This window comes from Zalophus californianus, chromosome 3 (assembly GCF_009762305.2).
Source record: "Zalophus californianus isolate mZalCal1 chromosome 3, mZalCal1.pri.v2, whole genome shotgun sequence".
Lineage (NCBI taxonomy): Eukaryota > Metazoa > Chordata > Mammalia > Carnivora > Otariidae > Zalophus > Zalophus californianus.
The window spans coordinates 36,033,651-36,105,739 of NC_045597.1; positions in this window are offsets into that span (position 1 = coordinate 36,033,651).

The window sequence follows — 72,089 nt, forward strand, 5'->3', positions numbered from 1 at the left end:
TTGTTTTCCTTCTTCCTTAGATATTTCTGAGTCTCTAATTGTTCTATTTATCCTTGGCTTTCTAATTTTTGTATGAGGGAAAAAGAGTGAACAATGGGAGGAATAGCCTCTCATTAAGCTGTGGCATCTGAGGATAAGTCTTAGAGTGTTACTATACCAGAATCAAACAACTAACTTTTACAAAGTTTCAAAGTTTATATGATAAAATACTAGCATGTGAAAGTTTTTGTATCTGTAAATATATAATCGATTGCCCATGTGTAAATGAACCATTTCCCTGTGGGAGGCTTAGTAAGGCAGATGTATAAAAATCATAAGAATCATTGTTATGTGTTGTAGGGTCAGATGAGTTTAAGTTCATTTATTTAAAAATATATATTGAATGCTTCCTTTGTGTCAGGTACTATGTTAGGCCCTGAATTATAAAATATAAACTGCCTATCAATAACACTGTTTATAAGACAATATGTATGGGGAAGGTGAAAACTATGGAAAAAGGCAAGGGTTGTACGAGGATTAGGCTAACTGATAGAAGCCAATTACCTAATACGCAGAAAAAATGTGTTGACAAAGGAGACATAGGGGCCAACCTGTTCTAGCTAAAAATAGCCATGTGCTGAGCATTTTGCTAGGTGCATTATAAATTTTTCTCATTTATTTTTCCAGTTCAATATATGAGATAGTATATCAGTTATTGTGTTCTTCTGTGAGTAACAGAAAACGCTAAGTCAAATTGGTTTAAATATTAAAGAAATTTAATATCTCACAATAATTGGAATTTCAGAGATAAGGCAGGCTTTGGGTACAGTTCTGTCTGGGGCTCACTCATGTCATCAAAACTCACAATCTTTCTGCCCCTCTGCTCTGCTTTGTTAACCCTTCGTCTTCAGCCTAGTTCCCATCATGGTACATGATGATCACCAATGGAAATTGAAGGCCATGGCTTTTTGTTTAATTCCATTTAGAAGGGAAAGGAGAAAATCAAGGGTATATGATAAGGTTTTTTCCTTTGGTATGATTTGGTCTGCTTAGGTCACATGCCCACTCATAAATGAATAAACAAGCCTAGAGGAATGCCACAGATCAACTTAAAATAACCAGTATCCATACCAGAAAATGGGGATGGTCTCACCTTTCTCTGAGTGATTTCAAGAATGAGAGGATTCTTGGGCCAAACTGGGGATAAAGAAGCTGGTCAAAATTATAGATGGAAGTTGACCAGGGATTTATCCAAAGAAGAAATACATTTTCATTACTATTCCTATTTTATAATTATGTGAACTGAGTCATAAAGCAGATGTAAATAACTGGTCAGGGAGCAGCCAGCCATGAAAAGGAAGACTTTGGTTTCAAATCCAGGTGGTCTGGTTTCAGAGCCTATGATCCAGATCAGCACTATGATTGCTAGAGGACAACCATTAAGACAAGATCTTATCCTCAGATGGCTCTAGAAACCAAGCTTTTAGCAGCTAGAGCCATGAGATCTTAACTTCCCAAGAGAGAAACAGAATCATTTTGGGTACAGAACATGTCCAGTCTGCTTTGATGACCACATCATGTTACACTAAAAGGATTAAATCCGTTTTATGTTCTATGCTGTCAAATGTGGTGACTTTAAATCTTCACCTACAAACTGATACCTAGCTTTTTCTTTACAACGAAGCATTTTAGCATATGGAAAAAGATATATAGGATGCCCAGCTTTTATTCTTATTTGTCTTAAAAATAAGAATATAAGTTTTTTGTTTTGCATTTAATCTTAAGAAAATTAGGGATTTAATAGCACTTTCTTATCCCTAATCAAATTCTATTCATCTCTTTCCATCTCTAGATATAGCCACTTCCCTGAGTTTGATATTTATTACTCTTCTGGATATTAACTATTTTTACCATGCATGAAAGCATTTATAAATAACCTTACTATTATTTTTATGTTTTAAAGCCTTAGAATTTTCCCATGTTTCTATTTTCACTCATCATTATGGTTTTGATATTTGCACATGTTGATATTTTAGCCTTTGTTTATTTAAACTGCTACATGGTATTTCTTATGAATATATTTTTTTCTTTTTTCTTTCTGAAAAGCATCCTTCCACATTCTGTCACTGCCACTTGATATTTTCAATTTTTTAAAAATTTGCAAACTGAAAAATATGAAATAATATTTCATAAAGTTTCACCTTTCAATTTCCTAATTACTATTGAGGTTGGGAAATGTTATGTATTTATTGGCCATTTGGGTTTCCATTTCTTATCCTTTGTTCATTTTCTCCCTATTGGTTCATGTGTATGTTTCTTGATGATTTTCAGATTACCTCTTTATTTACTCTGGTTATTAATCTTTTGTAAATATTTTTGCACAGTCTGTGCTTTCACTTTGTTTTGGAGTTGTTATATAGTTTTTAAAAGTTTAACATATTTAGACTTTTCAGTCTGTTCATTGATTTTTTTTTTTCAGTGACTATTTAGTTCCTACTATGTTCCCCACACAGATCTGTTGGACAAGATCCATGGCCATGGAGTATCGCCACGTGTTCTGAATGTGTATGCCGAGTTTGCTACTCTTTACATAAGTCATTCCTCAGGATTGTGTTTACAGTAAGCAACTCTGAGAGATGAAGTACTGTCTTCCTCTACACAGAGTGCAGGCTTGCTTACCACTCGTTATAAAAGGCGAATTCCCTTAGCTCCTGTTTCCTTAGCTCTAATTCAAACACACCCACACGGTGTGTGCAGGACTTACCTGTGCCCATATGATATCACCCCCATGGAACTTGGGGTAAGGAACTGACATAAACAAATATGCTGATGCTCTTGATGCTTGTAATGCTATGAGAATTAAATTCCTTGGCCCAAGAGTCTTCCGTCTTTTGCCCTGAGTTAGATCGTTAGCATATAATAGGCATAAAATTCCAGATCCTTACATTTTTGGTGCTAAGAATGCTTCATGGCATAAAATAGACAAAGCATGGAGCATGGAGTTTGCATTCTAGCAGAAGGAAAGAAACAACAAACAACACAGATAATAAGTGCATTTTGTAGTAAACAGGGTGTTAAATGCCATGCCATTATATATATTTCCATAATATATAACATGTTGAATTATGAAGGAAATTAGGGGTTGGAAGTGGTAGGACAAGGGATTTGTCTTTTAGATTTTGCCTCTGAATTCTGTATCTTAAGGCCAAAACATTAATGTATATTTTCTTCCATAGATTTTTTTATTTAGCTTATTATATTTTGGTTTATATTTATTTTGAATATGTTTTTGTGCATGCCATTGGTCTAATTTTTATTTTTTCTTGAGGATAACCAATAGTTTCTGTTCCACTTCTCTTAGGTTATTCTTAAAAATGAGAATAGATTTTGATTCCACAACGGGAGATGTCCTATGGTTTAAAATATCACTACTAGGCAAAGTAATATTTTCATACAATTTGGTTTCATACCAAAAAAGTAGTAATTCATAAACACCTATAGTTGACCAATGACAAAGTAAGTGTTCTTTTCTTGAAACAAAATGAAAAGAAATAGGATGGTATTAAATCATTCAACTAATATTTGTCAGCCATGGTCTTCTGAGTTATTTTACTCTGACGCATATTGTGCGAATATACTGGCCTTCCCTTTATGGCCAGTGCCAACACTAAAGTACATTAAATGTGAGATATTATCTTGAATATCAAGTAATTAGAAGGGGACTGATTGTGTCCCTCAAGTGCATGAGCTAGTATATATTTGTATATTGTTGGGTTCAAAGCTTTTTTGGGCATAGAGTTAGCATGTTTAACAGTCCTATTACATTTTGGAGGTTCAATTTATTAAAATGGTGAAAGAGAGGGACTTTATATTATTTATTCTTGCCAATTAAAATATTTTCATAGAAACTGACTCCCAAAATATCTCTCTTGCTTCAAATATGCTTGAGTACACTCCAAATGGAGAAATTTTTTACCAATCATTTCAGTATTTAGGCTTTCTGGTGCCAGAGAGAATATCACTGGACATAGTAATTAAAAGTGTCTGTTCCTATCAAAATACTGCCCAGGTGCTTATTCTAAGAGCCAAACAGTCAACATATGCTAATTCTAGAGGCTTGCAGTTTTGAATTGATTATAAATTGGTCACTTCTGTGGGCAGTAAAATGCAGAAATTGGGTACTGGCCGATAGTTTTGTTTTCGTTTTTTCGAAACCTCTGGATCCCATACTCTACTCCATGCCCTTGGGCATTATCGGATAGTACTTCTAAGGCAGAATCAAATTCCTCAAAAGTTCCGACTAGCAAATACCACAGGGTTATTTTTCCTCAGGTCTCCTGATATCATATGGCCCTCCATCCAGATGTGCAAGTTGGCATCAGTGAGGGATTCATTTGAATGGTTTGGTGGGGACCACAAAGCCAGTATATTAGCATCCATCTTGTCTCTTAGCTGTTGCTCCATTTCAGCCATTGTTAGCCAAATACCTTGGTGTTAAAGTGGTATGGACTTGACACACCATCTCTAACACCCCTGCAGTTCATTCCATTAAGTTGGTGGGACATACTTTATGGGAGAAGTTGAGAAAAGATGTGCCAACTTACTTCAACTTGTGACCATCTTAACCCTTTCTTTTCAAGGTTATTTACTTTTTTGAAGAGTCATTTCTCAAATTTATTTAAAGTCCTCAGAATTAAATCATCCAGATACATCGGCATCTACAAATTTTTACACCACAGTCACCCTCTTCTTTTTCTCCCCCCCCAAATCACCTCCAGTCCTACCTGCCTACCTTTTTGAAAGACAGCTAGTAGTCTGGAGATACTCAAGCTATTCTACCTAACTGGACAGAGAAATGAATAATAAATAAAAGAATCATGAAATTTTACTGGAAAATGTGAAATCTGCTCTCATTTCATATTCTTCTAATTTTCTCCTTAAATCTTAATACTAAAAAATCACAATCAAACTCAGGGGTGCTCATCTTGGGAATGGGAGTGTTAAACCATTTGTGTAGGGTCTTCTAATGCACACATTCTGAATTTCCCCAAATTTCCTACTTAACACAGTTGAGCTTGCATAAATAACTCAGAAATAACCCTGGTTAAAATGCAGTTTCTAACAACTGTCCAAATCCTCCACCCTAGTGTTCTTTTCCAGCCGAGATTACTATTAAGAGACTGGCATTTCAATCCAGACTGTCCTACTAATCAATTATGTGGCCAGGAATGCATGATATTACTTCTCTCATTGACAGTTTTCCTTATCCTTGATGTAGATAAAATATTTAGCCTATGTGTTGGTAGTAGTGTTTTTAGGTTCAAATAGTGCATACATATTAAAAATCTCTGAAAATGGAAAGGCACATATAATTGGTAAACTGTTGTTGTTGTTGTTGTTGTTATCATCTCTTTCCATACACTAATATATCTGTATCAGCTAAGAACAGTTAAAATATAGAATCTCAGCCATGGGCACATAACCGTAAGTGAGCTGAAAAAGTCATCCCTAGGACTTGCTCTATCAAAAAGAGATCCTTTCTTTTATCTCGAGCTACTAGTTGGAAGAAAAACACAAGTCTAGATCTGCCGGCGGTCATTTTAGCCAACTGCACAGAGAAACCTTGCCTAAGAATGAAACCAACACAGAGGAGAACAGGAAAAAAAAAAAAAAAAAAAAAAAACAGAATCACAGATCCTTGAAGACATAGCTTGAATGCTTTTTGAAGCCAGATCCTTCTTTTGAATACCCTAGTTACATTAATAAATCAATAAATTCACTTTAGTTGCTGCTATTTAACGAGAGTTGGATTTAAATTTTTTTTTCACTTTCCCATGAAAGTTGAGTTAAAAAGTCAGCCTTTATAAATTCTTCAGAAAACTTATCTTTATTTCTGGAGGTAGGCATCAAAGCCTCCTGGATGTTATATGATTTAACCAGGTATTCTCAGACAGAATTAGAACCTACCTTCCATTATCTCATCCCATAAAGTAGGCACAAAATTAGGACAGGCCCTTGAGAATTTTATTCTGTGTATCCCTGAAAGAGAATGTTATTAAAAGATTAGATATTTGGGGGGCACTGGCTGACTCAGTCGGTTAAGCGTCCAATTCTTGGTTTCTGCTCAGGTCATGATCTCATGGGTGGTGAGATTGAGCCCCATGTCAGGCTCCATGCTCAGTGGGGAGTCTGCTTGAGATTCTCTCTCTCTCCCTCTCCCCTCTACCCCTCTCCCCACTCTCTCGTGTGTGTGCACACCCTCTCTCCTTAAAATAAATAAATACTTTTTAAAAAGGTTAGATATTTTTGAGAAATATTTACTCTAACACTAGAGGAATAAGCAGTGTGTACTGTGGAGTAAACACACTGGCAATTACTGAACACAGGGAAATGGAAAATGCTCTGCAGATGGAGGAGGGCCTGAGAGAGCCCTTCCTTTGAGGCTATTTGCATCCTTGGTGTGTTTAATGTTTCAGTGACTGTGTTTGGGTATGTGAACTATCTATGAAGTATGCAGGTCAGCTCTTTCTGCATTTGTTAGAAAGTGAAAATAAGATGCTTGCCTCTGGTTTGATGTTTCAGAATGTTTGGAGAAGATTTTGCTGTCCAAAGATTCATAGGTTCAGAAGGTGTGGGTAGGGCCTGCTTAGGACATGTAGGAACTGGGTCTACCCTCAGTCGACTTTTGTCCTGCCCTAGTCTTATAATACCTTTATCTCAGCAAAGGAGCAAGGGAAGCACAACAAAGAAAAAAATGTGGCCATGTCATTGGTCAAGACATGGGTGAGTAGTAGATGAGCATGGCCCCCAAGTTCAAGGTTTTCCCATTAATTTTAAGAGGGTTTGGGAAACTGGCCAAGGACGTTTTCTTGTAGACTCTTGGAGAACATCATGCTGAGGAATGTGGATCCCACTCTCACATCTCTTTTAACATTTATTGATTTTTAAAATATAAAGAGTTTTCTGAAACTTTGCAGGATACCTTGTGCAGGGCCCCTGATAATCTTTGCATCCAATCACAATTTAGTTTATGTCCTGTAGAACTTAGAGCTGATGTTTCTGTTTCTTATTTTATAGATAAGGAAACTGAAATATGGTGAAATCTGATAGTTCAACAAATTTTACACAGCTAATAAGGATAAGACCAACACAAAAGAATACATACCCCAAAATACTCACTGTGCAAATTTGTAAAACCACAGGTCATCTGCAAGTCTGTCCTTAGAAAAAACAGAGGGAGATACTCCTCAGCCACTCAAACTCTTAGTGGCCTCATTCTAGAATTTCTTCGATATTGGTTCCATATCACCTAAGTGCGGTGTGGAGCAAGTCAGAGTTAATATGGGTTCCTGATCTATTATCCGAAAAGAGCAGGGTTTATGAGGGGGAAGTTTAGAAACCACATTTTAACAGGAATCGTCGTGGAGCCAGGTCTTACGTGAGGCATAATGGAGTAATTTGGATTCACCAAAGTTACCTTATTTTAAAAGCTGGTCTAGATCAATCTCCTGCACGTCAGGATAAAACGTCCTAACTCCTATGAATTATACATGCAAACAGCCAAACTGAGGCAAAGAGAACTATATGACACGGCACAGGCGGCCCCTCTGACGTGTTGTCCAGTGTGCTACAATGTTTCTTTGCCTCCAGTACTCCCAAATAAATAAATACATCTGTTCAGGCAAAATAAGAAGATTAATTAAATTTTAAAAAATCAGTTACAATTGTTATTTGGCATTAAGATTTAAAAAAAAAACTAATTTAGGAATAGCTTCAGTGTTGAAAAAAATCTAAGCCCAGTGAGTAGAAGACGCATGAAAGCATATCTTAAACACAGGTGTTTCCTCTGACATTTAAAGGAACATCGTCCAGTAATGTAAGGAATTGCTTTGCCATCTCTTAGTTTAAGAATGCTGGAAATGGGATTTTTACCTGAAATGGGAGATTGCATTAATGTCTCCAAGATCCTTAATAGCCGAAGATTATTTTGACATGTTCATTTATTTTTTTCTTGAAAAGAGCACAGCCAATAGATACATCCTTTTGTAATTTTGTACCCAGATGTAGGTACAACTGAAACCATCTGTCCATGCTGTAAACTAGTTGCAGAAAGTAGCAATTTCCAGAATAAATGGAATAAATATCATGTTGACTGAAAGAGCTGGTAGCCATTGGGTGAATGGAGGGTATTGGGTGCAATCTCTGATTCTAAGTAAAATGAAAAGGATATTGGTAACTTTTTTTATTAGGAATATTGAGCTTTTCAAATTTTCTTAAACTTTTTTTTTGCTTTTGTCTTCAAGTGATATTTTTCAGAAGGAATGGCAGAACAGAGCACTCACTTTGATAGTTTCCATAAAATCATTATTAAGGAAAGTTCAAGCTGAAATTCACTTGAATTAGGCTTAAATACTGAATAGTTTTTTTCATCATAAGCTATGTACATATTTATCCTTTAGATTGTTTCACACATAATTTAATATTTAAGCCACTTACCATTTTGGGAATTTAGCTTGACATTTCATTCAGCAGTAATCCGAGCCTTTGTTTCTAATTGCATTTTTCAAAATTCTTGCTTGTTCTGTTTTCCACTTTTAAAATTATTTCTGAAATTTAATTGACATCTTAATGAATACATAGTTTTTCATATCCTTTGAACATAAGCCAATTATAGAAGCTTTCCTTAAAAGTTGAAGCACAAAAAAATGATTATAATTTTAAAAGTTTGCGGGAATAATAGTAATTTTCTCATAAAATAATACTGTTTAGAAATATAATTTAGTCATTTGACTTTCTGCTTAAGAAAATAAGCTTTGAAAATTATTGCTACATCTTGCCTTTTCAAAATAAAAAAAACATTGGAAAAATAATTTAAACATAATGCTCTATAGCTATATTTTCAAAATATATAAAATCTCCTTTAAATGATTATCTAGATTACAGGAAACATATAGGATTAGAGCTGAGAGTCTTAATAAGCATAAGCACTTTGTAATTACAACTGTAGTTTCCACATTAGTCTGAGCAGAAAGCCATTTGAAATTAGTTTTCATCAGTGATTGTTCATATGTTTTATGCCTGATGGGAATGTAACACAAAAGAAATATTATTTCTTGTAACAGGTGTATCACAGAAACAAATGTTATTGATAGCCAACGTAAATAATAACTAAGCTAGAAAATACTGTTCAGTTACTTTCTCATAGCCTAATTTAAGCTTCTTACTGAAATAGCAGCAGGCCCTCATAATGGTTACAATGGCCATTTCTGTTAAACACACACACAGACACACACACACACACACACACACACACCCCTTAGGGTATTTCGAGTTTCCACAGATGATGGTAATACTTCATTTAGCCTGGAGATCTGAACCCTTTCTCTCTGACATTATATGAATTGAAATTTGATTGAATTTTGTTGGTTCCATAACAAAGAGTCCAGGAAGGAATACTGGGAGGTATATGGTAATTGCCTTGTTTCGTAGAGCACTTTACAGTTTTCAAAGTCCCTATCTTATTTGCTATCTAAAAATAGTACATTCATGTACCTAGATAACAACTTTTTTTCAGGGTTGTTTATTTCTAATGAATCTACATCTTTAAATCCCATTTATTCTTTTTTTTTTTCTCCTTCATGAATTCGGGCGATAGACATTTACTAGCTAACAGGCTTCAGGGACGTGAATAAAAAAAGAAGACACATTTCCCCCTTGAGAAACTTGCAGTGTGGGGTACAGTTAGGTGAGATAAGAGAAGGCAAAAAAACATTTACATTGGGAGCACAAAGCCTGGGGTCTTCATTTGTAATTGGAAGGCTGGGAAGTGCTTCAAAGAACTTATACTTAAGGTATGTCTTAAAGAGTGAGTAGCTGCTGGCCGGGCAGATGGGGTTAGAGCAGTGATTGCCCACCAGATGCAAATTTGGCATTTTAAAACATACTTGGCCTTGTCTGGAAACGTTTTTGGTTTTCACAAGTGGTGGTTGGGAATTCAACATATATCTAGTGGGTAGAGCTCAGGGATGCTTTAAACATCCTATAATGCTAAAGATAGCTCCACCCACACCCTCAAAAAAGAATTATCTGTTTCAGACTGTCAGTAGTGCCAAAGCTGAGAAGGTTTGGGTTACAGGCATTATAGGCAAAAGGAATAAATGCATGGAGGAACAAATTCTGGCTTATGAAAATATAAATTGCTCAATGTGCATGAAGTAGCAGTAGTGCCCACTAGACTAGACTATGGAGGGAAAGAAAGAGCCTGTATTCTATCTCAGCATAGATGTTAAGAAAGGCACATCTTTGTTTCTGTAAAGTGCAGCAGCTTCTGTACATTAGTAGAAAATTAAGAATGGGTCTTTAATTCTTCTACTTTAAAGAAACAAAAATTAACATAGACACATAGGCAGTTCGTTAAAATGGTCCCATGATCTTAAAATATTAAAAATTAAATGAGAAGTAAAAAATGCATAGTTTATTATTTTTTGTCAAAAGTCAATGGAAGGATGTGTGTGTCCACTTATCCAAATTGTATTTTATCAGAAATATATTGTGGGCTGTCACATCACATGTTAACATCTCCTCCTGCTTCACACCATGCAATCTTAGAAGAGGCTAATCAGATGAGTTGCTATCAGGCCCCAGACAGAGATGGGGCTGTTATGGAATGGAGCACAGATTTCAGAGTAATAAAATGAAAACAAGGTGTATTCTGTATGTGGCAAATGTATTTAATAGACTACTAGTTGTCTCCAGTGTTGCTATTTGTTAAGTTAGTGCCTTGCAACAGTGTCTGGTAAATTCTTATTGAATGGCTGTATGAATAAATGCATGAATGAATAAAACAAGAGAAAGGAGAGGAAAGGAGGAAGAAAAGAAAGGGAGGAGGTGGAGGCAGGAAATGGAGGGGTTATGCCCCTTAAAATTCAGAATTAATTAAGTTCTATGAGGGCAAATTTTTTTTTAATTTTTTTTAATTTTTATTGTTATGTTAATCACCATACATTACATCATTAGTTTTTGATGTAGTGTTCCATGATTCATTGTTTGTGCATAACACCCAGTGCTCCATGCAGAACGTGCCCTCTTTAATGCCCATCACCAGGCTAACCCATCCCCCCACCTCCTCCACTCTAGAACCCTCAGTTTGTTTTTCAGAGTCCATTGTTTCTCATGGTTCGTCTCCTATGAGGGCAAGTTTTTGAGTGTTTTGACCACTACTGAATTCCCAGTAACTAGAAGTACGCCTCATCCATAATTACATGAGTGCTCAGTATTTGTTAACTGAATGAATTAACCTACTCTTACACAACTTCCTACCCTTCAAAATGCATACAGCAACTTTGTTGGGGGCGGGACTTAGCAACATAATAATCAGTAATTATAACACTGATGACTATATATTTGGCAACAGATGTATTAATTATAAATTAAGCTACATTACTTAGAAGTGACTCAAAAAGAACATAAAAATAAGCAATTCAGTCATGCTTGGATCTTCAGCAATAGATTACCTCAGCTAAACTGTGGATTGGCATTTCCGGGATCAGAAGTGTGTGTGTGTGTGTGTGTGTGTGTGTGTGTGTGTGTGTGTGTGTGTGTGTGTATGTGTGCTGGGGGTGGAGGGGAGGGGTGAGGAAGAGAGAAAAGACATAAAGACATGCTATGATAAGAGAAGACAAAATTTAAGAAGCACTAGGAAATACCAATTTATTTTTGTTACTATGTATACTTTATAGGTATGTTATCGTATACTGTATTTTAAAGATTTTATTTATTTATTTATTTATTTATTTATTTATTTATTTATTTAAGAGAGAGAGAGCATGAGTGGGAGGGGGAGAGGGAAAGGGGGAGATAAGCTTAACACAAGGCTTGTTCTCATACCCTGATGCCATGACCTGAGCTGACACCAAGAGTCGGATGTTTACCTTACTGAGCCATCCAGGCGCCCCTGTTATTGTATATTGTATTTCAAAAATATACCTATTGAGGAGATCTTATCACAGCAATAATCTCATACTTGCTCTCTATTTCATTCCTCAGCCTTATTAAAGTACTAGTTCTGCTTTACAGCACTGTTTGTAAACTTTCCCTACTCTTTTCATTGAAAATTAGGGTACATTTTGAAAATTCACATAGCAAATTAATATTTGATATTTTTGTATATTAAATATAGCTTTTTTACCCCCCCAAAAAAATCTATGCAGAGAAGGAAAGAGTAGGTCTAAAATCAATAATATTTGTCAGGGAGTCAGAACAATTAGAGTACTATGTCTTGTGTATTTGTTTTTGGCATAAAGATATAAACAACAATGTGCTTTTCATACCAGGTATTTAACAATACTTAGAAAGTATCCATGTAGAGAATCTAACTCTTAAGTTTTATGCAGCTCTTGGCAGTTCTGCCCACTAGAAAAAGGTATTACAAGATCAAGAGTCTTTCAGCATAGTACTTTTGCCACAATTCCATGACCTTTCTTTCTTTCTCCCCAGTGACCTCATCTGTTGAGTGGGGATGATAATTCTGTCTCTACTTATCTAAAGACTGAATGGATAACTGGATTCAAAAAATAATTTAAAAGAAGATTTTTAAATTTGGAATGCTTAATAGTAAAGTTTACGAGAACATAGTTATACTCTATATTAAAATAAACCATTTTAGATATTCTCACATGAGAGAGAGCAGGTTCTCAATTTGAAAATGCTATATAGAATTTTGTGATTTGTGGAATGCTGCACTTTAAATAATTTTTAGTTGGGAAACTTTTTGTGTATGGCTGTAATTTCCCCTCAAGGGAAATCTTCAGGATTATTAAAGGAAGCACTCTGAAAGTTACAAACTCATTTAGAAAAAAAATACAAGCTATTAATATAATTTTTCTTCAAAGCTCTTAAAATGTATCTTAGATACATTTTAAGGTCATATCTGGTGGCATTTGGTGTTTTCCTCAGAGTGCTATAGCTGCATTATTCCAAGAGTAAATTATTAACAATGAGACCTTATTTGAAATTCCACACCACTTAAAATTACTGGGATGATGGTTTTACTTTGGTGTTCCTTTCCTCTAGCTTGGAATTTACTAATGGAGAAATAATAATTCTGTTTGCTCTTTCCTTTTGTTTTAGTTGTCACTACCATAGATATTGTGAATAAATGTTTGGTAGTAATTTTGCCTTTTAAGTCTCATAAACATGAACAAATGCTGTTTGATTCACTTACAAATTATATGAGAAGAGCCATGAAATTTTCCTAACCTTTTCTGTAGCTCAATAAATCACAAACAGACAAGAAAGTTAAGCACTACTTCAGTGGAAAATCAGCAGACAGATGTAGCACACATTCCCCTCAAAATAATTCAGAACCTGTTTCAATTTATCAAATGCCTACTTTATCTGTCAAAACAATGTCCTTTCTCAAATAAAGGGCATTGTTTCTGTAGCAAGAAAAAGGTTCTGATGTATTGTTATCTGCAAATGGATGGCGGAATAATGGAACAACAGGCAGTGTTTCAAACTAAGAGATCAAAGGCCAGAATGCATTACAAATCTTGTTAAAATAAATGAGGGTAAGAGCATAATTCCAATAAAGACATTTATAGTCTTAAACAATTTCTGTCTTTTTAAAAGAGATCTTTAAAAATGAACCTAAATCCCCTTACAAACACCAAAAGGTTTTTGCTGCTTCCCTCAAAAAGTTCGGTATTCAAAGAAATACAAAATCGCAGAACTCTCATACAAGCTAGATAACAGTACTTTTTTTTTATGTGCTGATATTGTAGAATTTTACTGAAGCTCCTAATCTATTCATTGCATTTATCTGTGCGCATAGTATTCAAGGAGGAAAACACTTGTTCATAAAATATCTGAATCTAAAACATATTTTATTATGAAAGTGCTTAACTAAATAAATTTGTTCAACATTTTAGCTTAATTTTACAACATAACCTCCCTGATTGTAAGCAGTTTTTTCATAAGTAATCTCAGTACTTGGATATATAACAACTAAAATAAATCCTTTGATTGCATCTTAAGATGAAATATTTCCTTTTATAACAGTATCAAGGAACTCCAAATATAATTAGGGCAATATCCAGCAGTAAGGTTGTACTGTACTTGTACACAATCAGTTAGCTGTTATTTCCTAGCTGTTGTCATGCGCAAACATTTGCTTTAACCTAAGCATGTCAGATATTTATGATGATTCCTGCAGCCTTGTTGATCTGGAGATGAAATATGACAATGTAGCCTGATGGGTCTGTCTTCTGTATGACTGCAGGTTGCTCTCCTTTTCTTTATTCTAGCTCTTTGTTTTGTTCAGTTTTGTTTTTAAATGCAACCGTGACCTTTGTCAGTTGCCAGACTATCTTCTTAAAACAAATCTATAACAATCTTGTTAAAAGAAATTCTGTATTCATTAATAACCTTTGGAATGGAGGACTACAAAATTCATGATCATCAAATGATAAAACAGGCGTTCATGACCATATATATTCACACAATCCTATAGTTGAACCGTCTTTAAGAAAACTACTGGGGAGTTATTAAAGTTGTATTGACCACATCCGTTATCTGAGAACAATTCCTGGAAATGAAAAATGTTTTGTTTCATGTAATGTAATATAGATTGTGATGTTTACTGTCTGACACTAAGATTGTAAGATAGTGTGATTAAACATAGTTTCACCATCAAGAATTTATTTTCTCATTTATACCAATAAATACATGAATCAAATAATAGATATTTAAAATAAATGTGAATTAAGCAGTCAGGAAAAGCCTGGCTTTAAGGTAAAGCTACTACTTTTTTAAAAAAGATTTTTATTTATTTTTTGAGAGAGAGAGAGGATGGTAGAGAGAGAGAATGAGAAGGAGGAAGGTCAGAGGAAGAAGCAGACTCCCTACCGAGCAGGGAGCCCGATGTGGGACTCGATCCCGGGACTCCAGGATCATGACCTGAGCTGAAGGCAGTCGCTTAACCAACTGAGCCACCCAGGCACCCACTACTTTTTTTTTTTTTTTTTTATGAAAATGCTTCTGTATTCACCAAAACCCTTGGCAAAGAGAGGATTTCATGAACACAATTTTTACTCACATTTTTATACATCCTATAAAAGGAAAACATTAATTGATGCCCTTTGGGATATTTTGTTCAAAATTATCTAGCATGCCTGTAGAGTTTGCTCCATAGTATTTCAATAGGCACTTGAATCACCAATCCATGCCAGTCCAACCCCCCCCCCCGAATTTCTTATATGCCATTGACAGAAGGAATGGCAAAGCTTCATCCTGCCTTCAAGGAAGCCTCAAACTCATACTAAAAAGAGCAGCTTAAACTTTCAATTATTTGTCCACATTCTCTAAAACATCTCGTGTACTCTGAGTCGTAGACTTATGTAATATGAATTGAAATTAAAAACCAGGCTTTAAATGTTTTTAAAATATATTACTCCACAAATTATTTTATTATTCATGTTTTTACTTTATTCCAAAAACATATAAATACATAAACATGCTTTATTCATAAACCCATTCTTCTATTTACGTATTCAAGGGGTGTGTATTTGTATGTGTATAGTCTGTTTATCCATCAGCTTATCCATTTCTCCACCCATCTATCCAGTCTCGGTAATTAAGACTTAAAGCTTGAGCCAAACAGATTTGAATTCAACTTCTGTCTTAGGAGCTGTATGACTTTGAACAAGTTCATAAACCTCTCTACTCACTTTTGCTCATAACCCTGTTCTGTGACCTCAGGCACTGAGGGTTTAGAGCAACAGGTCCTGCTTTCTTCAGTAAACTATATTCTGGCAGAGATTGGTCACAGGAACCTCATAAAACATATTAGTGTATTCCAATATATGAAATTTGTCTCCTGGGAGATCTGTGTACACATATCCTCACATGATGTACTTGGGTTAATCTCATGTATTTCCAGTTGTATGGAGAGTGTTAGAAAACTGTCCACCTACAGGGGAATTTGACCAATGGTATCCAAGAATATATCTCTATTTGACAGAATACACTGGGCTTTCTTACCCATTATCGTAAACTCTGAAGATCAGGATATTTTTAAGGCTCTGCACAGGATCTGTCTATGCTTAAGACATGCCATTTAAAGTAGAAATACATGTGAGAGGAGAGATCAGTTAATAAGACATGAGTGGGAGAGTCTCTGTTATGGTGAAGTTTTTGTCTTGAGGACCTTCCTCGGGTCTTAAAATTCTCCTGGGAACTAGGGATGCTCACTAGCAGCACCAGTACCTCTAAGTACCTGTGAGTATGGAGAATGGGGTAGGGTAAGGAAGGGGCCGCCAGTCTCCATGTACTTTGTGCAGTTTGTCTTGATCTATGCAAGAGCTAAGGATGGGTTAGGACAAATATCTTACCACTTTGAATGTTGTAGCAACCCAGTATAAATATTAACATTTAGAAACACATAAATAGGGGCACCTGGGTGGCTCAGTCGTTAAGCGTCTGCCTTCGGCTCAGGTCATGATCCCAGGGTCCTGGGATCGAGCCTTGTATTGAGCTCCCTGCTTGGCGAGGAGCCTGCTTCTCCCTCTCCCACTCCCCCTGCTTGTGTTCCCTCTCTAGCTTTGTCTCTCTGTCAAATAAATAAATAAAATCTTTAAGATAAAAAAAAGAAACACATAAATATTAACATTTAGAAACACATCGTTTATTAGATTAATAATTTTCAAGAACATTCTCCATCAATTTAAATCTGCCCCCACCTTGTCCCCCACAGAAGACAAGCACTTAAGGACACCTGATATAAAGTGCAACATGATAACTCTGAAGAAGAGATAAGGAGAAAAGATCGTTCAGGGAAGAACTTTGATCTAGGGCAACCTTTACTCAGAATCTGATTCTATAAACACAGTAGGCAATAGTTGCATTGAAATTGAAGCCTACATAATTCAGATAAACAATGGTTTCCTTGCTTGATTAGATAATTTGGTTAATATAGAAAACTCAATGAGGGGAGAAAAATTAATCATACAAGTTGGAAGGATTTACAGTGTAAATTACTCATTGTTCTTAAATTTTTCATTTTTAAAAATACAGTAGCAGCTTCAAATATTTTATTGAAAAGAACAAGATTATGACAAAATGAGTTATTTAAAACAATGTGGAATATCATTTAAATTGATGCATTTTGTGATTTAAATTGAGAAAGGGAAAGTAGTATAGAGACTATTGCAGATATGGCTTATTTTTCCCGGTATCATACATATTTTTAAAAGCCTAGTCATCCTTTTGGTCATTTTATCATATCTTCTTTTTAAATTTCTGTGAACAAATTGAAATATTATCAGATTTTAAAAGAGAAATTATACCATTAACACCTATTCCCTAACAAATTGTAGGAAAATATGACTTTACTATCAAACACCCTTCTAGCTAATAAACATATATGCTCTCCAAGCTTCTGATTAATAGGAAGACAACATTAACAGACTAAAGCAGCAGTGATAATGCAACCATTTAAAACAACAAAAATGCCTCTATGAATATTAAGTCAATGACTTTCTTCTGAAATAAAAAGATGTGCTTGGCACTGAAAATTAATGCGATTTCTTGCATGCAAATTACCATATTTTAAACAAAAGATATCTTCAGGAACCATTTTAATCTTTGCTATATTTTACATATAGTACTTTCAAATTCATATTTCAGTGTTGACATATTTCAAATAAAGAAAATGGACTGTTGTAATCCTTTGCATGGTGTTTTCATTCAATTAGCACTATCTTTCTTTTTCTAAGCAAACAAGATGGCAGTTTACTCAAAGTCAACCCATAATAACATATATCAGCCAGAGTCAAACAAACACAGTGCTGCTCATGCCACACCTTTTAAAATCAAACAATTTTAAATAAAAGCAAACATGAACATAAATAGTGTTTCCCTTTGGAATTTGACTGTTGACAGAAAAATGATAAAAACATAAAAATGGTTTGAATTTGTAAGGAAGTTAAATAATTCAGGAAATGTTTTATTAACTGATAGCAGAGAGAACAGGATTTTGGTCTTTGCATTATGCAGTAATGAAAGAATAAAATATATGATATGTGGCTTTAAAAAAAAACCAAACTCTTCCTAACCGTATTAAAATTTCACAAGGTGGTTGAAAACCACATTCTTATCAAGCACTCACAAAAAATATAATTCTGTTTAAATATTTTTTAAGTTAGTTTGCAACATTTTCCAAAGTGAAAGAAAAGTTGTATGTCAGTACGTGGTTTTAAAAAGGGCTTCTGGTTTATATTTTCAGCATATTAGAACAGAAATTCAAAGGCAGCAGAATCTGAAACAACAAATAGATACAATAATAGTCTGTTGGACTGTTCGCTGCATAGAAATATGCTCTTATATGATGAAAAGAGAAGGTTATCACCTCCAAAATATTATTGCCAAGGCATTTTTCTCTTAGACAAAATGTGAGAAAATATAATGATATTGTTATGCAAACATAAAGTTTATAAATGTTCATAATTATATATTTGTACTAAATTTACTAATTATAAAACAAAAGCAAAATTCTTTATAAAGCACAATTATTTGATGTAATCAGGTACCAAATCATGTAAAGTTAGCAAATGTCTTAAAATTAAAGTATGCTAGTTTTTCACTTACTCTCATATAGTTTAAATTTCATATTAGTGTAACAGAGGTATGGATTTATGTTCCCGGACTTGGATTCTGGGTCCTTTATTTACTAACAATGTGACATTTGGTATGTTGCTAATTTCTTACTCCAGGTTTCTTTATCATAAAAAATGCACATGCTAAAAATGGGCATGGTGAGTTTGAAATAATGAATTGATTTAGGAGATCTAGGGTAAAAGATGCATTATTGGTCAATCTTTATTGCTCGTTTAAGTTTTCCTGCATAGTGCACAATGCTTGCTTATGATGGTACTCAATGCACAATCTCTGAAAAAAAAGTAAAGGCAGGGGCGCCTGGGCGGCTCAGTCGTTAAACGTCTGCCTTCGGCTCAGGTCATGATCCCAGGGTCCTGGGATCGAGCCCTGCATCGGGCTCCCCGCTCGGCGGGAAGCCTGCTTCTCCCTCTTCCACTCCCCCTGCCTGTGTTCCCTCTCTCGCTGCTTTGTCTCTCTCTCTCAAATAAATAAATAAAATCTTAAAAAAAAAAAAGTAAAGGCAAAAAAAGTTAATTTTACAAGTTTTAATAAAATATATGCCTTTCCTGCCGTGACTGGGGTATTTTAATTGAAAATATGATCTGAATTGTCCATATATTTATATAACTTTGCTTTTAAACTTGATGAACATCTGAAGTAAAAAGCAGAAATGCTGAAAGGAGTATTCTCATGTAAAGCCAGTAACATTATAACTTGGTACAACTTGTTTGGTATGGTGAACTTGGTACAAGTGTTTTATACATTATATGCATATTATATAATCAGAGCTAAGACACATTTAAAACTTTTAGCATGGTAATTCTGCTTCTGGTACCTCAATCTTAAAATATAATAGAGAAAATATAAAATAATATGAGTAAAATGTTGTCACTGTAGCAGTGTTTTTAAGTAAACTCTAAGCCCAACGTGGGGTTCAAACTCACAACTTCAAGAGTCACATGTTCTACTGACTGAGCCAGCCGGGTACCCCCATAGCATTTTTAAATATGAGGAATTATTGAAAATAGTTCTTAGTTAGTTAAAATATAGACACTCTTAGTGTGGTGACTGGCACTATTTTTTAGTGATTGATAAATATTAAGGCAAGAGAGAAAATACTAAGTCTGCAACAATAAATAGTTTATCTGCTTATTCTCTGGATGGGATATTGTGCACCATCAGGATGAATGCAGTTACATGAAGAAAGGCTTCTGACATAATATTAAATATACATAGAAAAGTATAAAAGCATTTAATGTAAGACCGACCATAAAAATGAATATAGGAAAAATAGTTTTAAAAATGTTAGGGTAGTTAGATTTGAGGAGTGTTTTTTTCTCATCCATTTTTAAGTCTCCATGTTGATTTTTATATTTACAAAACAAAAATAAAACATTTCTAAAATCAACATTTATATTTTCCCTGTACTATTATTCATCTTTATTTATTTATTTATTTATTTGAGAGAGAGAGAGAATGAGAGATAGAGAGCACGAGAGGGAAGAGGGTCAGAGGGAGAAGCTGACTCCCCGCTGAGCAGGGAGCCCGACGTGGGACTCGATCCCGGGACTCCAGGATCATGACCTGAGCCGAAGGCAGTCGCTTAACCAACTGAGCCACCCAGGCGCCCCCTGTACTATTATTCATCTTAATTAATTAGAAGAGGAAGATATTATGGGTCTTTGCTTGTTTTTGTAATTGTCCATGCATTTGCCTACTTCAAATGTCAGTATTATAGCTACCCCACCTTATTCTATTACTTTTTTTACTTTCCATCTGGAGGCATTAGTTTACAGCCACTGACACAGGAAAAATAATATTGGTATAAAGAAATGAAGTATAAGAATTCTCATTCAGTCAGTAGTCAAAGTGAAAGAATGTATATGTAGGAGCGACCACAAAATTCCCATGCCACTATTTAAGTGGGTTCACCTGAGACTGTGTCTAACTTGTGTCAACATATATGATATGGACACTGGATATAATGGTCATTTACCCAAACAGAACCGTTTGTGTGAGCATGACCTCTCTTCAAATCTTGCTGACAGTGTACGCAATACATTTTGGGAAACCTGTCTTGTGCTTGCTATAGAGCAATCTAAGGAAACACATTGTTCCACCATAAGCATGCAAAACTTTCATATTAGTAAGAGTATTTTGAAACAATTTCACCAAAAACAAAATCCTGGTGGGTTTTCAGGAAAACTCGTTTAAATCATCTTTTTTAGTGGGTTGTTTTATTTTTCAAATGGACCCTTAAAAATGACATTTTCAAATTATAAATCTTTATAATTCTTTATATTTCTACACAAAATATTAAAAATATAAAATGATGCCAGTTATGTAACCAGTCCATGTACTATGGGAAATATTATATATCTATGTGTGTATATATATATACATATATATACATACATACCTATATATTATATGTGTACATTCTTAAATTCAGAACAAAATAAAAATTATTCACATATGGATTCATGGAAAGATAATTAGAGATAAATAAATATGCTTCATTTTTAAAAGAATGTTGGCTATCTGCTTTCTCTCTGACTCAAATTATCTTCTCCATGATTGCCTTAGCCATGTAGGAAGCAAAGCAAAAAAAAAAAAAAAAAAATTAGTAACGCCTGAAATGAGTTTTACTACAGAGTGTATTATTTGTGTTATAAATGTATTATATATTATGGAGTTGGGTGGATTTTCTCCCTGGGTATTGTCTGCCAATTTGCTTATACTTAATCCAGATTCTACTTCTAAATAGTATAGATTAAAAGCGTAGAAAAAATATCTGGAGTTAACATAAAATCATTGTTTATTTTCCATAATAAAGTTCTTTTTTTAAAGATTTTGTTTATTTATTTATTTGACAGAGAGAGAGAACACAAGTAGGCAGAGCCATAATAAAGTTCTTGATCAAAGACATAACCCTGGAAATACTAGAAATACTTGTAGGAATGATAATGAATTACTAAATCTCAAAGAAGAAAGAATGATAATATTTAAGGCTCAACAATTTCCAGGTACAAAAATCAATTCATTTATATATAGTATGTCATTATAAATTTACCTAAAAATAAGGAAGATAAATATTTTTCTGGTAATTTTTCAGATGAGGGGGGAAAAAAGGCTCAGGAGACTTAATAACTTGCTTTAGTTTTCTCAGAATTGAAAACCTTGATTGAATGACACCTGTTGTAAAATACAGATAGCACTTTTAAGTCACAAAATGTGGGCAGTCATGGAATATCATTCCAGTATACATAAGTGATGCACATTGTGAATGGAGATGGCATGCTAACGCTAAATATGGAAAAGCAGAATGAAGATAAAAACATAAATATTTTATCAAAACTGGAAGAATTGTAGTTTAGTTAATATATGCAATATCATCAGGGTGCCTGGATAGCTCAGTCGGTTAAGTGTCAGACTCTTGAGTTCAGCTCAGGCAGGGCATGATCTCAGGGTAGTGAGATTAAACCTGCATCAGGCTCCGCTCTGGGTGTGGAGCCTGCTTACGATTCACTCTCTCCCTCTGCCCCTCCCCCTCCCCCTCACATTCACACTCACTCTCCCTCTCTCAAAAAAAAAAATGCGTGTGTGCAATATCTTCAAATTTTTCTGACAAGTGTTACCTGCAAAACCTTCAGTAGACATAACTGGTGCTATGTAAGCACAAAACATATAATAAGTAAAATTAGTTTTTGAAAATAGATTTAGAGACCCATATTTTATTTAGTGGACTCAGATTTTTACCTCGAAGTTCAAAAAATATAGAGAGTCTATGATTCTTAGAAGAATTTGTAGTGGCGACCATATATCTTTCAAGGCAATACTAACCATGACACTAAGTACTGTAGTATTTGGAAAGATATACAGTAAAAATGATTGCTTAATGACAACTTTAAAATGAAAAATTTCTTGCCTAATTAAAAGCGTGATAATTAATGGTATCTATATTGAACTCTTCTGGAGTTCTTATCCTCTTTGAGTTACAAATCAAAGTCTAGGAATGTGCTATGCTTGTGTGTAGGTCTTCAAGACTAGAGCCAGTTAGTGATATATGGTTTATTCCACTATATCCCACCTAAAATTTATGGAATTATTTTGGGGTTATGTGACACATGGAGTTCTATGTGTTATACCTCTAGACACCTTCAGATATGACCCATGGCCCAGGCCCAAGAACTGAATGGTGCGTTGCTGCCTGGTGATTAAATATTGACTAGTGACCTGGTGAGACTATCAGTCTTGTTAAAAGAGGTAATTCTGGCAATGAATGCTAAAGTAAAATTAACAAACAAAAACTCTTGGCCTCATACACATGAATACACATAGTCTGCAAACCTATATGAGCCATCACAAGATTAGCATTCTAATTCCACGCAGATTTCTGAATGCTTTTTGATCGCTTTGTTTGATGTTCCTCAAGATTTCCTTTAGGTTTACTTTAACTTAATTTGATTTGTATAAAATTAACAGGGAATATCAGTTCAAGTTACTGAAAGCAAAAGGGTAGAAAATGTCAGTCATGAAAATAAGGCATGTCACAATATAAGTGTTAGTGTACAAATATGGGAAGGTTCGCTGGGACACAGGATAAATCCAAGGAAATCAGTTGTAGCACAGAAAAAAAAATGTGGTCTCTGGAGACTTAAAAAGGGTTCAAAATCCTGGGAGTCTTAACACTCACACTGGAACTTCAATATTCCAGCTGCTGAGGGAGAAAAGCTTTTAGTCTTCTGACTTGCTTTATATTGTCTGCTAGTTATGGGTATCTGTGAGCATGGAGGTGTTGACCATAAGCAAATGAAAATACAGGTTAATCTTACCCTAAACAAGGCAGGGAAAAGGTGATAAGATTACAATCTAGGCTGGGAGGAATAGGGACAGTTTCTATCTCTGTAGCCTCACACAGGCCCGGAAATAGGTCTGGTGAAAAATCTCTCCCAAATTGATAATCTAATGTGCATTTTAAATTGAGCTTATGGCCTCACATAATTCCATATGAAAGGAAGAGATTCTGAGTGAAATGTACCTGCATGTTGATAATTATGGAGATTACAATTGAGTCTTCTGGGATATGTAATAGTGAATAGCAATGCAAAGTACTTATTAGTGCAAATGTACTTAGCAAAAGCAAAGACATGCTTGCTTTCTGTAAGAGCAGATATACTTTTTTTTTTTTTATGTCAGACTATGTAAAGAAAACTATTGTTTCTTTCTGTTAAGAAAACCATAGAGTGGAATGGGGAAATGAAAAATGTGGCAGATACCCTGTTACCTGTTTCAAAGAGTGTTTTCTAGAAATCTCAGCAATCATAAATAATCCATAATACCTCACATGTGTTTTAGAATACTTTTTTCATTTTCTCATGAGTGCCCATTAATATGACAGCTTTGCTTTGAGTTTGCTGTAGAAGCTTGTACAGATGCTGAATTTGGGTTCTAAAGGCCAGAGATACAAGCACTTGGAACGGGTTTTACTTTATTTGGTTTGTATTCACTTGGTAAAATTTACAGATAGCAGGAAGATAAGAAGTTTTGCAAGATCACTGGAAAAAGTTTCTGTGATTTTTATTGTTTTCAGTATCATTAATGACTAATTGTTGTCTCTGAAACTAAGTCAGGTCTCCTAGCCTTGATTTGATACGAATGGCCATTCCAACTTGCTATCACAAACTTCTTTTATAGCCTACACAAATTAAACTACCCCCTTTCTCTCAAAACATGTTTGCATTTTTTCTTGTTGGCATGATTTTATTTCGCCTACATCCCCTCAAAAACCATATGAAACACAGACTTGCAATTATTATATAGTGTGTCATATCTTCTTCTACCAAAACCAAGAACAGTTTTCTTCCCCTTTCTGTTCCTAGCCTTGCTTGGGAAACTCTTTAAAAAATGAATATTCTTAATTAATGTACTTTGAACTAAATAGCAAAATAGGTTCCTAAAATTTGATTAGGAAAGTAGTATATTTGATTTAAAATGAACTAAATCTAACTAGGTTTTGAAAAATGTGCATATATAAAATATGAAGATCACCTTTTACCATAAATATCAGACAAAAAAAAAAACCCAAAAACAACAACACTGCTGAAATTGTATTAGACCAATAAAATAACATCAGAAGTGTGAGTTTGAATGTGATCTTTAGTATTAAAAATAGAGTACAAAAATGGTTCCAGAATTAATTCCTCAAAAAAAAAAAGATTTGTATAAAGCGTTATATGAAATTAAAAATCTTGACTGTAATCGAAAGCATAATAATATCTAACCATTGAATAGCTTACCATGCTGCACAAACCTGACCATTATTTACCCAATTAATGCTTACAATTTTATAATATAAGTACTCTTACATGTGGTAGGAAGGAGGGTACCACTTTAATTTTTTATTTTTTTCTTATAGTCTCACTCTGGGGTTCCAGCCGATTTTCAGAAAACCATGGAAGTGGAACCTGACGACATTTTGAGCTAACCATTAGTCAGGAAAACTATGCAGGCACTTATATCTAGAACTCTGAAATTAAGCTTTTCTCCTGCCAGTCATTGTCAAACAAATGGAGAGAAATAATTTATCTCATTCTTTGCAAAATGAGGCTTAAAGTTTGCATCTCTGCTTGTTTTCATCTTATACTGATTGAGAATGTGAATTTACATATACAAGATTGCTTAGGACCATAGAATTTAAGGCTGAAATTGACAGGAGTCCACACGCAGATTTGAGTTATCAGCCTCTTGTGGAGGCAGTTTCCATGTATTCCACCCATTATATTTGAAGACCTATTTCCTACTTTTCTTATACATTTTTTGAAAAACAGCTTAAAATTGACACTATATTTGAGTAGTTAAAGGTGTGAGCTCCAATCAAACATATCTTTATTGAGATCTTTTTTTTTTTTTTACACATAGAAGTTCTTAGTTTATTAATCCTCTCATGAAAAACCTGCAATCACCACAGATAAAGTCACTGCAGGATCTTTATTCCTTCTGTTGTCCAGCCCAGCTCACTTCTTTTTTGCCAGCACCAGCATTGGTTTTTGCAGTCCCCCGACTTTCTTCATTCTGTTCTTGTGTTCCTTTCACTATTCTCTTAACATCTTTTTTTTTTTTTCCTCATACAGGCTATGTCTTGCAAGTCTATGTTTGGGTTCATTTTTTTTGCATAATCCAAGGAATCATAAATCATGCCAAAGCCAGTTGTCTTGCCACCACCAAAATGGGTTCTGATCCAAATACAAAGATGACATCTGGTGTGGTCTTGTACATTTTGGCTAGTTTTTCCTGAATTTCTGTCTTAGGTACTGTTGTCTTTCCAGGGTGAAGGACATCAACGACCATCTGTTTCTGCGGAAGCAGTCGGTCGGTCGTGAACTTCCTGGTCCAGATAGTTACTGTGTTCATGATGGCGGCCAAGCTTTAAGCAGCCAGGGAGGAAAATTATTGAGATCTTTTTCTCTCCTTACTAAATAGGTACCATTGGACGATTACTTAATCATTCTAAGCTCTGGTTTATTCATCTGTAAGGGAGGGGCAGTAGTTGGATCTACCTAAGAAGAATTTTGTGAGGATTAAAACAGAAGTTGGTTAAATTACTTTGAATTTTCTAGGTATTAACCCACAGATTCTTATATTAAGTTGCAGAAGGGGGGAACAGGCCCAGAAGTATAACACACTAAGAAAGAGCCTGGAGGCTCTAAAAATGAGAAAGTACTTTTTATACAGTCAGATCGGATGAAAGCAAAAATTGAATATATGGACAAAAGAGAAGTATACGCTCATGTCTAATTAATGGAGGAAGGTTTTACTATCAGATTCTAAAAAGAGCAGTTAGAAATTCATAGTTGCTTTTCTTTAAGGTTTATAGAAACAGTTATTCACAAATAAAATTGTATAGGAACCCATATTCTTCCTTGTCTACCTTACTTTGGGGAGAGTTTTTTTTTTTTTTTTTTCTTAGCAGATATGGACTAGTGGGCAGCTGCAGATTTCAAAGCAGCCATGTGCATTTGGATTATTGATGCTGGGTGTAGACATGTGCATTTGGATTATTGATGCTGGTCCCTTATCAGTTGGTAGGTGTTTTGAATATTAGTGCTGGATAGGTAGGGAGAATAAGATCAATTATTTTTTTTAAGATTCATTCATTTGTTCATTCATTCATTTATTGTGATGTAGTTTTGGAATATAGGTGAGGTTCAGGGGAGTGGAGTCTGGAGCCGACGAGCAAGAAAGAATTCTTGAGGTGTCTTTGGTGCAAAATGGTGGTTTATTAAAGCATGGGGGGGCAGAAAGAGCTGCTGCCCTGTGGTCTTGAGGAGTGGCTGATTATGTACTCAAGGGTTGGGGAGGTGAGGACAAAGGGGGGGTCCAGAAGGACTGTCATATGCTAAAGACTCTCAGGATACTGGAGGCCTGGTTATTGTCAAGCCAAGGTTGTTTTTCCCTCTAATGAGGCATCAACATGAAGACAGTTGGGAGTTTCCTGTAGGAGTGTTACATTCCTCCTATCACAAGTCCTTGTCAATGGGCTTCAGGTTCAAAAGAAATTCAATTTTATTTACATTTCCTTCTGCCTCAGCCTCCCTCAATTTCATGTAGGGGAGGGTGATGTTAGGGCTTCAGGAAACTGAGTTATGGCTCTCTGGAAGTTAAGTTATTGATAAGAAAGCTTCTTCCTTGTAAATCACTAGGACATTTGTAAACTGAGGGAGACTCCTGCCCTGCAGGACTGTGATCTCTATCAGTTAACCTTGTTTTTCCTTTAGGGCAGCCAGGAGTGCCTGAGGAATGTCACATATATCACATGGGGGGTGGTGGTAGGGTGCCAGCTTTGGCTTTGTCCTCAGCTAGCCTTCTGCTCCCTCATCAATTGCGCAAGTGGGGGGGAGGGGCAGACAGAGAGAATCTCCAGTAGAGTCTATGTTGAGCAGGGAGCCAGTTACAGGGCTCGATTGACCCATGAGATCATGACCTGAGCCAAAATCACGAGTAGGTCGTTTAACCGACTGAGCCACCCAGGCACCCCTAAGATCATTTATTTTGTGTTAAGTTAGAAAAATGGAAATATATATTTCATAAACATTTTGAGATAAACAACCTAAAATAGATCAGATACCCATATATGAAAATAAGTATATAAAACAAAATAGAACATGCATTATATATGTTTCAGGATTGAAGAGATTTTTTTAAATGCTCATTTATTTTTAATTAATGGGGAGACTTAATTTTTTAAAAGAGTAACAAAATTCATACTTGATTCTTTTTTACCAAGGACTTCAGAAATTACTACATAGAAATATATTTAGAAAGACTGGCTTAGGTTTTAAAGCCTTACCTGGACATGGTCTTATTAGAAATTATGGCAGTTAATACCTGGTTTAACTACTGCTATATTTAAGTTGTATAAATGTCTAAACCAGAACTTTTAATTTTGGTAACATACCCTTAATAAGGATTTTTCTTTATTTCCATTGGCTAATATATAGACTCTTCTAAATAATAGGATTTTGAAGCTGACATGAATTTTATGGCTAAATCATCTGGTCCAGTCTACTAATTATGTAAATTAATAAACTGGGATCAAGGATATTTTAGTGACTTGGTCAGAATTACACTAGAGTTGTAGGACAAATCAAAGATAAAATCATGGTCTGAATCTTTTCACTGGGAAAGAAGGATCAACAAAATTCAAAGTACCTGCAATATTTCTCTGTGTCCATATTTCCTCTGTTGATTGTGTTTACTCATCTCATAGATAGGGCCTTACTATGCCAGACATAATAACGAGATAGAAGAAGAAAGAATGGTTATTTGCATTCAGATTCATGACTGGGGAAAGGAGAACTTCGAAATTACTTGCGGATAGATTTTGTGGCCTCTCTATCTTCACACCACTCTCTAGTGTATTTAGACAGGATGTTCTTACAACTCTGAATGTACTTTATCAGGATTTGGCCTCACTGGAGCACTACTTTTCCCCAGTATAAACGAAGTACAAAATTAAATAGTTCAAGTGCAGAGTTGGAGAATCAGGAAGTCCAGTGTATTAGCAAATGTTAAGTCAGCTGCTTTTAACAAACTCTAAATAATAGTGACTTGAACAAGGCAGAACTCCATTTCTCTTGTATTTCAGCAAAGCAGGAGATAAACTCAGGACCAAACTTTCTGTTTACACAGAGGAGGAGATGCTTCAAACAAGTGGAAGGATTGGTTTTCATAAGGATTAAAGATTCCTGGACTGACATGACAGGAGAAAAGACAGAACATGTAGATAAAGAAGCAGATAGCCTGGTCATTCTGGTGGTGGGGCCATAAAGCAGGTAGTTCACAGATTATTCCTTTATTTTTTGAAAATAAGTTTGAGAAAGGATCATTAGCAGTGTATGGACTTGGTTGTGTATACACATGTGGGAGCATAGGGTTTAGAGAGGAGACTTCATGATAACTTAGAAAGTATATAACCTACAGAGGCCAATAAAGAAATGGTGGACACTGGCAAAGATTCTGATACGTGGGTCTATCCTGGAAGACTGTCAGAGTTCACAGAAACTAAAGTTATGTGAATAAAATGGTTGTTGTGTTAGGTGTTCATTACACCAAAACATGACTATTTAACCTTTTCCCTTATCAGACTGTGAGCTCATCAGATGGAAGAACTGATTTAAATTCTGCGTCCCTAGCATTTCATGTGGATCATATTGACAAAAACTTTGTTGAATGAATGAATGTTGTACATTATTAAAAATGTAAGATTATCATGTTTTTTTTATGGTCAAATATTATGTCAAATGCTCTATTAAAGACAGCTTTTTGCATGTTATATACTAACATACTTTCAGCATATGATTCCTGAAACTTACAGAAAGTGAAAAAAAAATGCTTTTATAAAAAGCCTGAATTTTAGTTTAGACTCCACGCTAATTCAGTGCTCAGAAAGAGCAATCAGAATTCTCATTGCCCCAGGCCACTATGATTTCTACATAATACTGACTTTCTGAGATTTTTAAAACATTGCTTATAATAGGCCACTTTGTTTCATTCTAACCTGAACCCTAAATACAGCATTTATTTATTTATTTATTTATTTCTCTACAGGCTGTATCATTCAGGTCTAGGGAGTATCCTTGAAAAACAAGAAAACACCTAAAAATAAGGCCTAGCATCTCTACTAAATGGCCATGAAATCCTTCACAAAATGGAAAATGGAAGAGTTATATTGATTATTTCAATGCCAGAGATGTTCCACAGTTGCAGTTTTGGCACCTTTTGAAGTTGCATTTACTCTTTTAGGCTGTTAAGGCACTATTTAATGAATCAATCGAGTCATTTAGTCAATAAAAGTATCCTTGTCTCCTAAAAGAGTTAATATGCCTTTTCAGTGGTGCTTCACTTAGAAAAAAGAAACAGTTAAAACACTCAACAAATCAGATTTAATATTAGTTAAAATGCACATTTTTCAAAACAATGGATTCTCTTCTACCCTAGTGATATACATATTATTTGTAAACAAACTCCTCCACTCACATAGGAAGAAGCATTCTCTGTTTAGAAATTTCAGTGGAATGTAACACTGTCATAGAATAATGATCTTTTGTTCCCATATAAATGCCTAGGGAAAACTAAGATGTTCATTTTCAAAGCAGGAAACATTGATCCACTGGGTATGTCCTATTAAAATGACTTTATTTTATTCCATCAAATAGCAGATGTAAATTCAGTCATTTAGTCTGATAGATATGGGTTCCAGAGAATGACATTTGTGTGCTACAGTACTACTAAATAGTTGAAAATCATTGCATTCTGCTTTGCTTTATTTGTCAGCAAAACAGAATTAAGTTTGTTCATGAACACTCTAGGGTTTAATATTGGCAATTTAGAAATGGTATATACTGATTTTATTTTTCTTTGATTTCCTTTAAGTAAACCTTTTCCAGATCTAATGGTCATTCAGTTACATAATTCTGAATTATATGCATTCTATTGAGAATTCTATATATTGTTATATATCAGAAAGTAGGCACTATAACACAACATCTGAAGATTTGTGGCCAATGACTGTTCAAATGAAGGTAAATGTTACCATAATAAAAAAATGATGGAGAATCATGCCTGGTTTTGATAGTATTTTAATCTGAACAGCAAAAAGAAAAGATGGCCAGTGCTCTGGGGGGAAAGATGGAAAAGCACAGAGATTTATATGTTCAAATAATGTGCATGTACATACATATAAGTCTGTGCATAGATGATCTGTAGGTGGACATATTCTGCCTGATGAATAGTCACATAATCCCTTAGAGCAGTTTTCGTACCTATCCTTACAGTGTACTCTGTGGTACATGCTGTGTCTTACTGGCAATTCACAATAAAATTGTGATAGAAATTAATGGCTTCAGAATAAGCCTTTATATCATTTCTTTCATCAGGATCTAAATTTCACATTACCACCACTTGTGTAGCTGGCTAAATGCACTGATTGCTTTTTTGTCATCTGAGCATAAGATGTTATAGAAATATAAGTTAGCATCAGATGAAAAAGTACTTTTTATTGAAACAATGTACACTTCTTTTCAAAATGGGGTCATTACATAGCATTTCTGAAATAAAAAAACTTTAAAGGGTAGTGATTATCAATAAGATGAAGGCTGTACAAAATATAAGAGGTGTGGGTTTATCTCAGAGCTTAATATATTATTTAAAGGGAGTAAGTTTCCCATGTCTTGCTAATGTATTTTAAGAAAAGATGGCATCTCGTCATGTTTATCATGCGGCACCCCTCATTCTAGCCACTCATGCTGAACTTCTCATATTCTCTCCTGTTTTGCACCCGTCATCATAGGCCCAGCTGATGTTCTGGTTCTTCTGTAACTTCCCTCTATTGCTTTTGCTTTTGTGCGGGTACCATCATTATACCTGATGCCCTTAAACCTAAAAAGATGCATCCAGGCACCATCCAGTGGGGAAGATCTTGGGGGTGGGGCTGAACCTGGAAGATTATGCAGAGAGAAGACACAGTGAGCAGGAAGTGGGAAGAGCAGTAACAAAGACTTGCCAAAGGAAAAGCAAATCAGCAACTTGGTTATTGTGGTTGGGGTAGAGCAAAAACAAGCCTTACTATTGATGGAGCTTGGTGGTCTCAGACTAAAGGTTTGTCCTGCCTGGGAAGAGAGTTCCAGCAGTCATACTGAGCCCACATGTGCATAATAAGTGACCTTGGCTTCACCAGAGAGATCATTGCAGTGGTGGGTACCAAGTACATTTGTACAGGTTGCCTTCACACGTTCCAGGCCTGGCCAGTCACTGTCAGCGATACAACATCACCATCACGCCACCGCTCCATCCACACATACAAGTGCTGGATGAAGGAGTCACTCTAAGACACATTTGCCATTCACAAGCACGTGCTGGAAAGGAGCAAGACCGAGTCAAGCCCTCTACCTTACTTCACCCTACTTTGACACAACTGCTCGTTCTCTCATTTTTCTCTTCATTTGATCCTTCAGATTTTGGCATGCTACACTTTGTTTTCCCCCAAGTACATTTTTACCCTTAAATAAAATAAACAATAACAAAAACTCCTGGTCTCTCTCCATCAGGTCCCATGTCCTATGCTCCACCCCTCCATCTGCTACATTTTCCCCACCTTGCAGTTGGCTCAGAAAATTTGAAACCCAGAGATTTTCTCCATCATTAAATATGTTATTTTACAGAACTTTCCCCATTATATGATCCAAGTGATTAACCAGAGCTTTAATTAGATTTTTGAAATCATAAATCAGGTTAGAAGATGCATTTTAATACTTGACAACTCAAGAATCATTCTTGAAACATTTTTCATTTCTCCACCCACCTATGTTTTAACATATCTCACCAAGTGCTATTTTCTCCAAATTATTCTACCATCTTAGATACATAAGGGCAGACACATTTCCTTTCAAATCTATTTTTACTGACTCTTTTCCTCCATAGACAAAAATCAATTAGGATATACTTAAATGCTCTAATTTAGCATCAAAAGTTACAATCAGTAGGACTAACATTTTCTTGGTTATATTTCTAAATGAAAAGTGAAAGGGGATATATATTGGCACATTTAACTGAATAAATCAATACAATTCCAAATCATTCTGCTTTACTTTAAAGTGCCTTTGTTTAAAAAAATCTATAGTGACTAATTTATGAACTCCTAGAATCATTTAATAACCTTGTTTAACCTTTGAAATGTTTCATAACTTTAAAAAGCCCAGTGAATGCTATAATCTCAGAATTACTAACTTCCTTTCAAGTAGTAGGATATGCACGAATGGACCTAGATTCCCCTTAATTTCACTGAATACACTTCCTTGTATGACCCTCTCACATCTCCATTATTTCTGCTATCATAAGTCAAAAAGCCTATTATGTTTATAAATGCTGAGAGCAGGAGTGAACTTGTTAGCATCTTGCATACTTAGAGTAAATGAAAAATGTACTACCAGGAGATGGGAAAATTTTAAAGCTAACTTAAATTGGTAGGACTTTGCTTGTTATGTACCACTCACTACATATGAATTTGTTTCCTACTACACACCAGAACCATATGATCGTATATATTGAAAGTACTTAGAGATAGGGAAATGGCCATGTTCAGGGTTGGCAATTTTTATAGTACTTTTACCAAGATAGTTGCTTAGTTCTCTGCCTTCTTCACGTAGTGTGTGTGTGTGTGTGTGTGTGTGTGTGTGTGTGTGTGTGTGTGTGTGTAACTCTTGGAAACCACAAACATTTATTAAGTGATCATTTAAGTTTTGTTAATCACACATAGAAAACAAAATACATAAACACATATTTCCTGATCACAAGTCTATAGTCTCAGTGAGGAGAAAGTCAACAAACATAAATCAATAGAAAATAATATAAAGCAATACATCACTTATCGCCTTGTTTTATGGCCTAATAGTTTCCATAGGAACTAAGAGGAGAAAGGAGATAATTGGACCAAAGTCAGAAAGAGGTAAATGGCACTAGTACTGCTTTATTTAGTCCCTGCAGACAAAGAGAAAGGTACAGCCTAAGGTATAGGGAGGCCTTCCAGGATTATTAAAAAAAAAAAAAAGAGGCATCAATTCAAAGGCCCCTTATGTTTTCTAAACCAGTCATTCTCCCATGGGGCGCATTTACCCCCAGGAGACATTTGGCAATGTCTGGAGGCATTTTTGATTGTCACTACTGGGCTGAAAGTGTGAGTGTTGGGGAAACTGGGAGGGGGAAATAGGAGGCAGATAAAGACCAGCGGGCAGATAAATGGTACTGCTAAATATTCTGTATGACGTGCAGGTTAGTTGCCTCACAACGAAGAGAATTATCTTGTCCAAAATGTCAGTAGTGCCAAGGTTGAAAAACCTTGTTCTAAATACATGAGCGTGGCGAGTGGGTTTCTCACATCTCGAATCCCATATCAGGTTGTGAGCTTTCTCTGCATGTACCAGCCGTACACATGGTGGTAACATAGTGTTTAGATTCCAATGAAAGGAAATAATGGTAAAAAGGTTTATTCTGAGCTCATTAATTGGCATCGCTAAGACATATGGAGTGCCCATAAGTACTTCACAGCATATACCGCAGTGTGTACCATAGGAAGACATAGTGTCTTTCTATTTATTTAGGTCTTTAATTATTCTCAACAGTGTTTTATTGTAGTTTTCGGAATCTGAGTCTTGAACATATATTTATTCTTGATTATTTTATTCTTTTTAATGCTGTTGTAAATTGAATTATTCTCTTAATTTCAATTTTAGAGTCTTTACTACTAGTGTAGAGAAATAGAAATGATTTTTTAAAAAGCCACTTTACTGAGCTATGATTGGTATCCAGAAAATATACATATTTTATATATATATATATATATATATATATATATTTGATGATTTTGGAAATATATACCTGTGAAACCATCACCACAACATTATGTCATAAACATATCCATCATTTCCAAAAGTTTCCTCCGGAACTATATATTTTGTGTGTATGTATATGTTGATAAGAACATTTAACAGAAAATGTACCTTTTAGCAATTTTTTTAAGTATACAATACTTAACCTTGAACAATACAGGTTTGAAATGTGTGCATCCTCTATATGAGGATATATATACATATATATAGTACATAACTGTAAATGTATTTTCTCTATGATTTTCATAACATTTTCTTTATTCTAGCTTCCTTTATTATAAGAATAGAGTATATAAGACCTATAACATACAAATTATGTATTACTCAACTGTTTATGTTAGTGGTAAGGCTTCTAGTCAATAGTAGGCTCTTAGTAGTTAAGCTTTTGGGGAGTCAAAAGTTATAAATGGATTTTCAACTGCACAGGGGGTCAGGACCCCAAGCCCTGCATTATTCAAGAGTCAACTATATATATTGTTAACTATAGGCACTAAGAACTGCAGTAGATCTCTAGAACTTGTTGATTTTGCATCACAAACTGTGTCCTTTGACCATCACCTTCCTGTTTCCCCTGCCCCCAACTCTGGTAATGACCATTGTGCTTCCATGAGTTTGACTTTTAAATTCTTTTTTTTTTTTCTTTTAAATTCTTTATACAGGTAAGGTCAACATAGTATTTATTCTTCTGTGACTGGCTTATTGTTTATTTTTTTATTTTTTTAAAGATGTTATTTATTTATTTGACAGAGAGAGACACAGCGAGAGAGGGAACACAAGCAGGGGGAGTGGGAGAGGGAGAAGCAGGCTTCCCACGGAGCAGGGAGCCAGATGCGGGGCTCTATCCCAGGACCCTGAGATCATGACCTGAGCCGAAGGCAGCTGCTTAACGAATGAGCCACCCAGGCATCCCTATGACCGGCTTATTGTACTTAGCATAATGCCCTCTCAGATCATCCATATTTTCACAAGTGACGTTATATCCCTTTTTATAGCTGAATATCAGTCTATTGTATATAAATACCATATTTTCTTTATCCATTCATCCATCACTGTACATTTAGGTTGCTTCCATGTCATGGCTACTGTTAATAATTCTGCAGTGAAGAGATGGACACAAGTTATCTCTTTGAGATCCTGATTTCAATTTCTTTGGATAAGTACCCAAAAGAAGGATTGCTGGATCAAGATAGTGTTATTTTTAATTTTTTGAGGAAGCTTCATAGTGTTTTCTATACTGGCTACATCAATTCACATTCCCACCAAGAGTGTGTAAGAGTTCCCTTTTCTCTACAAACTCCTCAATACTTTTTTTTTTTTTTGATCTGAGCTATTGTAAGAGGTGTGAGGTTATATCTCATCATGGTTTTTATTTGCGTTTCTTTGATAATTAGTGATGTTGAGCACCTTTTCATATAGCTATTGGCAATTTATATGTTCTCATTGGAGAGAACTCTCTTTCTCCATTTTTTAATAAGTTTGTTTTGTTATTATGTTATGGGAATTTTAAAAATATTTTGGATATTAACCCTTTATCAGAAATACGGTTTCTAAATATTTTCTCCTATTTCTTAGGTTGCCTTTTCACTTTGTTGATTGTTTTCTTTGGACAGAAGCTTTTATTTTGGTAAAATCTCATTTGTCTATTTTTGCTTTTGAGGTCTGTGCTTGCAGTATCATCAGTATCATATGAAAGAAATAGTTGTTAAGCCCAATGTGAAGAGATTTTTTGCCTTTTTTCCACAAGGAGTTCTATGGTTTCACATCTGACATTTCAGTGCTGAATTCATTTTGAGTTGATTTTTATGTACAGTTTGAAATAAGGGTTCAATTACAGGCTTTGCATTCATATATCCAATTTTTAAGACCATTTATTAAAGAGTAAAGAGACCATTCTCTCCCCCTTTTATTTTCTTGGTACCCTTGTCAAAGATCAATTGACCACATTTGCAAGGGTTTATTTCTGTTTTTTATTCAGTTGCATTGGTCTATATGTCTGTTTTTTTGCCAATATCATACTGTTTTGATTACTGTATATTTGTAATACATTTTGAAATAGGAAATGTGATGCCTCCATCTTTGTTCTTCTTGCTCAAAATTGTTTTCAGCTATTCTGGATCTTTTTGGGTTCCATATGGATCTAAAGATTTTTTGTTATTTATGTAAAAAAATGCCATTGGGGTTTTGTTATAAATTTTATTGAGTCTGCAGATTGCTTTGAGTGGTATGGACATTTTAACAATATTAATTCTTCCAGACATTGAACATGGAATATCTATTGTTTTTTAAAATTTCTTTCATCAGTGCTTTATAACTTCCTTATAATTTGAGTTATTCTCTAGGTCTTACAGTATACCGATTAACATATCAAAAATTACTTTGGGTTTTAGATTTATACTAAAGTCCAGTAAAATATAGAAACTTTACTACTATATAGTTTTTTACAATCTCCTTTCTTGTACAGCTGTCATTAAACATATTATGTCTATGTAAGAAACCCAAGAATGCATACTTATAATTGTGACTTTACATTATCTTATGTTTTTTTTAAAGAAGCTGATAGAATAAAGGAAAACAAGTATGTACTTATAGAATTTGCTATATCAACCTTCTTAATTACTATTTCTTAAACTTTTCCAATGGATTTCAGCAACTTTTTGGTATAGCTGTTTTCAAACGCACAACATCTTATTGTTAAATATATTTCATAGATATGTGTTATTATCTCATAATTATATGTATACATAATTTAATGAAATTGCTTCTTAAATACTAGAAGAAAGGTAAGTCATTAGTAATTATACTCTTATTTAAAATTACACACACACACACAGACACACACATACCTGCACAGTTATCTTTACTTTTTGTGTTTGTGTGTGTATTCAAATTACTGTTGGGTGTCACTTACTTTCAGCCTAAAGAACCTCTATTAGTACTTTTTGCAGGACAGGTCTGCATTGTATAATCATTGTTTGTTTTGAAATGCCCTTGTTTTGCCTTTATTTTGGAAAACTGGTTTGCTGGAGATAGGATTCTTGATTTTTTTTTTCCACTTTTGGCACTTAGAATATGTCACCCTAATTTTTCAGTCCATTGTTTCTGATGGTAAGTCAGCTGTTAATCTTACTGGGGCTCACTTATAGGTAATGAGTATTTTTTCTCTTACTGCTTTCAAGATTTTTTAAAATTTGTCTTTCTAAATTTTAGTTTGATTTGTTTGGGTATGGATCTCTTTGTTTATTCTACTTGGAGTTTGTTGAGTTCCTTGGTTGTCTAGCTAAATATTTTTCATTAAATTTCAAGTTTCAGCAACTGTAAATTATTTTTCTGCCCTTTTTTCTCTCCTCTATTTCTGCTATTCACATTACACATATGTGGGTGTGCTTAATGGTGTCACCTATTCCATTGAAGCTCTTTGATTTTTTTCTTCATTGTTTTTTATCTTTGCTTTTCAGACTGTATATTATCTATCAATCTACTGTCTACTTTGCTTCTTTCTTTTGTAAGCTGAAAATTCTGTTGAGTCCTTCTATTGAATTTTTTATTTCAGTTATTGTACTTTTCAACTCAAAATTTTCTTTTTGTCCTTTTATAAGAGTTTCATATTTTTAATAATAGTTTCTGTTTCATGAGACAGTGTTTTATCTTCCTTAATTATTTGGGCATGGTCTACTCTAATTTTTTGAACATATTTATAAAAAATACAATAATATAACATTTGCTTTGAATTGTCTTTCTTCGCTGCTAAATCCAATATCTGGATCCCTTCAAAAGAAATTTTTATTGCCTGTTTATTTGTTTGGTTCTTGGTTATGTCTCATGAGTTTTGTATTTTAGGTAATATATTGTAGCAGCTCTGGATAATGATCCCCTCACCAAGGAGTCGATGTTGTTTACTTAGTGAGGTATTTATTTATTGACTTGGCTGAACTAATTCTGTGAAGTCTATTTCCCCTGTAGTGTGTAGTTTTTTGGTGCTTCTCCTCAGAGTTTTTCTTATTTTCATCTTTTAGGCTGGCTTCCTAGGCATCACTTCCATGTCAGTATAAGCCACTTACTGGACAACAGATATGTTTAAGCTGCATTAGCCAGTTGGATTTTTGTTGCCCTTACCTTTGACTGTGTGGGGTGTGTGTGTGTGTGTGTGTGTGTGTGTGTGTGTGTGTGTGTGTGTGCGCGCGCGCGCGTGTGTGTGTGGGGTAGTTTGCGGGGGCTGGTTGGATGCTGCTGTTTATATTTCAAGGAGTTTATGTTTTTGCCACCTATTTAACCAAGGTCTGGTAGCTTGGATATTTTCTCTTTCATCACTGCCAAAAGGTATGGCTTTAGGCCTGCACATAAGCTCAGAAACATCCAAGGTTCATGTGATTTTATTTTTAAGCCTGGTTTCCAGGAAATTGCCTTTGGGTCAGTGTCGCATATTTTCAGTCAGTGTTTGGTCAGAGGTTGTGCTTAAGTCCTCCATTTCAGTGAGGATTCCACTGTCTGTTGATTTATCTGTATTCAATTTGTGGAATATTTTTAAGTAATCCTCACGCCCTTCTCTGACTGCTCCTGAGTTCATGCTGTGTAGCACTTATGTCCAGTCTTCCCAATCACAGAGAGTATCTGTGATTTTAGGACGGTTCTTCTTAGCTGTCTCTGTTCCTGGTTCTCTTTGTTAAATTTCCTATTGCTCTGCCTTTTCACTTGCAGCTACAGGAGCAGGAGCTACACTTCCTTCTTTATGTCTCTGTTATTTTGAACAGCGTCATTAGGCATGGAACTCTTCTCATTCTATTCTAAATTAAATCAGTCCCCACCAGCAGAGATAGGAGGCTCTCAGTCCTATGGCCTGTCTTTTTGACTGTATCAGTGCACTACTTCACAAGAGTCAAGGGTAAGCTCTGCAGCACTCCTGGGGTGACATACCTGCTCTGTGAGCCAGGCCTGGCAGGGGAGCTCCTAATCTTCTTGGCTTGCCTTTCCTGGCTTAGAATCTTCCATAAGTGCTAGCTGGGTTGTGAGTGTTCAGGGCCCAGGGTTTGTTGTCTGCCACATTTTAAGCAGAATTTATGCCCAACACATCAGGGCCATGTGGAGGAAGGATGCTCTAGTCATTTTAGTTGTGTCTTCCCCAAACAGAGCTTCTGCACCCCAGGGGTTGAGAGGGATGAAAAGCGTCAGCCGCTTGCCCACTTGAGGTGAAATTGTAGCCCCAGACTGGGAGCAGATGGAAGAGGGAACCCTACCTTCTTGATTCCACCTGCTTGGAATAGAGGGCCAGGGATAGTTTCCATGAGATGAAGCAATTTATATGGGGGAGCTAGTCATGGCTCCAGTACCACAGATTCTTGTTTTTCTTACATAGATTTAGTATATTCTCTGGAATGAATGTTTCCTATTTGCCATGTACTCCTAGGAAATTTCTAGAGACTTTAAATGCTCTGTGTGTGTGGCTTTGTGTGTCTAATTGTCTCCAGATAAAATTGTCTCCAGATGTTGGGAATAGAATCTGCTGTGCTTCAACTCTGTTCTTCCAGAAGGCAGTCCCATCACATATTTGTGTGTGTGTCACTGCTGACTGCATCTCAAACCCTAGCAATAGTAAAGGGTTCTATGCTCACAAAAACAACTGATGCTAGAGAGTGTGAACAGGTCCCGTGGCGGGGGGCGGGGGGGAACCACATCATGACTAGAATAACAACTGAACAGTTGTGTCTGTGGAAGGGCTAGAAGAGAAATGGAGAAAAAGTCAGTGAGGTATACCTGGGCAAAGCAGAATGATATCACAAAAGCTGCTGAAAGAGACAAAAATAAAAAGAAAGAAAGTGAAGGTAAGAATATTTCTAATTACTCTTTTAAAATATCACCTTCACGCACAGTATTAAAAATTATAAATAAAATTATACATTAATATTTATATAAATATGCCTGTTAAAACAATTACCCATTAAATCTCTTGTGTGCCATTAAGCCATTTATAAAATTCAGGGGAATCATGCTTTAAGTATCAAATTATTTTGAGATTTTAAAGTGTATTTCTCGTAGCTTCAGAGAAATACAAACTTCCTCTGGCCTTACTCTCTGTGCATATTAAACACTGGTTTAGAATATTCCTTAGTTGATAGTTTGTTCTTCCTGAAATATTGCCTCTAGAGCAATTCCTAATGACAACCACTCCTCTAAACACTTTATTACAACTGCTTATCAATTAATTAATGAACAGAGGGATATCTTTAATGAAGCTTCTCACCTTTTTGGGAAGGCCAAATTAAAATCAGAAATCCCCTCTAGTGTGAAATAACAATTTTCCACTTTAAGCTAAATGATGTTATCAAAACCGAAGTATCAACGGTATATTTTTGTGTACTGGCCACTCTTTCTAGTGTCCACTGTTTCTGAAAATAACAGCACTTGTGTCTACCATTGGTCTAAATGCTCTCCACTTAACTCACTAGAGTTAAATCACAAACTGAAGAGGGGTATGGTTCTCTGTCTCCCATTGTTGAATAGAAATAGAATTAAAAAAACTCTCAATATAAAAAAACTTCAACTCACAGCTGTTTAACTGCTTAAAATTTTTGACAGGTAAGAAATTATCAAGATGGCATAAAGAGTGTAAAATGACAGAGAAGTTTCTATTCTAATATGGAATAATCTTTCTAATAGAATGTGTCTCCTTCTGGTTCCTTGAAAAATGATTACTTGCCTGATTATTATATCTTTATCTACCCAGGATACTAATCAGTCAGTGACTTTAATCGATATAAACTCTGGATAATTTGGGGTTCAAAAACACTCTGCAGTTAAATACAGAATAAACTTCCCAGCATCTTACTGTAATATTGTTTTAGTCAGTATTTTTTTAACTTTTATTCAAATATAATTTATTTCTAGCTAAAGATATGTGTACCTCAATTAGGTCTAACATTCTGTAACATATGTTTGAAGGTCACTTGTGTAGTGCTTACTACATGCCAGTCAGTGTTCTCAGTGGCTCTCTAACGATGAACCTATCTAAGAACGCTGTGGGGTCGGTATTGTCATTATTCCTCTTTCATAGAGGAACTCATATAACCAAGAGTCACAGTGACGGAAAATAGCAAAGTTGAACTTAGGACCCTAAACTGAGAGTACTGTTTCCCACGCTGTACTACCTGTTTTTGAAAAGAGATCTCTAAAACTTTTCATATGATTTCTTTTTTAACATGTTTCATTATCTTTATCATCAACACATTAGAGTACTGGAGGCTGCTATACAATCCATCCTGTACAAAATCAGCCCCGTAGTCTTCCTTCTAAGAGATTCCAGGTAAGCATGGCCATGGATTATCTAAGTGTAATATGGATCATAACAATCCTAACTGTATTATTTTTGAAAGATTTTGTTCTTTTGGCTGATAATTTCCTTTCCCACTGTAGGGAGAAAACTGTGTCATTTAAGGACATTCTCCATTACATTTTCTTCCTTCACCTGTAAAGGAGTTCCCATCTCTCTTCTCTTTCCTGTCTCTAAATTTGTGGTGTATTTTTCCTGCAGCTAATGAAAAATTGGAGGTCCTCAAATGTCATCTGTGAGGTACTAATGGTATTCAGTGGAAAGCAAAATACTCTAAAATGTAAAACCATTCTTTGGGAATTTGTTTTTCAAATCAATGAAAAGCCATGAGTTGTAAATATCTGTAATCTCTGACTTATTTTGATACACTTGAAAGATTTTTCTGGCAAGAACTATTGCTTTCCTATCTGATTTCCTGATTAAGTTTCAGTAAAATATGCATTTCATAATAATAAAATACACATTGTATTAAATAGGTCCTATACATGACATCCTTTTTTATTGGTCAATGTTTCTATGTGTTTTAATAACACCAGAAATATTATTGAAGTCACATTTATTTGAAATAATTTGAAATTCTCTCAGGAAATCATTGAGAAAGAGTGAGAAATTGGAGGTAAAAAGGGATTGGATTTCTTAGGGCTTAAGAACACTTTTTATCTATAGAATCAATTTTTCATATTCTGCCTCTTCAGGATTCTGACAAGATAATTTTGTTGATGTTTTTGATAATTTCCATGTATATATTTATGTGTGTGTATGGGCAAGTGTAGGGGATGAGTCAGTCTTTAGCTGACTGAATATCACTACTGTATTTTTAACCCCATCATTTAAATAATAGATTTTGTTCTTTTACATTAGCCACACTGGTTCCCTTTTTATCTTCTCATAAAATTGAAATACTTCAAAGCAGTGGCTTATGATAGGTTTTATTATTTTAAGTTTTTTTCCCCTCATTTTCTTTGGACATTTTTTTTTAATACTGTATATTTTTCCCAAGTTGTAACCTTTTCTAGACTCAAATTTATTTAAGGCATTCTTGCAAGAGACCTTTGCATGTTAAGGTAATGAAGGCATAGTGTAAGGAAAACAGTGAGTGTCTTATCTAGCAGACCTGGTCTTTGAACATACCTTGTTAGCCATGGGATTTTTTATTCATTCCTTTTTGGACTCAGTTTCCTCACTTTAAAAAGTCTCAATATTTATTTCACGGAGGAGTTATGATATTTAAACAAGGGTTATACACATGCATGGATTTGCACATATGTATCATATTTATCCCAGTAGGTAAATTACTGCTAATTTTCAATAAATTTTTATTTCTCTGATATCTTATAATCACTCATTTATTAATTTACTTATCTATATGCATTTACTTATTCAGCTCATCAGGACTTCACTATATCCTCATGCTGTATGATTTTGTTATACACAGATATTTAAGATAGTCTTAGCCCCACAAAACATACACAAATGGAAAGAGATGAAGATAAATAAATATAGTTGAATAAATGTGATAAATGTACCAAAATAGGTTTGTTCAGAGAGTGAATTTTTATTATTATTGATAATCATGTGCTTCATTTTCAAAATTCTACTTCTCACATTTTATTTTCAGAAGTTTATATGTAAGTTACACATTTATTAACAAAGTATATTCCCAGATATTTTATTTTCTTTAAAAAATTCTTTGATTTTAAGTAACCTAGCAAAAACATGCATTAAAAATTTGATTTTTATCTATGAAAACCTGTTTTTGACTTTTTTGAAAAGTATTTAAATACATTATTAGGATGGTTCTATTTGTAATAGCTAAAAATTTCCCATTGAAATTAATGGAGTCTAATTGACAACAAATGCTCCATTGAAACGAATAGGTTTTATTAATGAGTTATCCTTACTGGAATGAATGGCATGGGTAGCTTATAGATCATGTAGTTAAAGAAGGAAGGGACCTATTAGATCAGTAAGTCTGGGTTGTCTGCTTGGTTAGGATATAGTCCCCAAATAGAGTACAGAACATTTGATCTTAGCTAAAAGGCCATGAACAAAAGCTATTTTAATTTATTGCAATTAAAATGAATGGGATTCAATCTAACACATTTATGAGGATGCGATAACTATCGAATCACATTCATTTCAGTAGGATGTGTTAGTCATCCAATTCTATTCATTTCCATGGGGATCCATTATTTATCGAATCACATTTATTTAAATGGGGATTCATTAGCTAAAAAATCTAATTAGTTTCCATGTGCATGCATTAGCTATCATGTCATCCTTCCTTTCAAAGACAATTCTCTAGTTATCAAATCCCATGCATTTATGTTTGGATTGGATTCTAGAGTTTAAAAAGCTGTTACTCTTAATTAAATGGTTGCAATAAACTGTTATCATTATTATACTGTTGCATATTTAAGAGTATTTTCTAAATATCCGAAGACTTAGTCACCCCAGTTTTCAATAGCTAAATGAAATGATCTCTCAAACAATAAAACATTTAATTTAGCAAATGTCCAAAGGTCCAACATGATTTTTAAAATATGAAGATGGTATTATCTTTCTAGGTCAGACTTTCATTTTTTTTTCCCCCTGAAGCCTAGCTATTTGGTGAAGTTTTCATGTTCAGAGAGATTTTGGAAATGAGGGGAAAAATGCCAACCTGCTAAAAGGCCATATGATTAGGTGTTCAGATTTATGAGTTATGTACACTAAGCTAAAGCAATAGTATGTGTGTCATTAGAATAAAAATTGGATGGATTTCATTGTCACTTCTTGGACACAATTCCAACTCTTCAATTATTCAAAACAAATCTATGTTTTGGAGAAACCAGAGTTTTTTTATGCCAGGTTTTATATAACACAAAGTTAAAGGGATAGCTAGAAATTATCCCTTGCCTAGGTGGCGTAAGCAACAATAGTAGTTACTTTAGAAAAACACACACCTTTCTTAAATTATCTTGATACATCTCTGATTTATTCAGATAACTGTAGCTTTTCCTAGCCTTAAAATAAATTATCTTTTGAGTAATAAAGTGATTAAGTTTTGAGATGTTCACATTAATAAAGTGATTAAGTTTTTGAGAAGTTCAAGGACATAGAATAATGTGAACATATTATATCAGTAATATCTTAAGGCTGTGTCAACCCAGGGGCCCTTTGGATCACTGTGAGTTTAATACTTAAAGGTGGTTATTGAGTTATTTAGCTCTTTTCAAACTTATTTCCATATTTCACAAGTTGGATAGCCATAAACATATTACTTGATTTACTTTAGATTTAGCAGTGCCATTTTTTTTTGCCTAAATAAGTTTTTATTGAGCAAAATACAGAAAGGAAATGTAGAAATTGTGTATAAGTACTTCTATACAACGGCATAAGCCAATAAAGCTCTGTGTGCTGGCTTCTAAAAATTTGATTGCTTTTTGAATTCCGTCTTTAAAGAGTTAAGAACAACATAATCCTATTAGCATTTCTGGAATATTTGAATATTGCGTCAATCGTTATATTTAAAAAGCCCCCAAAATATAAATTTATAATGATATACTAAAAAGTCAAAATGCCTAAGATTGGATTCAACTAATGTCATCTGTTACCACTGAGACCTTATTTAAATTGCTGGTGCCTCTATTTATCTATAATACGAAGAATAAAATCAAAGCCACCAAATTGATCTGTAGAACTAAGTAATATAGTCCTTGTGAACTGCTTACCTGTGTGCATGCTCACTGTAATACCTGTATAAATCCATAAGAACTCAATGAATATACTATGTGCTCAATATAGATTAGCAATTTTATTATTACTAACTTTGTAAAAAAAAAAAAAAGACAAGAAAAGCAATTGGTAATGAACTGTCATCCCAGGAAATTTTTCCTTCATTTTTTTTCTTAGGAAAACAACTAAGATCAACATGTTTCAAAATTTAATGCCACTATAACTTAGAAAAAGCATTCATTTTATCTATACTAGCAATATTTTATGTATAATTAGTTATGTAAAATTCCTATTTATAACTCAAGGCAATTAAAGATAGTCTTAGAATTATTGGTAAATTGTATTCTATAATTATTGTGAAACTTAGAATTATTTTTTTTTATAAAATTCAACTTGGTATCTGTAGCCTTCAGTTCAGTCAAGCATGGCTGAGTGGCTGTGGAAAGTAGGTAGATACTGAACTCTGAATGGTGTCCAAGGGATCACCTGGACAGATCAATCTGACAGATCACCTGGCAGATTCTCTCCTGCCTTGAAAGGAAACATGGAAGTGCCAGGAGAGTTAATACACTAACAAAAGTCTGGAGTTGAAATGAAATGACCCTCACTCAGGAATTTCAACATCAGAGAGAAATGACTGGTGCCTTGATCTAAAGTAGTGGGTATAAGCATGTTTCCTGATGACTATTCTCACATCCATGGTTAACTGGTGGTATTAAGGAGCAACCCATGCTAAGTCTCATAAGCCATACTTATTGTTACCACCCATCTATCTAATTCATACCCAGACAACAGGTCAGATAGAAACAAAGAGAAGAAATGGGATTCCAAAAGATCAAGTCTTCCAAGCAATTGAATATCCAAGGAGATGTTTAAATTATTGGATCCAATGGAGATTATCAGCTTCAACTAATCTGATCTCCCTTGCCTTCTAGACTAATGAAGTGTTAGATAAGATCAATTACAGAAAAATACAGAAGCTTTATTTTCTTTGCATTTCTTAGGGTTATATGATTAATCCTATAATTCCGTCATACTCATTTAACTCATTATGTTTTCTATACATACATCTACACATTTGGTAAATGTGCATCCCAGAATTCACCAACTTTTCATGTCATGTACCCTTTAAATGCACACCCCACTTAAGTGGTGGGAGTTGAATATTTTATTAGATTTCTTTCCCTAGATGTTTCTGGAAATCCTCCATTTGGAGACTTGGGAATCCAGAGATTCACCTCCAAGTAGCTTATCTCCTCACTAACTCTTCTTTTAGAAAGTCATCTGTTTTCATATTGTAGTCACCTCCCTCAGACATTTTGTCTCTTCCATAGTGCTTTCCCCAAATATTGATATTAGACTCTTCTGTCATTTACCCAGATGACAACTACAACCAAGTTATAATCTTTAACAAGTTCTTACTAAATACTTTAGGATAACAGACAGGAATTAAAAATGGGGGAAACAAAATTATAGACAGCTTTTCTCTGTATTCACAAAACTAAGCCTTTCTCTAAGTATCTCCTACTAAATAGTATTCTAAACTTTCTACTTTCCTTCAGATAGTGGTAGACAGCTTTCTTTCTGCCTTAGTAGGATGCTTGGGCGTTTCTTACCTGGTCTAGATTTCAGCTTTTAAGACCCCAATTAAAAACAATTTCCCTCCTACCTTCCTACCTCAGGCAATGGACCTCCAAAGTCCTCATTTTCTACCGTAGTATGGGCCACTTGTCAGACCAGCCTCTACAATAATTAAGCATCACATCCTGTACCAAAATCTAGATTTTTTTTTAAATCATTAAATGACAGTGAGTATAGTTCACTGTCTATAAACAGTCAAGGTTGGACTGGCAATTCAAGTCTATAGTGTTCTGCCATGAAAGGAAATACCTCAACTTTCTTAATTTCAATATGTTTGTTCAACAGTTGTTTCAAACATCAGTATTCCCAGACTAGGATTTTTGCTTTACATTCTCATCATTAAAAAAAACCATGAAAATGATTTTCCCAAAACCTAGGACAGATGGTTTCCAACAGGAAATTCACAGCTATTATTAGAAGAAGAAAAACAGAAAAAAATTGCAATTTTGAAATGACAGTCATCACTCATCACCCTTGCCCCCCCATTTTATTTACATACACATACACCATATTTATTTTTACCATCAATATACCAAAAAAAGGAGTTTAACATTAGCCAGAGAATTACATTTTATTTTGAATTGGTAAGGGGAAGAAGGGATGAATTGGCTTATAAAGGTTGGGTCCCTCCTAACAAATAATCCAACAGATAGGGGGATACTTTTGGCCAAAGTCAACAAGCCATGAATTGCTTTCATTATAATCAGATGTCTGAGAGAATGGTCTACCTGTTACTTGTCTTTTCATTGACAATATTATGATTTTCATCTAAACTTCTTTCCATCTTGGTCCACTGTGAGATAAAACATAATCTCAGAAATTTTCTTTTAAAACTTTGTTTTTCCAAATAGGAGTACCCAGTAATTTTATGATTTTCAATGACATGTTATTGATCATAAATATGAGAAACAGAAACAAGTGCTAACTTCCTATTATTATATTAGCTTACTTAGACTCTGTAATAAATGCAAATATCCATTTAAAATCTATTTTCACTTACACAGATAAAAACAAAATTATCCTATATTTCCATGGAGGGTTTCAGCTGTTTTGTAAATATGATTCCAAGAGCCTTGTTTTGGAAAAAGGTAATGGATACATGGTTGTAGAGTAAATAAGATGAATCAGTAATATTTGCGATCCTTTCACATTTACTATTTGTATTTTGTTTGCTTGTATTTAGCATTCACTAGAGTAAAAAATATTTTAATATTCAATCACTTTTTCTATAATACTTTAAGCTCAGTGTAAAAGGGACCATAAAACCATATTTACAATGACTTCCTTAAAATTTCCCTCAGCTCAACTCAACTTCATATAGGCTTCTTCCAGATATAAGTCCCTGGTTTGCTCTTCTTAGAGCATAAACTTTAGACAACTTTCATTTATAAAGTATCCCTCTATTCTTAAAGATGTAAATCTTCTCTCAGTGTCTTGCCAGTTTTACAATGCAGAATTGTCTCAGGAATGTTAAAGGAGCCATCTCTTTAAAATGGAAAAATCAAGAAGCTTAGAACCCCTATCTCCCAATCCCTATAGGAGGGTAGGAGCCTAACTTTGGGAAGTGTCATTTAACCAACACAGATGGCCTAATCTCACTGCCTGACCTCTCCTCCAATGCACCCTTCACTACTCTTCCATGAGCTCAGCCCAGCTTACAACCCCCACCTTTTGTGTCATTGGAGTTCAGTGCAATTCTCCATTGCAGTAGTGTTACATAAAGTCTCTAGCTTGTCTGTATAATACATTCTGGTGCAATTTTTCTTTGACAGTATTGCCTTGTTCATGACTGTGAACCCATTACTTAGCAGACTCTTACTGAGTACTTATTATGTACCATGCTGAAATGGCAATGACAAATAAGATGCAGTTCCATCTTGTCTCTCAAGAATCTCAGTACATACTAGAAGATGCGGGCCTATGAACCAAAGATTATAATACAGGGCTGAGCGTAGAATGACGTTTTTATGTGAACAAAACTATACATTGATTAAGGTGTGTGTGTGTGTGCGTGTGTATGAAATTGATCCACTGGAGTCCATAGGAGAAATAGAAAAATATGCAGAAGCTGCAGCTGGAGACCTGGAAGCCCATTTAGGGGAATTACACATTTGTCATTCTGTGTCTGTCTGTAGCCTGGTTAGGAAAAGGGCAGCTAGCATCTGAAATATGACCTTTCATGTTTTTCTGAAAGGAGGATATGGTGGTGAATGATGGACAAGGAGGTGTCTCTGGACTTAGTACAACTCAACCTTTGGAGTAAGTCAAATTTTTATAATTATGAAACAGTGGGGAAAGTAGACTTTAGTTATTGTAGTCTATATCTGTGAGTATGATATGTCAATGACCATGTTTATATTTATATTCTAACACTTATATGTCTGCATGTGTCAGAAAAGCTGCAAGAATTCATAGCATGATGGAGAAGTTTTATAGTTATAAGATCTTGGTTCTAGGCAATGTTCTTTCCAAAGTAACTTTAAGACTGGGAAAATCCATTACCTCCATGAATCTCTTGATATTCTCAGTTATAAATTAAATGTCGAACTAGCTAAATACAAAATAGGTATATTTAAAAATATTTTGCTATGTGCTATTCCAAATGGAAAAAAAAAAGATGGGAAATATTTATATATATATATCTGTGGCTATTTTTTTATATTTTAGTGATTTTCTTTTTTTAAAAGATTTTATTTGACAGGGAGAGTGCACAAGCAGGGGAGGGGAAGGGGCAGAGGGAGAGGGGGAAGCAGACTCCCTCACTTGAGTGGGGAGCCCAATGTGGGACTCGATCCCAGGACCCTTGGATCATGACCTGAGCTGAAGCAGATGCTTAACCGACTGAGCCACCCAGGCGCCCCAGTGATTTTCTTTAATATTAATTATTTGACCCTCTCATCTTCAGGCAATTCGCTCTTTATTTTTTGTTAATTTTATTTTATTATGTTATGTTAGTCAGCATACATTACATCATTATTTTTTGATGTAGTGTTCCATGATTCATTGCGTATAACACCCAGTGCTCCATGCAATACGTGCCCTCCTTAATACCCACCACCAGGCTAATCCATCCCCCCAACCCCCTCCCCTCTAAAACCCTCAGTTTCTCAGAGTCCATAGTCTCTCATGGTTCATCTCACCCTCCGCCAATTGGCTCTTTAAACTGTAGTTCCAACCTATCTCTATGTTCATCTTTATCAACAGCCTTCTCCTATTCCCTAAGACCCATTCATGCCAAATTTTTCATGAGTGTTTCACATTGCCAGGGCCTTTCCTATTTTCTATGATGGAATTCTCTGAGCATCTTTTTTTGCCTTGTAAAACAAGGTGAGTGTGTGACATCATGAAAAGACCTATACATCCCAGTCAGAGAAACCCAGTTCCTAATTATCAACATTGTCCCTTTGAGTTATACCTAGGAGGTCAGTTTATTTAATCTCTCAAAATCTTATTTTTTTTTTAAACTTACAAGGGGATGTAAATTCCTGCTTTAGATTGTTGGGACTATTCAATGACAGTGTAGGTCATGGTTCTAACACCCAGTAAAATCTTGGTAGATGTTGGAGTCCTTCTCATCCCTCATATTATCATATTCAAAATGTCTGTCAGTGGAAGGAAAAAAAATTGTTTAATTCATGACACATGACTTAAGTAAACAAAACTCTCTCTCTTTAAGTTTTTATTTCCAGTTAGTTAGTGTACAATGTAATATTAGTTTCAGGTGTACAATATAGTGATTCAACACTTCCATACATCACCCTGTGCTCATCACAAGCGCCCTCCTTAATCCCCATCACCTGTTTCACTCCATCACCCCACCTACCTCTCCCCTGGTAGCCATCAGTTTGTACTCTATGGTTTCTTGGTTTGCCTCTCTCTCTTTTTTTTTCCCCTTTGCTCATTTGTTTTGTTTCTTAAATTCCACATCTGAGTGAAATCATATGGTATTTGTGCATCTTCTAACACACAAACTGCTTTTGCATTTCCATCATTGCAGACTAACTAGAGTTCCTCATATCACACCCCATCCTGGGAGTAATACTGCAAGTGTAGTCTCTCAAGGAATTTACCATTTAGCTTAGGTAAGTCTCTATTGTGAGCTCAGGTAAAGCATCCTTCCATCTCATGCTCTCTATTCCAACTCTTGGGCTGTGAGGTATCATTTATGGCACTTGTTATTCCAAAAGTAACAGGCTTCACTCTGCCCTGGGGTTTTCTTTATCACTAGAATTGGCTCATTAGGCAAAATTAGAATGCATAGTTGTAATAACAAGGAATCTCCAGCAATTACCATGAAAAACCTCCAATTGGTGAGAAATCCATTGTAGTAAATGTCTTCTCACTGAAAAACCACTAACTAAACATGTTATGTGGATGTTTTACTATGGAATAAAGGAATAAGAACAATGGTGAGAAAAAAAATCAAAGACTGAGACCCTAAATTCAAACTATTTGTAGAAAAAAGTCTTGAGACATCTGGTAGGTCCAGAAGTTATTTGTCATTGGCAAGATGAGTAAGCCCAACCTATTTCTTAAGACCTTACGAGAATAAAATAGAACTAATGTGTTGATGTATCTTGGTTGTGAGTCCAGTAACATATTGATTTGCTTGTTATTGCACAAGGAGGTATGAATATTAGAATTAGGAAGGCTGTCATTTTTCAGAAAAAATATGCAATTCACTTATCAATAAACGTTTATTAGTTTCCCATTAAATTTAATAAAATACATAGCTATGACATGGGCAAGGGACAATGAAAGTATCTGTAATACAGGATTATTCCTTGTAGACAATGTTAAAATATATATGTTATAAAAACAGATGCAATATTATAACTTTATTATACAGGCGTTTTATGTAAGCATATTTTTCGTAATGGAATTGTAACACTTATGCATATAGTAACGAATGAGAATGCAAAAATGATCTCAATTTTGGGGTCAGAATTATTCCCAGCTTCTATTGGTAACTCTTAAATATTTTCAAAATTACAATCTAAATTCTCAAAGACAGAACTGTATGAAGTATAATTTTATATGTTTTTAATTAGCAATTTTTAATACCTCATACAGCCACGACGACTTTTTTATGCTAGAATACCTCCTCCGTTTTTCTCTCCTGAGAAAGTAGACTACATATCATATGGCTTATTCTTGGCACTGTAATTTCAACCACCCTGGCTTATGAAAAGCACCCTATACACTTCACGGTTTCTGTTTTTCTCTCACTGTAACAGCTTTTTGAGACGTGCAGCAGTAAACACTAAGCATTTTAGATAAGAATCTGCTGTCCCTACCCCTCCCGCACACACACTTTTAATCATTCAGCTTCCTGGGAGCTTCATCATTCCTGTTAATGGAAAGAAGACATTTAAACATTTGTGCAATCATGGTGTTTACAGTCTGAGCTATACGCTACCCCTAGTACAAGGACATTTGATCGTATATACTCTGACATCTTCTTTGTAGTACCTTTTCCTATTCATTAAACAAGAGATTTTTTTTTTTTTTCATCTAATAGGGTGATAAAATAAAACACTTATATTTGGGGGTTGAATTACCTGGACACAGTCATCTCAGAAATAATTTCCATTAGATAACTGTGCTATTGAGTGTCTAGTGATTAACAGTGCACTCAGAAAGTACATTTTATCATTTGAATTGGTGATTTTATTTTTTACCAGAAATCAACACTAGAGGATTATGGAACCAGATGTGAGAATTATCTTGAAAGAATTTTATATTTTCCTGATAGCAGTAGGTTCTCACCTAATTATTTTTATTTTTTTTAATTATTTTTAAAGTGACAAACTGTAACCAAGAAATTCCACTACTTTTATATCGGTCATTTTGGTAAGAATTTTGATCATTTTTTTCCTAACTCAAAGTAACAACGGGACTCAAAATAGCAATGAGTGACCCAATACATCTTTTTCTAAAAACAATTTCCAGTGTAACCCCCCACACACCCCAAGAGATATCTCAATATAGATAAAAGATTTATCCATTATTTTCCCCCTTAAGTAGCTTGAGGAAGCAGGGCTTAAAAATGCACATGGTACATGATATTCAATTTACATCTTTTTATTCAATTGAGGAACTGTTGTAATTAATGAGAAAGAAAAGAAAACATTTTTGAAGGTTGTGCTTTTCAGAACATTATTTACCAAAAACACGAGGTAGTTTCCAAAATCATTCACTTGCTATCATCACCTCTTCTTGCAGTAGTAATGAAGATCTTTGGGGTACATTTTATCCTGCAGATTAATGTCAAGAAAATATGAATTTAAAAATCCACATATATGACTAATAGATAATTTGAAATTTGTGCCAAACCATAGCAATTTTCATATATTCTGTATATTTCCCTGAACCTGTTTGTTTTATTTCTTCTTGAGCAATAATGCAAAAACCTGATGTGTATTATTGATTGAATTTTCTGTGAGTTAATATAATTATAAACATGTGGGGCTGATAGCATGAAATCCATGTTTTGTTATACCAGAGAAGACTTCCACCATAGGGGGAAGAAAAACAAGGAAAAAACGAGGGGGTAGTTCTTTAGTCTATACTGATGGATTGGTGAAAACACGTTTATTTAGGAAAATACATGATACAGTAGGTTGTGGAATGATGAGATGGAAAATAAAGGTCCAAATTAGGAACGATGCAAAAGGAAAGCAACATTTTAAATTCATTTCCAACAGAGCAGAACCCAGTCTTCAAAGACTCTCAAGTCCAACCATTAAACAATAAGGTAGTTTTTATTGAGGAGACATGCTGGATATCCAATATAATTAGATAGTAGACCCTGGAGGATTTACAGGACTTGGGATTTTTTAGAGTCAAAGAGCTAAGTAAGCCAGTATTAAAAGACCTACCCCTGATATGAATAAATCCCACATCTGTAAGTTGTTTTGTAATTTTGCTTTGAACCTTGTGAGGTGCTGTAACTTAACAGCTCTTTCTCGTCCATGGGCTTTATCCCTTTTTAGCCTTAAACTGGGCAGTCCTGTGGTGTCTTTTTCTATTTCTTTCTTGATAGTTCTTTCTCTCATTTTTTTTCTTTTTTCTTTAGGTACATGCTTCTCTCCAAATCATTTAAATTACGTGTTAAAATATTTCCAATACCAAAAGATTATCTTCTGGTTTTACATGTTGCATGGTAGGGGAATTTTGAACTGCTCTTTTACTTCTCGTGATTTAAAATGGAAATATATTTCTTCCACACAATTGCACTCTTAACGTAGGCATAATTTTCCAAAGCACTCATAATGAGCTCTTAATTTAGAAAGGGAAAAAATGAACCAATGTGATTCAACATGTGATAGGGAATTTTATAGACAGAAAATTCAATGGCTGACCAAAATGTTTTGTGCTCTGATAGGCAGTCTGAGGCATTGTTTAGATTTATTATATTTCTCTCCGGTTCAACCTCATCTTGTAGCTTTTCTTGTCTCCCATGGGCCCATTTCTCTTGGTGTGCTTTGTCTTCAGTGTCTAAATCTGGAAATCTCCTTTCTTTACTTTCTCCCATTATTTCTTTATAAAAGGTTTCTGGATGTAAGCGTTTCTGGTCATTTTAATTTTTTAAACAAATAAAAGAGAGCCGCATGCATGTATTACTCCATTTTTAATAGCCACTCCTGAAAGACAGGGCATTTCCTTGGTATTGTTTTGAATTGCTATTATCTTAAAAGAGTTTTATTTTTATCAATATCTTTTGTGACATTCAGTTAAAATGACAAAGACTCCCATGCTGGGCAAACTGAAGAAACCCTTTAGTTCACTGAATAAAGGACTGAGACTGGCTGTGGAGGATTTTTTTTTTTTTTTACATTTTTGTTCATATTCTATTGATGCTATAGTTCTTCTTAAATAATTTTCATGTCCTATTAAGAGAACATGGTATTTAGTATACAGATAACTTTTTCACAGGTCGCCTATAAAGATAAGTAAGATTTGGTACATTGCTGCCATCTATGGACAGAAAATGAATACTGATTTTAACAGTAGCTGTGGGACTGACATTTTCACACATGTATACATTACCATGTAGAAAACTCTAGGGAATAATCATACACTCATACACTCATTTATACATATAAAGAGAGTCTATTTATTAATATATATTAAAACTCTGAAAAGAGTCAGTCTGAGAGACACAGATTTAATCGGCACCCACAGATGGTATACAGTCTCTTCTAAGAGTTGACAAATATTTTCACATGTTTATTTTTTAAGATTATGGGCAGGAAGAATAGACTATCAGCCCCATCTGAGGAAACTGAAGCTCAGAGAGTATCTGCGATTTGCCCAAGTCACGTTGCTTATCAAAAAGAGAGTTCACTTCAATAGAAATGTCCTGGTTGAGTCCACTGTCTGGGATCTCTGATAATTTGCAGGGTCTGGACTTTCAGAATGCTTGTTTCTTAAGCCTTGCTCAAATTAACCATTATGTATAAATAGCTATTTCCTGATCAGAATTTTGTCCCTTCATTCTTCCAACGAATATTTGAGGGCCTACTCTGGGCCAAGAAGTCTTCTAGGAATTGAGAAATTGCTGGGATCAAGAAAGAAAAGATCCCTGCACTGTTTGAGCTCACATTCTAGTGTGGAGAGAGGCAACAAAAATGTGTACATAGCTGGATGGCAAGATCTGCTGAGAGGGTGGTAAGACCACTGAAAAATATAGAAGTACATGATAGGGTAGTGAGGATCAGGGCGCTGCTAATCCTTATGGAAATATAAAAGAAGCAAAAAGTACAATCAGTGTTTGCAAGAAAATATAGCCTAATTAGAATAGAAGAAATGATGCTGTATGTAATTATGTGTCACACAACAGTAATAAAAATAAACTCAAATTTTGCTTCTTTATGTTTGTGGCCCACATACTACTTCCTAGACTCCCAGTGTGAAGAATTAGTAAACTTCAGTACTGTCCAGAATGATCAAGGATAGCCTCACAAAACATAGAGGTCTCTGCAATATCTGAGAATAGCATTTGATTGTTATAGAGATAATACTGAGGCAAAGGGAAAATTTTTGCAATGGCCGACATTTGGGGGAGAATGAAGGGATGGACTTTGGAGAACTGAAGTACAAGGAAAGCATAATTTTTTCCACACAGGCATTGAGCGCCACCTCAGGCTTTGTTAGATATTGAATTTCCAAACCCTTGCTGGTTTAGAGCTTGCCTCTGTGTACAGAATCACATTCCTAAAATAATCTTTTTTCTTTTCCTTTTTTTTTATCATGAAAGGTTTCTTTGAAAAAAAATATCACCATGATCTTCATTATTCTTAAGCATTTATTCCAATTTACATTCTGAAATATTTAAGAAATAATTTATTGAAAAACTTAGCAAATAAATAGCAAGAGAACTTAGAAACATATAGCAATGATTGTTGGTAAGTGTCATTTTCTGTATGAAGTGGAAATTTCTTATTGAAATATTTTCATTCTCAGAAATTATTCTAGTTGAGGGGTGCCTAGATGGCTCAGTCAGTTAACTGTCCGACTCTTCATTTCGGATCAAGTCATGATCTCTAGGTTGTGAGATCCAGCCCCGCATTGGCATTGGGCTTCTCTGGGCATAGAGCCTGCTTAACAGTCTCTCTCTCTCCCTCTTCCCCCCCTGCCCCGCCCCTCTCCTTCTCCCCTCCCCTGCTCCCACGTGCTTGTGTGCTCTCTCTCAAATTAAAAAAAAAAAAAAATCTAGTTGAATCTAACTTGCCATGATATATCATAAAATAGTCTTTTTTTAATCAATGAGTTGAACTTAAATTCTAATGAGAATAATCATTAGATTATTGATTATAGATGATCACTTAGAAAAAATATGCAAGGTGCTCTGTGTTCTAGGAAGCAGTAAAGTAGTATGAGTAATCTGATATTTTTTTGCAAATAAAAGATAAAATTCCCATTCCTTCTCACTAAGGGCTCCTCATTCCTGTTCTAAAGAGCATCAAAGAATACAGCATCTAAATTTCAGTATCTCAGATTAAGCACCTGTAAGTGAAAATATATGGAAACTTTAGTTATGTTATGTTAGTTGTGAAAGTAGAAACATAGAAGTTTGAAACAGCAACAATTTTTTAAATGATTTGTAGGTATATATTTATTTCCAAGTTATATCCACAGAGTACAGATTTATCTCTGAACTGGTTAATTCGATCAGTGTAAACAACCCATCCTGAATCTAAAATCCAAAGTGGTTCTTTGGGGATGAAATTGAGCCAATGAATTGACGAATTGTCAGTTCACCTCTCTATGCAATTTGGCTGCACTTGACTCTATATAAAGGTGATGATACTAATTGAAAGCACAAGTACATTTTAGCTGTTATTCAGACAAGACACATAGTAATAAACCAAATTTTCTAGTTTTATTCATCTATCATGAATCATGTTATTACTATGAAATGCATTATACAAGCTATATTTTATTTTCTTCACAAATTACATGAAATGAAATTTGAACTATGCATTTTACAGCACACACTATAATGAACACTTAATTCAAGTCCTTTCAATATGTTTTGCCCTGCTCTTGAAACTTCTTACACCATCACTAACTTAAAATGATTGACACTGTTAAGAAAAAGACTATAATATACTGCATCTGATCTTTATCATTTAAGTGTTAGAGTAAATAATCCTGGGCATGCAGTGAAGCATGGATAACACCTTCTTTAGTTCTGTTTCTAATTTTTGGTGCAAATACCAGGAGATGCTCTACATTTGTTCCTCCATGCTAACTTTGGACTTGTGATTTCCAATATATGTAGATTTCTAATTCTCTTGGCTTTCTGGATATTTCCTGTAACACTTGTTTGGTTGTAGTTTTTGGAGAGGTAGAGAGATCACTTAAATCAACTTTACACTAGGGTGTAGTCGGAGAAAGTTTTCTCACGGGAGATGTATTTCTGCTGTGAATGTTATTTTGTATAATCTATTCAGGAAAAGGATGTGGGGGGAAGGCATGGAGAGGGAGAGCATTCTAAGAAATATTAGAAATACCAAGACATATGCAAGCTTGAAGTCTCACGGATGCATCATTTATTTTCTCTGGAACATAAGGTGCATGAAAGAAAAAGCAGGCTGTTGAGAGTGAGCTGTGATCAGAATCATAAAGACCATCATGTACCATACTAAGGACTTCAGAATTTATCATTTTGTAATGGGTGGTCGGAAGAACAAGAAGGAAATGCTTTGAAATATTTTAAACAGAGAAATTATAACCTGATTAGATGCTTCTCTTAAAAATAAATTACCTGTTTGGAATGGGGTCAATGGATTGGGCAGTCAGGAAGTAGTCCAGGTTACTGAAGATAGTGGCTTTAGTTTTAAAAAAGAGGAAATGGAAATGTGGAACATCTGAGAGGCACAGTCATCAGGGTCTGCTCACCAAATAAATGTGGGAGCTGAGAAAGAAGGGTTTAGCATGACTTCATATTTTCTGGCTTGAGCAATTAGATGAATGATGGTACCCATAACTACAGCAAATACTAAGGAAAAAGGAGCAGGTTTGGAGGAAACAATGATAGTTCAATTTTAAGTATGTTGAATATCCTGAATGAAGCAGGCACACATCATCACCAGAAAAAAATATGTATGTGCACAATTTTTATGTTGAGATGTAAAATGTGTAAATTTTAGGAAAGAGAAATCTGAGGGCTAAAAATAAGTGACATGAATAGAGGACTTAATATACTTTCTAACACATTTTAGGTGCCTAATAGATATTTGTTGAATGAATAAGCAAATTCTGTGCCAAGTACTGGTCTGCATGCTAAGAACACACTGTCCTTGCTTTCAAAGAGCTTGCAGTCCAGTGGGGGAGGTAGAAATACAGATAGATAAGTCAAAACTGGACAGTAAACAATTTTGGAGGATGCTCTCAAAGTAGCCCAGGAAGAAAGCATAATGAATTCAGGAGAGCTTCTAACAGGTATTTCGCCTATGAATTGAAGTAGTTGTGGGAAAGGCAGACTCGCTGCAGCATGAGAAATGGGCTGACCAAGACAGCCTGAGCATTCTTCTTGTCTTGACTGAGCTTTAGATGTGTTTCTTTCTGACAACAGACCCCTTCCCTGCCTTTTCTTACTTACTTTAGAAAATGTGGTATCAGAACTTCCTTCTCTGTCTCTTTGTGATGTAAATCTTCTATAACCCAAGAATGTCTTTCTCAAGGACTTGGGAGCCGTTCCTTTGAGACACAATCTCTCAGGTTGCACTCCTGCATCCGAATATCTGCGGGAGGATAGGAGCCTACCTTGAAGAAGGGCCAGTTACAAACAGGGATGTCCAAACCACATTGACCAACCTCCCCATTAACTTCCCACAGCCCCATTCTGCTAACTTGCCCCAGTGCGTAAACACTCCTCTGCCTTTTATTTCAGCAGAATGTACTTCAGTCTCTCCCGTGCTGTTAGTCTCTCTCTCCTCATCGGTATTGTCCACAGTTCCCCAGTTTTACTTGTGCTCGTTCGTGTGTATGTGTGTAATTAATTCTATGCAAGTTTGTCCTGTGTGTGGATTTGTGTTTCCACCTCACAGGGAAGACACACAACAGTCCCACGTCTGCAAGGATCCTTTGTGTTGTCCTTTTCCAATCACTTACAGGAAACTCTCTATTCCATCCTCGATTCCAACTCTCTGTTCCACCCTCTACCTTCTTTCTAGTGTTGTAACTGGTCTCTTCTCTATTTCTCTAATTTTGTCATTAGAGGGTGTTATATAAATAGATTCATACTTGTGGGTTTGTATTTCTCCCTCAGCAGGATTCTCTGGAGATTTATTCAGGTTACACTTGTATCCATACTTTGTTCCATTTTATTGTTGAGTAATAATCTATGGTATGGTTGTCCCACAGTTTGTGTAACCGTCCATCCTGATTGTTTCCACGTTTTGGCTATTATGCATAAAGCTGCTGTAAACATGTAGACACAGGTTTCTATGTGAAATGTGTCTTCATTTCTCTGGGATAAGCACGCAGGATTACAATTGTTCATTCTATGGTACTTGCATGTTTTGCTTAAGAAACTGCCAAACTGTTTCAAAATGTTTGTACCATTTTATATACCCACCAGCAAAACAGGAGTTAATTTTCCTGTTTCCCTGCATCCTTGTCAGCATTTGATGTTTTCAGGTTTTCTTTTCTTTTTTTCTTTTTTTCTTTCTTTTTCTTTTTCTGCCACTGTGATAGCATTTAGTGATATCTCATTGTGGTTTTTATATTTCCCTTTTGGTGGGTGATAGTCAATAACTTTTCACAGGCTTATTTGCCATCTGGTTATCCTCTGCAGTAAACTGCCTCTTCATATCTAGAAGTTTTGGTGGCTCAGATGGTTGAGCGTCTGCCTTCAGCTCAGGTCATGGTCCCAGGGTCCTGGGATCGAGTCCCACGTCGGGTTCCCTGCTCCTTGGGAGCCTGCTTCTCCCTCTGCCTCTCTCTCTCTCTCTCTCTCTCTGTCTGTCTTTCATGAATAAATAAATAAAATCTTTGAAGTTTTCCAAACTGCATACAAGTTAGTCCCTTGCAATAAATCATGGGAAAGGAGATGGGAGACCATACTAAAAAAGTGATAGGGGCATGAAAAAAAAGGAATGAGTCTGAAGTGATCTTTAAGGGATGATTATTTGGCAGTAAGCATGTGGAAATGAGTAAACTTAGGGATGACACCCAGGTTTCTGAGTATATCGTTGTAATTTAAATGACCAATTGGTTGAGGAGAAAGCACAAGGAAATGAATAATCAATAGATACTTTTTGAAGAAGTTTGAGGTAGTTGTAGATCTATGTGAGTTTCTTTCATTATTTCATTCAAGAGATCCAAATAGCTTTTGAGTAAATGATTAAATATGTTCACTTTGCTTGGTCATTTCAGCTTGTCAATAAACTGTGATAGCCTAGGAATTAGTCGAGTTTTTCTGGAAAGGTGATTTGAGATGGAAAAATAAATAATTGTAAATAAAGCACAAAAACAGATAATCCATATAGGAACATTTGAAAATATATTACACAATAAATTTATTTCTTATGGTCAAGGAACAGAGTTCTCTAACTATTCTCCTGATCAATACAGACTCTTCTTGTTTATTACATGGATTACTACATAATTCTATAACCCTTCCTCAAATATACACACACACTCACACATACACACACCTAAAACATGAATCATATTCCCACATGTAAAATAATATGGAGAATGAAGAGTATTTCTTTAGAATTTTATCTGCATATTTTATTTTTTTAAGATTTTATTTATTTGTCAGAGAGAGAGAGGGAGCATGAGCAGGGGGAGAAGCAAGCTCCCCACTGAGTAAGGAGCCCAATGCGGGACTCAATCCCAGGACCCCCAGAACCCCAGGATCATGGACCTGAGCAGAAGGCAGACATTTAACCAACTGAGCCACCCAGGCGTCCCCTAATCTGCATATTTTAAATCAGTATAGGCTTTGGAGCTACATTGCTTAGGAATTGGAAACAATTCTATGCAACAACTGGGGAACGTAGTGTCTTCTGTACAAGAAAAATGGAATACCAAAAAGTTTTGTGTAGATTTGCTATATGAAGAGATGTAGTTGTGAGTTCTTGAACCATATGAAAATAAGTTGCTGGTGAAAAGATTGTAGATTGTAAACACCAAATAAATAATTGCATAGTGAGTCTTTCCACAAAATCTGCAAGATGAAAATGATTCAGTTGATGTTAACTTGATATCATCGAGCTCAGGAGGAGTTTAAAGGTTAATGCCTGCTTGCATAAGTGTGCACTCTGTATTTACATAAGCATCAATTCCTTTTATAAAAATTGTTCCAATGAGACTAGCAGTTTCTAGTTACCAATCTCCAATCACTGTCCTAGGTTAAAAAGGAGGACAGGTTATCATCAAGAATGTCCCCACCACGTTGTCTGTTTTGATGTTGATGACTTTTTACTTTGCTTAAAATATATTTCAGAGCTAAAAGAAAAAAAAAAAAACAGAATTGATAAAGCTTTTAAAAATTTGAAAGTCTTAAATTCCCAAAGCATTGGCTAAAACCTGGGAGGCGAGGATGGGGAGAGTTCAAAGAAGACAGTACAATGGAAAAAAAAGCTGCTTTAAGAACCAGTCGGTTCCCTATAGTTGAGGATAACTTAAATATATTCGTCACTTTTAGAATAGTGGTTACTATTTTTTGCAAAAAAAAAAAAACAAATAAGCATGATTACTTCAATATGGCAAGCAAAGCAAAAATGTACAAGGCAGAAATTAGGAAAAAAAAAAAGGAAAGGAAAAATCCAGTACTATCATCCATTAATGATAACTGTCATTTATATTTGCTGTACATTTAATTTTTAAAAAATGTCATGTAACTATCATTCTCATTACCATGCACTATTGTGCACATCTTACAAAATAAATACTGGGAAGATTTTATATTTTATAAAATCTCACAAGAGAAATATTTCAACAATTTTAATTGACAGTTGTTTTAAGTTTATATTGCTTTTATCAGGTATCTTCTCTGGTCTGTGGATTTTTGTGGAAATGTTAAGTGCTTCAGCACTCTTGATTTTAGTGATATAGGCCCACGCCCAACCAAAAGTTCAGCTAATGACTTTAGAATGGCTGTCCGTATTTGCATGAAGATATTGATATGCCAGGTATTTCTCGGATCCTGATCTGTCAGTCAAACCCTTTACCTTGAATATAATGTCTAACTTCCACAGGATAGAAAGCTGTCCATTTATCTAAGACATTCCCAGGCAGGCAGGAATATGCTGTCTTGGACTACAATCTTTCCTTAATATATAACCCCTGTCTCTTGAGTTGTCAGGTAATTTGAAAGGAAAAGTATCACTGTACATCTTTCTCATTCAAATTACATTGTCCATCTTCCTTCTCCTAGCCCTTACCCTGTCTGTATCTCTGGGAACTCTCTCAGAATATAAAAATTAACTAGGCAAAAAATAGGAAAGTTACCTATACCAGTTATTGAAATATGAACCTAAGTTTTTAGTCCAATTCCTTTTCATAGCCTGGCATTTTATAAATGTACATAAGCAATTTAACGATCCATTATTGTTCATCCAGGGAATTGGGGATTTATAAGAGAAATGCTCAGACTTCTACCTCAGTGAAGCAGAGGGTAGAGCAGAAGGAAAGCTTTTGCTTTGGTAGCTAAAGAAGCAAAGTCTCAGTCAGATGGAGGGTGGGGGTCGGTGAGCTTGGGCCTAAAGCTTGTATCTGTAGTGGAGTGAAAACAAAATGTTTGAAAGAGCCAGAGTACTCTCTCTGTTCTATTATGAAATGAGCTTTCATAAATGCACTGTGGGCAGAGCTTGAGAGGTAGAGATGTGCGTGTGCGTGTTTGATGCACACATTTTTTGTTATGTTTTTAATTGAAAAGTTTATTAGAAAATGAGAGAGGGCATAAATGAGTTAGAAATCCATCTTGCTACTAGTTAGGGAAGTTTTAGGTTGGAATTTTAACTTGCTTTGGGCTATTGGAAAATCAGGAGTTTTCATTGGGAAAGAGCATCAATATTTAAATAAGTAGGTGTGAGTATGACAACTTCATAATCACTGAATTAGCGTAAATAGAGACAAATTATTTTGGACATTTCTTTGGGCCTCTCTTATCTAATAGAATCCAGAAGAGTCACACACGTAATATGAGTATGGGGCAACAGTAAAGAGGATCATTTTCTACTTGACTGGATAGATGTTGGAGTTAGGTTGCAGACAATCTCTGAGTTATTAGGAAAGCCTCAAGAGCATGCACTGATTTAAAATTGCAAGAACACAAGGAAAAAGTAGAAAGTGGAAGGAACTTAGGACTACCTCTGTGTAAGTATTTTTTATCATGGTCTTCTAAATCGTTTTATTTTCAAATGCAACTTGAAGGTGAAAAAGTCTTAATTTGGAATGAGAGAGGACACCGAGGTTTCGTCTATAAAATGAGGAGTTAGGGGTCCCTGGGTGGCTCAGTTGGTTAAATGTCTGACTTTGGCTCAGGTCATGATCTTGGGGTCCTGGAATTGAGCCCCACATTGGGCTCTGCCTCACTGGGGAGTCTGCTTGTCCCTCTCCCTCTGCCTCTCCCCACTGCTTGTGCTCTTTCTGCCTCTCTCTCAAATCAATAAAATATTTTAAAAAATTAAAAATTAAAAAAATGAGTTAAAAAATCTCTTTAAGAGCTACTGGTCTATATATATGTATATATATATATATATATATATATTTAGAAATAAAACATTGAAATTATATTTGAATATTTACAAGGATTAGTTTTTAAGAAATTACAGTAGAGATGATTTTCAAGTACAAATTATATATGATAGAATCTTTTAGTGTTTTTTATTAAATTCATCCAGCTTGGAGAATATTTGCAAATGAGCAGTTTAACATGTTTGATAAAGATGGTGTAATATGTCTAATTAAAAGAAATATGCTTACCCGACTGATATTTTAAATTATTCCATAAGGTGCTATAATATCAGGGATTGCCATAGTTTCAACATCTTACCATGCTTTTAGAGGGAGATTCCAGATCTTGGGATATTTTTATTCTTAAATATCAATGTATTTTTAGAATGTGGTATTTTTCATAAAGGACTATGCCAGCTAGGAGAATGATTTGAAGTGGGGTGGGGGGAGGAAGAAAGAAAGAAAGTGATAGAGTGAACCTTGGAATCTATGGAAAGAGCAACAATGAGCTCTAGTGGCAAGACGTTATAATGTCAAGCAAGGGTGAAATTCAGCAATGATAGACAGTCAGCCTTCCCTTTATACATTCAGTAAAGATTTCTCAGCCCTCCAAATGAAGATTAATTTGTGGAAATAAGCATTCCTCTAAATCAGAATCTCATTAACTTCAGCACAATATTAACTACCTGGGTAGGATATCTATAATTTGTATATTACATATAATTTATCTATCATAGTTTTTACAAAACAACACCAACAAGATTATTCTACTAACAACATATTTTATGTTGGGGATGACATAACATACTGTATCTGATCAAGTCATTCTGAAGTTAAACTTGGATTTTAAAAGAGTATTGATTTATGTGTTGTGTACTTGATAATATATGTGAGCCATCTCGTCCCTCTGCTCTACCATCTGGTTCCTTCACAAACACAGGACCAATTTTAAAACAGGAAGAGTGCTTCTTTTCTCTAAATCTGACAAAACTATATTTTACTTCCTCAATTCAGGGCAGTGGCAATGTACAAATATAATTTAATAAACATGTATCAGACATCAGTTCAAGAACATTTTAGTTTTTAATGTGTTCTCACAAATATGGGCAGAAAAGAGGTTTGAATTTTTTGTTTGCTGTCCATTTGTCTTGAGATTATTTTAATTCCAGGTACTTAATCAGAATAGCAACTAACATTTGTGCCCTCATGTAGAATTTTTAAAACTCTTTATTTGTTGAATATCGAGTAACTAAAATGTGCCACAAATTGTGCTAGATGTTGAGTGATATTATTCAAATCCTTTATCGAATTTTCTCCCAACGGTAAATATCATCTTATTAACATTATTATCCACACATTCCTGAAGAGAAGACTAAAGCTTAGGAGAGGTTAAATGAAACACAAAGCCAATACATGTTAGATTTAGGATTGGAACTCAGATAACCTGCCTTCAAATCCTGAGCTCTTGTTGTGAGGAGTACTGAATGTTGTATGTAAGTGATGAATCACTAAATTCTACCCCTGAAACTAATATTACACTACTTGTTAACTAACTGGGATTTAAATAAAACTTGAAACAAATCCTGAACTCTGTCTACCACACCTCACTGCTACTGTCTTTGTTCCTTTTTAGGGCAGTTCATCACAATGGATACAGAAGAACAACAACTACTTTTACCAAATATGCTTTATATTGTATCAAACTTTACTATTTATAAATTGTTCTCACATTTTAATATACTAAATCCTCTCTGAAAAGTCCTTGATGTTAAATAGGAATTTTTAATCCCACTCATAAATTTTTTAAAAAGATATCAACTAACACATGAAAAATTATCACAGCCTTAATCCTGAAACAGAACATAGCAACGCATGCTTGTCTGAGCTACAGAAAGGTAAAGGGGAAAACCTTAACTTAGGGATGATATTTTGTTCATATTTCTTTACAGCACTTCCAAATGCAAGTCTAAATTATTCAGGGATTTTGATCAGATCCAAATGGAAAGAATTTTAAACATGGGCAGTTGTGCCATATGGGATAACAGCATGGGGCACATGACAACCACTTCCCACTGGACAGGAGTGTAGAGAGCTGTTTAATACCTGCTAAATACATCAATTAAAAATCCTTACTACTTGTAAAAAAATGCCATTTAAGAATCACATTATTTAGCAGCTGTTACATTACTTTCCCTGTAGAATTAGAGAACTACAAATCCCACTTCAGTCAATTCTAGAGAGATTACCTGTCATGTTTTAACTAACAGGCATATTGTATCTCAAAAACCTTCTGGGCCAAATTTGTACATTAGGCTCAAGTTAGCTTTTAAGTCAAGATGCTTATATAACTTTGAATAATCAGATTTTGCAGAAAGTAAAACAAACACACAAAAAGGAATTCAACCCAGAGCTCAGTTAGCCGGCGGGGGGGGGGGGGGGGGTGGTTGATAGTTTTCATTCTGTCACAACCCTCTGAATTATTTTTTTAAATTGATACACATATGTATTGCTAAATGATTATCACAACAAAGTTAGTCAACATATCCATTATCTCACATAGTTGCTCATGGGGAGAATATTTAAATCTACTCTCTTAGCAAATTTCAGGTGTATAATACAGCATTGTTAAGAATAGTCACCATACTGAATATTAGTTCTCTGGAACTTATTCATCTTAAAACTGAAAAGTTGTACCCCATGGCCAACATCTTCCCATTTGTCCCATTCCCCAGATCGTGGCAACCACTATTCTACTCTCCGTGTCTAGGAGTTTGAGTCTTTTAGGCTCCACATATAAGAAAGAGCATACAGTATTTGTCTTTGATTTACTTTACTTAGCATAATGCCCTCATTCATCCCTGCTGTCACGAGTGACAGAATTTTCTGTTATGGATAAGTAATTTTCCTTTAAATATATATAAAGGAAATATGTATATATATGTATATGTGTGTGTGTGTGTATATATATATATACATATAATCTATACATTCCATTATATATAAACATATTTACATTTTACTTGTTCATCCACTGATGGACACTTAGGCTGTGTTCATGTCTTCACTGTTGTGAATAATGCTGCTATAAACATGGGAGTGCAGATATCTCTTTGGTCCTGCTTTCATTTCCTTTGAATATATATTTATCTAGAAGTAAGATTGCTGAATTACATGAAAATCAATTACTATGATACACCATACTAATAGAGTGAAGGATAAAAAAGATATCTCATTTGATTCAGGAAAAACATATGACAAAATTCCACATTCTTTAAGATGAAGACTCTCAACAAGGAATGGACCACAACATAATAAAGGCGTATGTGACAAGCCCACGGCTAACATCATATTCATCAGGGGAAGCTGAAATCTTTCCCCTGAGATCTGGAGGAAGACAAAGGTACCCACTTACAATGTTTCTATTCAACATAGAGCCAGAAGTCCTAGCCAAAACAATTAAGCAAGAAAATAAATAAAATGTGTTCAAATAGAAAAGGAAGAAGTCAAATTCTCTATTTGCAAATGACCTTTATGTAGAGAACCCTAACGTCTCCAGCAAAAAAAATATGTAAGAATAAATAAATTCAGTAATGTTCTAGGATATAAAATCGACATACAACAAATCATTTGTGTGCCTACATTAACAATAAACTATCTGAAAAAGAAAGAAAACAATTTCATTCACAGTAGCTTCAAAAAGAAAAAAAATACTTATAAATTTTACCGATTCTGTCAAAGATCTGTATAATGAGAACTACATGACTTTGATGGAAGACATTGAAGACAAACAAATGGAAAGAAAAATGTCCCATGATCATGGATCACAAAAATTAATATTTTAAAACTGTCCATACTACCCAAAGCAATCTGTAGATTCAGTGCCATCCTTATCAACATTCCAGTGGCATTTTTCACAGATAGAGATAAAAGAGTCCTAAAATTTTTATGGAACCACAAAAGGCACCAGTCAAAGCAATTTTGAGAAAGAAGAACCCTCTGAATTCTTACTTAAAAGCTTTCATTTAAAAGTGAGTATGCCACTGCATTAACAAAATACTCAGTGACATTTTAAGTATAGCAAGGAAAGATTCTTTTAATGGAATCGATTCCCAGTCACCAGTTTTCTTGATCACCAACAAATGCTTTTGAACAAACACTTGGTACAAGACACTGTGATAAGGGAAAAATGCTGTTTTCCTTCTACCTTATCCATGGCTCAGTAAGAAAGACAAAAGCCAGCTGGGAGAAAGGCCAAGCTGAAATACTAACTTGTCTATATGGCAAAGTTTTATTTTTTTCTTACATATTCCAAGTAAACTTAGGTGAATTATATATATCCCTTCAGTACTGTATAAAAGAATGATTTGTTTAGAAGCAATTTACCTTAATTTATTTATGCATTTTTAATCTAAAAATACTCTAGTTATCATTGTGATTTAATATCAACATTATTTCTTAACATGCAGTTCTTTTAAGCTCTGAAGGATCACTTAATTGTCAATATAATTAAAGTTCAGAACCAAAAAAAGAATATTTTTGGTTGGTTATGACTGGGCCACAAATGAATGGTATTGCTTTATGCAAATCTCTCACTCTTTCATTCTATCACATACTGTCTTTCTCTTATTAGGATACTGGGGAGTATCTGTAACTCGATATACTATTTTATAGCTAATTATTTTGATCTGCCAGATGCTAATTTAAATGTGTTTACATTTTAGTTATTCCAAAGATAATTAATATTATGGATGACCAATTATGACTTCTTCTAAATCATGTGACTTTATGAGCTGCCCCATTAGATTCTACAGTGATATTTTGTCATTTTAAATACCTACTCCTGTTGAGAGCAATGGGTTATAAGCATCTAAACCCTGTCAAAAATCTTTTTCCTCCCCTAAATTTTTAACCACCAGACTACTGTGCTGATCATGAGTATCTTTCCCAAAAATGCCTTTGCCTGTCAGATGCAGAAATGTACTGACATTTCAAGGACCCAAAATTTATGTAGTGAAAATGAATATTTTTATAATACACTGAAAATCAGTTACTGAGCATATTTTAAATTAAAAATAGACATTAGAGTCCTACTGTCTTATGACAGAATTGTTTAAAATTGCACAAAATGCACGGCAATAAATCATCACAAGGGATAATACACAGTTCTATTTAGACAGCAGTACAGGTGAGGTGATTAGATATTCAACAAGTTTTCCTTCACTTGCACTTAGCCTATCATAAATCAATTTATTCTCACAAAATAAAATCAATGTCCACAAACCACCGTTACTGTGTGCTGACCACAATGGTGGGCTCTCCCTGGCTAGCACACTGTTTTAATCAGAAATGTGGTGTGTCTAATCACTCTGGTACACTGATTGATTGGAATGCTAGGATGTATCTCTTCAAGCTCTTTCCACAGGAGGAGTGAACTGCCATTTCTTTCTTTTGGAACTCTAAGAAGTCCTTCAAGTAGGTGTGTGCACAGGCAAGTTGATTTTAGAGATGTTTCTGGAATTTTTATTAAATATTGAATATTTTATTCTGAATTATCTACTCTGAGAGGTTATTGCAGTTGATCACACAATTATGGCAGCTCATTGACCCATAATTTCTAATGTCAGATAACCTAGGCATCACCTTATCATTTCCAGCTAAAAACAGGATCTCGAAATAGACGTGACAAAAATTCTGACTGTACTCGGAACATGTTTCATATGTCTTAAAACTTTTCTTTAAGTATGAATGGAAATAATTGAGGCAAGTCCCAGGGTACTGCAGACTATTAATAATTCAATAGTACTGATTGTGCAAGTAATGACATATCAAGCAATAAAAATCTGGCAATATTAATTGATATCCTCTAACAAGCTGCTCCAGGGCATATCTAGTAGTTTTTACCACCTTTCAACCAGACCACTTGCTTAAGGGCATTGACATTTAATGGTAAAAGTTTTAATATGTTTTTTCTCTTTTGATCTCAAATGAGATCAATGAAGATTCATTCTCAGGAAGAATAGAGACTATTCATCCATTTAACACTAATCACAGGTGCAGAGCTGTAATGAGAGAAGTTGAATTTTAGATGAAGCCAGGAGCGCATTTTTTAAAGGGTTATTTCCTAAGATCAAAAAGGTCTTTCTTTGAATGTGTTCCACAAACTTGAGGAATTTCAATGACAAATAGCGTTCCTTTCCATCAGATTAACCAAAGTATCCCTACACACTTTTAAGGTCACTGACATTTACACAATTAATTTAAGATGAAGAGACAAAGCTTCTTCCCAAAGAGCTGAGGTGAAGAATTCCTGGACTCAGTGCATTGCATGAATCATGATAACATGAGATTATCCCATGAAGGAGAAATGTGTTTTCACTAAAACACCGTACACCCTACAACTGGTTTTTCATATTAAAATGGTAAAATTGTTTTGCTTCGTTAATAAGTACCTTATATGTCCATCAGCAGCTTCACTCAGTTCGACGTTCCCATTTTGAAAAGTGGCCCCCGCGGGGCGCCTGGGTGGCTCAGTCGTTAAGCGTCTGCCTTCGGCTCAGGTCATGATCCCAGGGTCCTGGGATCGAGCCCCATGTCGGGCTCCCTGCTCAGCAGGGAGTCTGCTTCTCTCTCTCTGCTCTCCCCGCCCCTGCTCATGCTCACTTTCACTCTCTCCCTCTCAAATAAAAAAATAAAAAAAAAAAGTGGCCCCCGCTGAAATCGTACACAGTTATCAGTGTGACCTGATAGGCCTGAAGAGGTGGGTCACAGAAGACTTCTTCTCTAACTCCCAGGAAATCCGGCCCAGTATAGTCTGAGAATGTCAGCAGCAGATGGCTCATGGAGTCTGCCTGAGCTATTGCTCCCTCTGGCTTTAAGACAGGTGTCTGGTCATAAGTATTGAACAACAAAAACACCCGCACTGCATACGTAGTACCACAATTAAGGGCTTAGGCTTAGAAAAGAATTCTCAAACAGAATTATGATCAGTTTATGCTACAGGTCACTGTATGTATTTGCCGCCTTTTAAAGAAAGAGATAAAGATAAGTAGTTCTAGATGCTGTGACTCTCGGTATTATCAATATTTTCCTCCTTGAAGAGTAAACATATCTCTTGTAGCTGTCATTGGTTTTTAGTAGAACACATAAATTGATATCTCTGTTGATGGCTCTAAGGAATACTTGAAGGAAAAAAAACTGAATTTGGAGGCATTAAGTGAAGGACTTAATTTTTATCCCTCACAAATTATTTGTCTAAAGGCCATTTACTTGTAAATTTTTCTTGGTTTTCTTATCTGTAACTTAGATAAATAATATGTCTCTCTGAGAAATGATATTAGAATTCCAGAAAAAAATTATATGGAAACACTTAGAAAAACATTTATCACATAAAAGTTTACCAATAAATGTTTGCTGGGTTAGTATTATTGTTGTTTGATTGTCCCAAAATTTTGAAGTGGTCATCCACGATTAGAAAATAAAATTTTACTCATTTTTTTATTCCACATGAGGTGGAATAGGGCCATTATAATATTATAAGTATACAGCATTTATAAAATTATTATGAAAATTGGATAAGTGAAATTCAGAGGAGAAAAATTTCAGACAGAGGAGAGTGGTATGTAGATATTCACACC